General features: G+C 38.0%; 1 protein-coding gene across 2 annotated transcripts; it reads left to right on the forward strand.

The window, feature by feature from the left end:
- Positions 1 to 11,193: 11,193 nt before the first annotated feature.
- On the forward strand, positions 11,194 to 55,346 carry LOC148024651 (aldehyde dehydrogenase family 3 member H1-like). 2 transcript variants are annotated; one of them, XM_087694288.1, is made up of 10 exons: positions 11,194 to 11,843; positions 11,952 to 12,020; positions 47,050 to 47,146; positions 49,721 to 49,927; positions 50,549 to 50,664; positions 50,864 to 50,914; positions 51,053 to 51,225; positions 53,563 to 53,653; positions 53,726 to 53,872; positions 54,745 to 55,346. In XM_087694288.1, exons 1-10 carry the CDS (start codon positions 11,613 to 11,615, stop codon positions 54,979 to 54,981), a joined length of 1,419 nt encoding a protein of 472 aa, XP_087550414.1. In that variant the 5' UTR covers positions 11,194 to 11,612; the 3' UTR covers positions 54,982 to 55,346. The 2 variants fall into 2 exon arrangements, with proteins under 2 accessions (XP_087550414.1, XP_087550413.1); XM_087694287.1 differs by having other exon boundaries at positions 11,197 to 11,843; positions 50,864 to 50,968.
- Positions 55,347 to 72,089: the final 16,743 nt, after the last annotated feature.

Genomic DNA, 72,089 nt, shown 5'->3' on the forward strand with positions numbered 1-72,089 from the left:
TTTCGTACTTTCAATGGGTCACGCGATGGAAAGACTATACTTGCTTTTATCAATCAATTTGATGATTATTTTCATGAAGAACAGTATGCTGAAAACGACAAAATTAAGTGTGTCAGTAATCATTTAGTGGATAGAGCATCCGTATGGTGAACTATTGTCCGCAAAAGCATTGATTGCTCTACTACTTGGGAGACTTTTCAAAATAAATTTTTGTAGAATTTTCTTCCACCCCAATTCCATGAAAAAGCAATCAAACAGTGGGATCTTCTGCAATAAAGAGATCGCGAGCCTATTTCCCAATATATCAAGTGTTTTTTGAATGCTTTATTGTAACTTCAAATGCTCGAAGATGTACTTGAGGTAACCCATAAGCGCAAGTTTATGTCTGGGTTACTTGGTCACTTCTATGCGAAAGTGAACATATTCAAGCCAACGACTCTCGAAGATGTGATTTCCTTGGCCCATGATGCTGAAGACAAAATTCGAGGACGAGAGAAGCAACCACAACAAATCTCAAACAATGGTAACTTCGGTACAAAATAATTCAATTCTAATTTTTAAAGATTCAATCAAAACCGTTTTCTTCCATCTTCATTCTGTAAATCTTGGACACAACCCCTTGCTTTACCATCAAACACAAATCCAAATCCTAAGCTATCTCTTTAGCCAAATCCCAACATTCCTAAACTTTTAGCTATTACCAATAATGTTTCTAAAGCCAAATCCATAGTCCGTTATAAATGCCATCAACCTGGATATCTAGCAGCAAATTGTCAATCCAAAAAGCCAACTATTCACATCAACTCTTTGGGAGCGACTGAAGATGAAGACCATGAAAAAATGCCAAATTTCAGGAAGACGATGATGATAACAGCACTACTTTAGATACTTTACCAGGTATACCAAATCTCCATTCTTTATTAACGATAAAATATCTTGTGCATGGTAAAAAAAAGATTGTTTTACATGATGATGGGAGTACACACGACTTTATTTTTGCAAAATTGGTCAGTTAATTGAAATTACATATTATTTCTACTCATTATCGCATTAAGGGTACATTCTTACGCACTAGATACAATGGAACACAAGAAGTGCATGACTTAGAAATTAAAATTAAAATTGGTGATTATGTTGAACATAGAAATTTCTTAGTTGTGCCTCTGCAATCTAGTGACATTATTTTAGGAATGCCTTGGCGTCATCAGTATAATCCCGATATAGATTATTCCATGCATTCAACGAAGATTCATTCTCATGGGAAACAAATCACATTGCATGGTATGCACACTTTTGATAATTTTCATTGCTTAGTTATACATAGGCTAAACATGCATTAAGAAAAGGTAGCAAATCTTATTTAATCTAGGTGAATGAAATTGAAGTTAAGGAAATAAGATGCATCCTAGGCACGCACAATTTCTTTCATAATTTAAAGACTGTTTTGCTACTGACTTACCACCTGATTTACCACCCATACGTCCTGAAGATCATAAAATAGACTTAGTTCCAAGTTCTCAACCACTATGTAAAACACCTTATCGACATAATCAAATTGAACAGAAAGAAATTCAAACTCAAGTTGAAAATTTGTTAACTCAAGGACTCATTAGACCTAGTAGTTCTCCATTTGGTGCACTTGTCCTATTAGTTAAAAAGAAAAACAACACTTATAAGATGTGCATTGATTATTGTGCCCTAAATAAAATCACTGTAAAAAGTAGATATTTAATCCCTAGGGTAGACTCTTATGGACAAACCACAAAGGGGCTCCAATATTTAGCAAAATAGATCTTAAATCTGGATACCATCAAGTACGACTAGACACATATGACATTTTCAAAACTGCATTTAGAACTCAATTTGGACATTATGAATTCTTTGTTATGCCTTTTGGATTAACTAATGCACTAGCCACATTTAGTCGTATGATAAATCGCATATTTTGAAGTATCAGCATTGTGTCATTGTTTTCTTTGATGACATATTGGTTTTCAGTAAGAATGAGAACAAGCATTATGAACATTTATCTTTGGTTTTCAAATTACTGAAAGAGAATCAATTATATGCTAATCTTGAAAAGAGTGAATTTTTCCAAACACAAATTGAATACTTAGGACATATTGTTTCATCTGAAGGTATTAAAGTTGATCCTAAAAAGATAGAAGCAAATTTGGATTGGCTGATACCTAAAAATGTGCATGAATTACATTTTTTCTTAGGTCTTACTAGCTTATACAAAAAAATTGTGAGAAATTTTTCATTGCTTACATTACATTTAACAAAATTATTAAAGAAAGGTATTGTGTATCATTGGTCCGAAAAGCAGCAAAAGTTCTTTGATTTACTAAAACATGCTTTAACTCATGCTCCTGTATTGCAACTTCCTGACTTTACTAGACCATTTTTCCTAGTAGCACTGATGCTAGTGGATCTTAAATAGGAGCTGTCCTTATACAAGATTCCCATCCCATAGCCTACTCCAACTGCAAGCTTAAACCCTCTAAACTTAAGTATTCTACCTACGATAAAGAATTGCTAGCTGTAGTACAAGCTTTACGTCAATGAAAACACTATTTAATGGGATCTCAATTCATGATTAAAATTGACCAACAAAGTATTAAACATCTCCTTAGTTAGCCACAAATATCTGGCCAACACATTAAATGGGCTGCAATTATTCAAAGTTTTCATCCACTTATCCAATATCAACCCGGAAAAGAAAATATTGTTGTCGATGCCTTGAGTAGAAGACGAACTATTCATAACATCTTTGTGATATCTTTTGATTCTCTTATCCCTATGAAAGATACCTATGATCAAGAGCCCGATTTTCAAGCTAATTGGAATAAATTAATTGCCAATAACTAGATTTTAATTGATTCATTGTCTTATGCTGATGGATTTATGTTTTATGAGAAAAGGTTATGTGTAACTGTTTCATTTAGATCATTTGTGTTGCACGAAATTCATTGTCCCCCATATTAAGGCCATAGAGGTATTATTTCCACTTTAAGTACTTTGATTGAAGATTTTTATTGGCCACAAATGGAATCCGATGTTTCTAACTTTGTATCTGAGTGTTTAATTTGTCAAAGAGTGAAGCGACACCATGGTAAGCAATATAGTTTGTATTAGCCTTTACCAATCCCTGAAAGACCATGGCAGTATATTTCAATGGATTTTATTATTAGTATGTCTAATACTCAAGCTAATCACGAGATGATATGAACTATTATAGATCGATTTAGCAAACATGCATATTTCATTCCATGCAAGAAAACATTAACTGCATCTCAAGCTGCTCGATTGTTTCTGAAAACTGTTTTCACTAACCATTGCTTACCAAAAGTTATTATTTCTAATCGTGATTCTAGATTCTACAATAATTTTTGGACTAATTTGTTTGCTAATTTAGGAACAAAGATTGATTTTTTATCTGCATTTCATCCTAAAACAAATGGGCAAATAGAAGCTACAAACATCACAATTTTAGATCTTTTACGTGCATACACAATTTCAAAACCACACACCTGGGATGCACACTTGTATTTACTTCAGTTTGCATACAATAACACACCACATACAACTACACGAAAAGCACATTTGGAAATCATTTATGGATATAGATTGCCTACACCTCTTACTTCATTGTCAAACAAAGTTAAAGCTGCTGATGATATTGCCCACATGCATGCTACTATTTTCAATGAAGTTAAAGACATGATTGCGAAAGGCCAGCAATCATATACTAAACAAGTAAACAAGAAAAGAAAAGCTATGAATTTCACAGTTGATGATCATGTCTGGTTACGAATTGAAAAGCGAAGACTACAAAGTGTTGAGAAACACACTATTGTAAAGTTAGCTCCTAGATTTTATGGACCTTTCAAAATCCTTCACAAAATCAATGACAATGCCTTTAAATTAGAACTACCCCAACACTGGAAAATCCACAACACTTTTCATATCAGTTTGTTACGACCTTTCAAAGGCCAATTACATGTTCACCCTGTTTACGAAAATCCTCCTTTGTTAGAGGAAGAAATTGAAATCTTTGAACCACAGACTATGTTAGAGGAAGAAATTGAAATCCTTGAACCAGAGACTATTTTAGATACAGACTTTATAACCACTAGAACCAACCATAGATATTCTAGATATTTGGTGAAATTTAAAAATTATCATGTTGAAGAGGCCCAATGGATGCACACTTATGACCTAAGTGCTTACCCCTCACTGCTTACGCCACATTGAGCTAATAGCAATTGAGAACAATTGCTATCCCACCTCGGGGGTATGATGCCAGGAGGCATATTCCACGGTAAATTCAATGAGGTTTTGTGGTGGATTCCATAAAATTATATTTATTTTTCAAGGCTCGTACACAAAGGTGGATTCCTTGTGTGAAAAGTTGATGGGGACGCCTGTCCTTTTCGGGCATCTCGTTAATTTATTGTGCAAGTGGGTGATTCTATAACGGGTGATTTCGCAAAATACATATTTAAATTAATGGACGTTTATGAGTTTTAGAGTGTGTACTCGTATTAAATTGAGGTTAGGATTGAGTTCCAACCTATTTATTTATTTTGTAGCTAAAGACTGCTAGGTATTCACTTTTATCGGTTTAATTTTATTATTTTCTAACAATTATGAATGCTTCAGTTGTTGATGTGTAGAGTAGGCGGCGGTGGCATTGGGAAGCACTGGGCGATAGCGTGTATTCAAGTTATTTAGAAGAAATTATCATTTTTTATGGGCACGCGTCTTAGGCATGGCACCAATATTTAATTTGATGTGCTTATTTATTAAAGCGCTTGACGTATATTTATTATTTTGTATATGCATGGGTGCACGATTTAAATATTCACTATTGGACATTGTATTTGGACACAGCTCGACTCTTGGGGCGCCCAACTACTTTATTCTTTATTTGGACAAAAGTAAACACGAAAGCTAAAGCGTGCTAATTGTAAAATTGGATTATTTTTTAGCTTGGAGATGAATAATATATTAAATACATGCTTTGTGGAGCGCTCACACAAGGCATGGGGGGAGATTGTACCCAATTGGTCTTCTTGCTTCATGTCCTACAAGTCATCTCTCTTGGTTTTTGAGCAAAAAGTAGAGCTCTTTGTTCTTGGGGACCTTTCGGTGCTCGCTACGTACGCATACGACATCCAATTTGCACACCATACGTGGCCTTTAATCCCCAGCACATCTCCCTCATTTCTTTATACAACTCCATGAGAAGGCCATCAATCCCAAGCAACTTGCCATCTTTTGTTGCTCTTACTACCATTTCAGCCTCCTCTATGGATACTAGTCTAAAAAGCTAGTTCATTCCTCTAATAACCACATTAATACTACATTGTTCAAAGAATTGTTGAGCTTTTTTCTCAAACCAACTATGCAAATGTGGTGTGTGCCCACAATTCTACACATCTACTTGCAAAAAGACATTGAGAATATCTTTAGTAGTTGAGTGTCTAGCCCCTTCACCATCTTCTATGTGTAAGGGATCAACTCACACTTATGCTTACTGTCTAATGCTTTAAAGAAAAATATGGTAGGAGCATCACCTTCCACTTCCCATTTGACCTTCAGTTGTACTTTAGTAGATTGAACTCTAAGAGCCCCCTAGTCCTTAATATAAGCTTCACACTCCTACAAGAGTATAAGAAGATGAGGATGATCAGAAGAGAAATCAAGAGCATGTAATAATTTTTACCTAGCTCTCATAGCATTATCCACAGCCTTTCTCCTTTGGTGTGCAAGAGTTTTGCCATAATTTTTTACCTCCTTTATGATAGCTCTATTGCAACTAATCCATAATGTGGAGGGATCATCTTAGTTTTTTCCAGCATTTACCCACACGTACTTAAGCACACACTCAAGTTTCATAAAACACTGAAGGTCCTCCAAATAATAGCCTCCTACTCCTACAAGAGTATAAAAAGATGAGGATGATCAGAAGAGAAATCAAGAAAATGTAATAATTTTCACCTAGCTCTTGTAGCATTATCCACAACCTTTCTCCTTTGGTGTGAAGAGTTATGCCATAATTTTTTACCTCCTTTATGATAGCTCTATTGCAACTAATCCATAATGTTGAGGGATCATCTTAGTTTTTTCCAACATTTACCCACACGTACTTAAGCACACGCTTAAGTTTCATAAAACAATGAAGGTCCTCCAAAAAGGACACTAAAGTCTTAGCTCAAGAGGAGCTTTGAGATGATAGATATGGGATGTGCTTCTCATATACTTGGTATGTATTTTAGATGCGATCGCTCTAAGGAACTCCTCTACTTATCACATAAGGAGTCCATTCATAGGATACTTGAACAGTTCCATGTGCAAGTTGGTAAACCCTTTGGCACCCCTTTACCTTCTCATCCCCAACTTGATGTGATCAGAAGACTAAGATGGCCAAGATTTTGTATGCATCCATAGTGGGTAGCTTGATGTATGCCATGATAGCCAATAAACCTGACATAACATTTGTCATGGGAGTCGTGGCTTGTTACATGGCAACACCTGGCTAGTAACATTGGGATATTGTGAAGGATATCATAAGATACCTCAAGGGCATTGCAAGCTTATGCCTTTGCTATAGGAGCCAGGATAATAAAGTCGTGGGTTGCACTAACTCAGATTATGCAAAACATGTAGATAGTAGAAAGTCCACCTTTGGCTATGTCTTCATCTTTGCTAGAGTTGCTATTTATTAGATATATAGGGTGCAAAAATACATTACCTTGTCTACTATTGAGACTAAGTACATTGCTACAACTGAGGCTTGCAAGGAGACCCTATGGTTAGGCTATCTAGTTGTAGACCTTGATATTACTTCTATAACTCCTATCTTTCATTCAAATTCTATGAGTGTCATCCAATTGGCCCACAATTCGATCTGTCACATGCGAAGACCAAGCATATTGAGATGTGTTACCACTTCATCAAAGGGGTGATTGTTGATGACAAGCACATAGAGCTTGTTAAGATCTCCACCATTATGCATTTCTTAGGAAGTTGATGGGCATAGGATAAGATGATATATTCCCTCACCCAATTGTACTTATATGTGCACATTGTACTTTTCTCCTCACTCCAAGCACATTCACCTTTAAGTGGGAGGTTATTGGGGGTTAAAGGCCACCTCTGCCTAGCCATCTATATTTACCTTATACTTAATGTCCACACACCTATACACTATAGGTGGAGGTTGCTTACCACAATCATACTTATTTATTATTCTTTACTATGATAAAATACTACAAGGAAGGTAGGTCACACACCATTATTGTTGGAGTTTCCACACATAAGCCTTGCTCTCTCTTGTTCAAACATCCATAGCTCTTATTTTTGCTTTTGCTTGTGCCCTTCTTCCTTTCTCACTCCTACTCGCCCTTTGAAGTTGGGTGAAAAGAAGGATTGTACTAAATCCATCAATAATTGCTTTGAAAACAAAAAAGTGATGCTGAAAATTAGTTGATTAATCAAACATATTCCTAGGTTGGTAGAGCACCTATAGATCTCTCAATGGCACCCTCTTACCATGCTGACAATCTCCTATAAGATAATGGTAAAAATTGTTGCCCTATGAATGATGTATTTACAACCCAAGCTATTGCATGATAGGTGATATCTTTTTTTCCATGGCCATAAGATTCAAGATGTTGTGCTCAATTTAGTGATAGTAGTGGATTGGTCCCTAGCTAGTGATCAGTGTGCCTTGCTAGTCAATCTAGACTTTGATAAGGCTTATGATCGGTAGGCTAGGAGTACATTCTACTCATCCTTGGGGCCATGGGATTTGAAAATAGATTCATTGAAATGGTCAACACTCTCTTCAATGACACCTAATATTGTGCGTAGGTTGATGGAGTTGTATCTTGCTCTTTTGACCTCATGAGATCTATTTTGTAGGGTTTCCCATCGGCATCGCTTCTTTTTCTATCATAACTAATCCTCTCTTGAGAAAGATAGACTAGCTTGTACAAAGAGGCACCCTCCAAGGCCTCAAGCTCCCTAGTGGATAACCTATGGCGACTCAGTTCTTTGCTAATGACAACTTTAGGATGTCCATTGAGGGTGGGAATCACATAAAATAGTACTCCCAGTGGTATAGGAGTAAATTTCTCACCAAAGTACTAAAAGGGAGGAATGAACGTTACTCTATTAGAGGTAAACTCATCATTCTTTCCACAATGCTAATGCTTCTTATTGTCTTTGGAACCACCATTTTTACTTTTAGCAAGACAAATTTGAGAAATCTTCAGTAAATTTTTTTGGATGAATGGTGAATTCCATCAATGGCACTTAATAATGTGGAGCTAGTGGTGTCTCCCGAGGTGGAGGGGGGTTTAGGTTTAGAAGGGCTTAAAGCCAAATTTGTCTACTTTTTCAACTTATTAAAAGCTTAGATTTTGAGTAGCATTGGGCAGTCCTATTTTGCTAGTGGTTTTTTGCGGGTAGGATGTTGACTTAACCTTTCTTGTTGGGATGTCCTTTTATGTCATGATGCTATAGTCAAAATCCCAAAATTAGAAGTTGTTCATAGGATTGTTGGAATGTGGAAGGAGGTAACTAACAGTTCAACTTGGTGTGGCAAATTAAATAAGGGTGGAGACCCTAGTTTGAACCAGGTCATCTAGACCTTCTTGGTTGATGCTGAAATGAAAGAAGGTGGGATCTTGATCGAGGAGGAGACAAACTAGATTAAGGTGGTCTTTGTAGCTAGGAAAGAGGAGTGGCCAACCTCCTTTGTTTTCCAAAAGAGGGAAGGATGCTTGATTGCCTTCAAATAGAAACTAGTAATACTCGCCGACTATAAGAAAGCTAAGGATTTTCACCAAAGGGATGGCAGACATGTTTTGAAGATGAATACCTATTGGAGGTATCATTATCCCCAAGCTAAGATGAGGACATGGAAGAGAAGATTAAGGAGGGTGTGGTCACTTACACCCTCTAGAAGTTTGAATCTTATTTTATGGAGAACGGTAATGAAAAAATTCCCAAATAAGGAAAGGCTTAGCAAATACAATAATATTTCAAACCCATGTGGACTATGTGGGAGACACCAGGAGATCATCAAACATCTCATGTGGGATTGTATAGAGGTTTGGAGCATGTGGAAGTTGCTTTAAAAATGGATAGGTAAAGCTAGCTTTTATGCAATTGCCACATCTAACACAATGCTTTTTGGTGAAGGAAGTAACATGGATGAAGGCTCTCTTTAACTCTGAAACGTAGTCCATGTTGTAGCTATTAGGGCTTGGCGCTATCGAAACAACAAGTATTTTAGGATGGTCTCCCTTTGTTGATAGCCACTTGATTTCATAAAGACTAAGTTTGAAGTACTTATTGTGCTTAAAGGTCTTTCTGAATTTAGCTCCACATATGGAACAATGTACAAGGCTTTAAGGAAGTATTGGCTAGCCTTTTGGTAGCTAAGTTGCATCCCCACCATACGTGGATGACATAAATATTATTTCTTTTCAATATATATGCCTGCATTGTAAAAAAAAGATCAAGGTTTGTTTGTATTCGTTTACTAATGGAGTTTTTCATGAACATGAGGCTTTAGGTGGCACTTGTCACACAACTAGGAAGGCTTTTGCACAAGGCAAAGTTTGCGGGGTTAGCATGAAAATAAAGCTTGTGTGTTGCATTTCTAATTGCACCAAAATTATTAAAATTTGGGAAACTAAGGCACCATTTGCTATGTGAATGTGTCGAGAAGAAATCATTCATTTAGGGTACAATTTTGAGTAAAGGCATTGTATGCCCTCTATTGTGCACTAGCACATATAGAGAAGCTTCACACAAGCTTAAGACTCGGTAAACATTAATCATGAGATGCATGGTAGATGGCTTGAGAGCACCTTTTCATACATGCTTAGAGCGGATGGTTGCTTTGAAGCAAGGCAGGTTTCATTCATTCAAAAGGGCCGAAAATCTAGTTTGCTGAATTCAATAACTCTTGCTCGTGCTCAAGAGGGTTTTGCATGGCTTGTTGGAAATGAAAAAACATTTATGCACCTTGTTGTGAGCCAATATAAAAAAGATTCAAGCTAATGGATTGTAAAAAGTAGCTATGTAATTATGTTTCAAGCATGCAACATGATGGTTTGGTAATTTTGTGATATCCATTATGAGAACATGAAGTAAAGTTTGAAATGTAGGTCTAGAGATTTGTTGTAGTGACTACTTAAATGGATGTTGGGAATTGATTCTAAAGTGAAGTCGCTCTTACTCTTTGAGTGTTTTGCTCACAATTTTTTTTTCTTAGCTAGTAAATATAAAAGCAAGTTCTAAGGTAATTGATTTTGATGTTCAAAATCTATATGAGATGCCAATTTTATAGCTAAAATACTACAAAATTGCACCTTTATTTTTTAAGTTATGACAAAATTCCAACTTGTATTTTAAAACTCTAGCTAGCACAAACACACTAAGGTTCGCCACTAGACCCTAATGTGAAATTAGGTTGGGAACTTATTGGAATATTCACAAGCTCCCATGGCTTTTGGGTTTGCAACCACTTTGGAGTTTGGACATGCTCTAGATGCCATGTTCACAATTTTTTTTTTTGGTAATAGGCACAACCAAAAATAGGCACAAAGACCTATGGCTGAAAATTTTGGAGGGATTTTTGAATCAAATTACACTCATTTGCCATTTTTATAACTAAAATATTTCAAAGGTTAAAGCCTTTAAACCTTATATTTTAAATTTTGAAGGTATTCTTCAAAATTTTTGCAATGCATTTTACACTAAACCTTGGTTTTTTGTGAACTTTAGACTCGTCTAGAGTGGTTAACTGCCTATAAAATCAATGCATTAAATGATAAGAAGTGCCATGTTTTGGACACATGAATGCCACTAATCGAATTGACCAATCTCCTTAACCTTTTTATGCTTTAAAACATTGGGAATTTTTACTAGAGGGGATTGTTGAATCACTACATCGAATGCTTTTTGTAGGTAGAAGGCTTTTTTTACTAGGTTGAACTTTGAAGGCTTTTTTTTGGTGCCATAACTAGGTTGCGCACCGAAAGCCTGGTGGGAACAGGTCCTAAGGTGCTTTAATAAAAAAAACAGAAAATCCACCACGTAGCCTACTTCCTCGTGCCTGTATAGCTCTCAGGCAGCAGGGTGGTACAATTCACAAAGGTGAAAGGTGTAAATGAGGGGCTTGGGGTTGGTGAAGAAGGAAGGAAGGCTTCGCGTGTGCATGGTAAGAGGCTGATAGAAACGCGAGGGGATGATGGGAAGAATGGTTCACAGGGCGTTAGGACGGGGCGAGTTGTAATGGTGTAAGAAAATGTTGTAAGGGACGGGAGCAGAGAGAGACTTCTCTGTCTCTCTCTCTCTCTCGAGTGCTCTCTCTCTCTTTCTCTCTCTGTCCAATCCGGCTTGTCACACCGCAGGAGCGCTCTCTCTCTCTCTCTCTCTCTCTCTCTCTCTCTCTCTCTCTGTGTGATAAATAGGAGGCGTTCTCTCTTACTCTCTCTCTGTCTCTCGCAATACGAAACATTCTCTCTCTCTCTCTCTCTCTCTCTCTTTGTCTCTCCGTGTGCCGCTGCCTTCGAGCTCCTGCATCCATGGCGGTCTCCTCCTCCCCTCGCTTCCTCCCCTCCACCGCCTCCGCCACCAGCCCGAACATCGCCAGCACTCTCCGGGAAGCCTTCGAGACCGGCCTGAGCCTGCCCTTGGAGTGGCGGATGAAGCAGGTCTCCGCGCTCCTGCGCATGCTCAACGAGTGCGAGGACGACCTCGCACAGGCTCTCTTCTCCGACCTCGGCAAGTCGCCGCACGAGTGCTTCTTCTCAGAGGTCAGCCTTTTGCATTCTCAGCCTCTCAAGCAGCTAATCATCTTCTCAGAGGTCAGCCTTTTGCATTCTCAGCAGGTGAAAATCTTGTTTCCCTTTCCTTTTCCACAGATTATATACTTAAAGCATTCCTGTCGATACGCCATGAGAAATCTCAAGAAATGGATGGCCCCTCAAAAGGTAACTCTGTTGTCTTTTCCGATGAACTGAGAAATTAATGAAGATTATAGTTTCATAGCCTCTTACGTTGTCAGAATTAATACCTGTTTTCATAAGAACTTTGTTAAGGTTTATTAAATTTGTTAAAATGATAGTTTTATCACCTTCTTAACTTTTTATGTTATCCTCGTAACTTATGATCTGAGCACCTATTTGACGGTGTAACCTTAAGTTTGACGGTTGAATATTGAAGTTGTGAATGGTGATGGAGAATTTAATATTCTCGGAAAGTAAAAAAAGGATCTCCAGCTTTACATTCATCTACCAAGCATATTAAGATCTTCAATGCGTTGAAATGATGCATTACATCTATTACAAGTTCATACTTTAGTAACCTTGTTTCCCCTAAAGATAAGTTTTGCTTGACTTGAAATTAGTATGATCTAGTGGACGAGGCCCCCATTGGGTGAGGTGGTCCATGGCAGATGGCTCATTTGGTAATGTAGATCAATAGTAGATACGTTTAGACTAATGCATGCTCATTGAACTAATATGAACATTTATATCTTGTTGATTTGACTTTCAACTTTATTAGTGTTTTCTCACCTTTACAGTGGTTTGCATAGGTATCAAAAGTTCACATTTGGAACTTGTGTTTTTTTTCTCTTACATACGTTTTGTAAAAGTTTTTCATAAAATCATGGTCATTATCGACATCTCTTAGCCAAAAATAAGAAAATTTATATGGTTTCGTCCTTCTAACAATTTGGTCCTTGTAACAAATAGCCTTCTATACATTCTTAATTGTATTGATTTCTTTCTATTCATGTAACAAGAAAAATGAAATGATGTACTCAACAAATTTCCTAAAAAGGAGTTTGAGAAGAGTTTAAGTATGGTAGTAATATCTAAATGAACATGCATTGGAATGGAGTCCTTGCAAGGCACTTAAAACTTAGTTCTTTAAAGGTGTTGGAGAGTCTTACTTTAGAGGCCTATTTCTTAGTATTTCATAAAGGATTTTATTTCCACTTCTTTTAAGTCTCATGCCAATTGATGGCATTGGCTTACAGTTGTACAAGGCAAGAATGTACTTTATATATCGCAGGTAAGTCCTTAGTATTGTTATAAGCAAATGCAATTTGAAGTGAGTAGAAGACAATATACCTAATCAAATTGACAATGGGGATACATGCATGAAGTATATTTTCCAAAATTTAATTGTTCGTTTCTTGCTCTTATTGAGAAACCACTTTTTAAATTTACACACTTTAGTTAGGGTTTCACAATGATAGTCCCAAAAAGGGTTGGTGTTCACATTTTGGTCACTTTTTCAGTGGGTTTCCATAGAGTGGTGCACCTCCCTAGATAGCTTATACCTCTAAATAGGTAGTCACTTTATTCATTCTTATTTCACTTTTATCATTCTTCACTCCTCTTCCTTTATCACTTTGACACTCTTCTCTCTCTACTCCAATGTTGCCCATATTCCTATTGGAGGACATAGTTCATGGTCACTCTCTTCTTCTTTAGGCGTCGTATTTTCCCATCATTAGCTTTGTGTTTGGATGCCATCTATAGCTGGCGAATTTTTTTTCTTTGTTGGTTATCTTCTTTCCTTGTTGGCGACATCTCCTCCACTCATCAAGCGCTTTCTAGATCATTGCGCTTGGTGCATTCAAAGGCTCTCCACCAATAAGCATCAGCTCCCATCAGTCGGACGACTTGTTGTGATTTGTGTTTTGCTTTTGGAGGCCTTTTCTTTGCCAGCCATTAGCTCCCCGCACTTGGTGACAACATCGTGCATTTGGCAATTGCATTCTCACCTTTGGCTTTAGTTTGATACACCCTAGGTATTTGCATTTTGTAGCTTGGGAACTTCCTTTATATTTGGTGTCATCACCTGGTACTTAGTATCAAAATGTAGGTTGTTGTCCTTGCATTAGACAACTCTGACACAATCTGGGATTTGCGTTTTGCTACTTGGGTCACTCCTTGATATTTGATTGTAGTTCATCATTCCCTTGATAGCTGGTAATTATCTTTTTCTCTTTGATGGCATTAGAGGATTGCGGTTATCTCCCTTGACGGTTGTCCTTAATCTGCCTGTGATTATTTTGATAGCCCATTGCTTAGATGATTGCATTTCGCTCCCTTCATTGTGTAGATTTTGATAGGTATTGCCATTTGATTCATACAAGACAGTGTAGTCTTTTGAGCTTCAGCTCCATTATATCAACTTTTCTTCTCATAGCATGATTCAACGTATCATCACTGTATCCTTGTGTTTTCGAGTTTTTCTTCTCAATGTTTGTTGTACATACTTTGTGTTTCTCCTTGCAAACCCTATTGTCTATGCATCGTTCCATATTTTGACAGATCTATCCCTTGGGCTCCCTTCATTGTGTAGATTTCCATAGGTATTGTCATTCGATTCATACAAGATAGTGTAGTTGTCTTTTGAGCTTCAGCTCTATTGTATCAACTTTTCTTCTCATAGCATGATTCAACGTATCATCACTGTGTGCTTGTGTTTCTAAGTTTTTCTTCTCAATGTTTGCCATACATACTTCATGTTTCTCCTTGCAAACCCTACTGTCTCTGTATCGTTCCATATTTTGACAGATGTATCCCTTGGGCTCTAGATATGTGAGGATAACATAGATAAGTGAGACTTTGTCTATGGAGACTTATGCTCATGTTGCCCAAAATGAAGAATAAGCTTAGGTTGGTGGTCATTGATTTTCTTTTACAATAAACCTCATAATTGAGGAGATTTCCAACTTTAGGAAGATTGTTCTTAGAAATGGCAATGAACCTAGGTCTATAGTCACTATCTATTTCAATGGGTAGGACTCCTAAATATTTTCATCAAGTGACAGACTAGTAAGGTTGTTTGAGGCTTTGTACGATTTTTATATGCAAGAATAAAGTGGGTCATCCTTGATAATTGAGCCATAGGATCTAAATTGCATTATAGCCTTGGCTACGTTTGAGCATTTGAAAAATATGTCTCAAAATATAGCATAGGAATATCTTAGAATTTATGTGTGGGTTTCATCTTTGTATTAGCATGGTGGATCTTACATGTATGGTGATGCTTGTCACCCTTATGATTGCCCTTGTTTCGATTGCATTGACCTAGTTTGACATCATTGACTTTTCAAGTTAATTGTTAATCTTTTAAGACGGATATTTAAAAGCCTTATTGAAATTCGAGACCTAGGTTTAAGTGGATCCATCCTAGGCATACCTTGAGAGAGGGGGCAGCCTAATTGGTGTTTGTAAAGAAAATAAACAAAGTAGAACTCAAAGGCGAAGAGAACTCAAAGTGAGTGAAAATGATTGAATAGATAATCTATGTTGATATAACTATAGTGCCCCTCTAATCCCCATGTCTAGGGTCAATTTGGGGAAGAGTTGAAAGAGGATTCTTGGATAGCTTAAAGTGTGTGTTGCATCTCCAATGGATCTTGAAATGTAGCACGATGTCTCTAAAAGTGATTAGTAGCACTAAATGTAGATCATAGTGCCAAATATTGTTTAGACCAAGTTGATTGCTGGAGTCAAGCAATTTGGCTTGTTGTGGGTTGATGAAATTGCTACTACAAAAGTCCCAAAAATAGAGGCAATTGTAAAGTAGAGTAGACTTAGGCTAGATGGTTGCTCCAAGAGGTGATAGTTGGGGTTGCCTATGGTAGTTGTAGCTTGCAAGTATAGCAATATGCTAACTTGGTAATTAGTTGCCAACTTAGGATAGGCTTGGCAATTTATGTATAGGTTAAAATAGATGTTGATGATGATTAGCAGCTTTGATATGTAGCTAGAATGATGGGCGACAATTGCAAAATTTAAATAAAGTGCTTCAACTGCAGATGGCTAGATGTGGCTCAACCAAGTTGACATGTGCTAGTAGGGGTGTGGATAATAGTGGGATGTAGGTGATAGTTGGTGTTGGGTGATAACAAACTGAAAGGGGATACACATGATTGTGTAGTCCATTTGGCGAAGGCGTTGGATAAACAGTGCGCGTTGAATTGCTTTGAATTATCTTTCATTTTTTTTCACTTTTTTTTCAAAACAAAAAAAATTGTCCACAAGAAATAGGGATGGTTAGCTTCTTGATCACAAAGTAGATAGTGCTTTCATGACCTCCTACAAAGGTACATAGGACACCATATAGCGCCTAAAAAGAAATACACTCACGTACCTTCTATCTAAACTGTTCTCGTATGACTTAAATTGAGGCTTGTAAGTAAATGATTACAAGACATACACGTGCTAGTAGCCCCTCTCAAAACTTGGATGTTGGTGTGAAGATCAAAGAATACATGGATTTGAGGGTGGTAGGAAGAGTGTCGCTGAAGTCCTTCGATAAAAAATACTAGCCAAGGAGCAAGAATTCCTCTCCAAATGAAAACTCAATCAAATGGAAGGCCACCATAAGCCAATGGAAATAGAGAGGCCTTGAAAGGATCACTCCAAAAAGCTCTAACAGGGGATGGGTGAGATAAGCCTTTGATCCAATAGTGAGATGATAGCGAGACAATAGCATGAATTATTGAAGCCATCATAATCTGCAAAGAAGCAGCAAAGATCAAGGGCCAAGTGGCAAGGGAACGTAGCTTGAAGAAGGAAAGAGGTTGGTACATGAAAGAAAGACCCAAAGTAAATTGTAAGCCTTGAAGAAGCTTCTCAAGATCTTATGCCGAGTCATGGATTGGTCTTTTTAGCTCTTTTTTTATGTGTTGGTGGTCTATATGATCGATATAAGACTTGATTTGTCAGATATTACGGAGGTTTAGTAAGTACTATGCTCAATCTTTCTATCATCCCATCATTTTTTACTTTAGCCAATATGAGCCTACTTGGTACTAGCAGCTTCATTGGCGAATTTCTTATTCCATTGGGAGCTTTTTGTGGCTACATTGGTAGCACTTGGAATGGTTTTAGGCGCAGCCTATTCCCTTTGGCTACATAATTGTGAAGTGCTATTATTTAGCAAGCTCTTCATTTGGAGCTTTTTAAGTGCTTCTTGAAGCTTTTTGGTCATTACTTGGATTTTTTTGGTTATTTTATGGAGCTTTTTGTTTGATTATGTTATCGCTTTGAATTTAATTATTTTGCAATTGCAAACTAATTAGATCAATTATATTAGGATGTTGAATTGCAAACTAATCGCAAACTATTGAATGTTTTGATCTCTAACAAAAAATAGGTATGCAACTACTTCTAAAGTGTGAAGTTTTAGCATAATTTTATAAGTTTATGAAGTAATCCCAATTTAAGTGAGATCCAAAATCCTTAGTCATACATAATTCTCGAGCATCATCAAGCCCCATGGCATGCACTACCAATACAAGGCATCATATTAAAAATAATGCAACTACAATCATGTGAAATTATCATCGTCACTAGGATGAACAGATGGCGGTCCGCATGCCACATCAACCAAGCACTGGTTATAGAGGCTAAAATCACGCTCAAGGCACATGCAAAAATGATGCATCTCTGTGCATGCTCTACCAAGGCCGCCACAACCTGAAAAAATATCCAACACATAGTCGAGATCCTCTGTGAACGTAGCAAGGAGCCATCTACAAAAGAAACCATTTAGTAACATCCATAACAAAAGCCTGACATATCTCAATGCAAAGTATAAACCAGTCTAAGAGTGTATAACGCACCTATAAAAAACTAGTGATCTTTTTGTACCCCCTCGAATCTCTACACCATCCACATAAGTGTGCTCAAATGATGTGTCTTGGAGGTCTGTCTCGAAGAGGAAGCTACAAAAGGCAGGAAACCTGTATAGGCTAATCCTCTTGCCAGCCTCTCTGTCATATGAAGGGACATGCATCCCTCGATAAAACAAGCCAATAGTAAGGTCCATGACCTAGCAATGCAGAATCATCTTGTTAGCTACTTAAACTTTTATTTTAAAAAGTTACAAGTTTGTCTTCAACACACTTATCTTCTCTCGAGTATCAGGGTGTATATATCCACCCTCACACACGAGAGTCCATGTGCGATGGAGCTTCAATCCAATGGCATGAGCTCCTCTAAGCACTTTTCCAAAGTGTTGTGCAAGTCCCAAAGTCACCAAGAACCCCTCATCTGCCAAGAATCTATGGGCTAGGTCCATGACACCTTTGACAAGTGCACTAGAAAATGTATTCCATTCGGGAATCCCTTTCAAATGTAAAGATGTATAAGACCATGCAATATCACATGAGTTTATAAATTAAACTAATGCAAGCACATATACCTTTTGCCTCAAGGCCAACAACAAGCAAAGATGTAGGAAAATCTGCAAACAACAACTTAGCAACCTCATATGATGGGACACCATTACATTGGTAAGAGTTGATGGTATTTCCCTCCATGAAGCGCTTAATGCTAAAATTGGAAACACAATAACAAAGCATAAGTAACCATTACAATAGATATGTATATAGAGAATGGTGATAAAATATATCCATCCGATGCAAAATTGTCAATCAATGTCACGTCTACCAACAGAGTATTTACGATAGTTTGGTATTGAAATCCTATCATCAAAATAAAGTTTACTTACAAATGTTGATGTTGGCTAAATGTTAAGACTTAGAATGTAAAGCTAGAAATCTACATACTTGTCTTGCGTATAGCGGGATGTCTACAAGACTCTTGTATAGGTTCTGATGATTGAGTCATGAACAACATAGCCGAGAAGGTGTAGTATGTTGCAAAGATCCCTCAAAGTGACCCTTACTTTTTTCCTTTTCTTTCCAAATGCTATGCATGTCAAAACCATTAGAAAAATAGGAAGGAAAGCAAAATATTTAGTGTTTAATGTTTAGATTTTATATTATCTTCAAAAAAATATAAAAATGTATTTTTAATATGACTCCAATAATCCAAAAAATGATATTTGATTCACCTTCTAATTCTTCATCCAATGAAACAACTTTCTCTTTGTGTTTAGACCTTCTCTTTGTTGTACCAACCTCATTTGATTCACTTATATTACCTACGCAATATAAAGACAACAAAATAATACTTTAATAAACTGACTCGTCAAATGAAAATCCTAAACTCTATCATTCATGCAAATTGGCTTACCTTTGCTATGCTTCAACGCATCATCTATCGTGGGGATATTCTTTTGTTTTCCCATGGACTTTTTCTTCATTGTAGTATCAACAGTTACATCACTAATGGCACCTAAGTAGTGTGAAGTCAACACAATATAATATCATATTAATGCAAATTAGAAACAAGGCTACTTGGATCAAACTAAAAATTTGCATTCCATCCAATATACCCTTTGCCATGCTACCACCACAAGTCGCCTTTATCCCCACAACATGAGGGACCATGTCTATTGTATTGGACATTTCTAATTTGCAAAAACAACAAAGTTAAGAAAACACAAAAGTCTAAAAAGTTATGATAAGTTTCATGTTAAACAAATACATTTTTAGAAAGTACAATTTCCTTCATCCTCTTCTTTGTGCATAGAAGTTACTCTATTTTGTTCCAGAAATCTTGCATATAAGGCAAGTATTACTAAAACAAATAGCTAAGAGTAAGAGTTACCACATATTTACTATGTTTGGCTCTCAAAGTACTTACTCTCTCTTAATTCAATCTCTTGCCGTGGAATGTCATTCAATGGATAGTCTATCCACCATGGATAAATACGCATTTTCCATTCCGACAGACCCCTCCCAAGCAGTGCTTTTGAGAACATACAAATTTCATATCCCAAGTCCATCCACTCCTCCACTAGAGGAGGGAGGCTTTCTAGCACTCCACTTTCCTGTAGACTACGTAACCATCTTTTCCAAAAACATAAGAACAAACAACAAAAGCACTCTTAAGTTAGAATACATTTGTACATATGGTATTTAGAAAATATGGTTTCTTTATACTAGAAATACCTGTATACCACCCTCTTGCTTGATTGTGTGAGCTTTGGAATCTTCTCAGAGTCTCCAACATTCTTCATTTCACCAAAAATATTTGCAAATGCCTTTAAAATATGTAAACGTCTTTGGCCTTTAAAAAAAACATCAAAGCTTTCTGGAATCTTAGTGCCATCAACTTGTAAGCTCCTGATTAATAAGGAGCATTCTCCAATCATATGAAACCAATACACCTCTTGCTTCATGTAGCTATGAAATCTCCTTACATCCGCAAAGTGTGACATAGTGGAGTCCTTTGTCTTTGTGACAGTCATGAGAAGTAAAATCTTCATTTTTTTAATATATTGGTTATTGAACAAAACATAACTTGAATATTGTTGAACCAAATTATGTTCAATTCCAAAAAATAAGAGAACATTCGTCTATGAGGAAAACATATCTCTCTGCAGCAATATTAGCACTACAAATGGCATACAATTTGTCCTTGGTAATAGCCATCATGTTATTTTCATCCCAATTCAATGCAAACAAAATAGAAAAGAAATCCTCTTCATGCGCAGGATTAGCTATTCCAAGGTACTTGTATCCTTTGTCCCTCAATTTATCTTGCTCTTTGTTTATGAATTGTTTTCTTTTTGCCTCATAATTTGCCTTTGGCAATGCAAGCTCCTTGAGGCGGGTCTTCTCTTTGAGTATGGCAGAGTTATAGTCATCCTAAATAGAAAAACCAATACACTATTCTTAGTTATGGTTAAATTCAAGATACCACAATTTGTTATGCTGAAAACTAAAATACTATACCAAACTTTTTACCTTCCACACCAAAAGCGATATTAGCAAACATGGGTTCTTGTACCATGGATCATTGCCATGGTTACTTTTTTCCTCAATTTCATACTCCATTTCAGCCCACCGTCTTTGAGAAGGGCTCATCCTTTCCAAAATGCTTTGTTTATCAGCGATGCCAAACTTTTGGAATTTGACATGTGCTCTTGTTACACTACAACATTGAAAATTGTCTTTAAATTTTAAGATTCATACATAAATAAAACCTATTCACATTTACAACTAATAAATGAAACCTATTGGCATTCACACGTAAATGAAACCTATTGGTATAAATAAAATATCTTGACATTCACACATAAATTATCTTTATATTTTGAGATTCACACAAATAAAAACTATTGGCAATATTCACACACAATTGATGATCTATTAACCCATTTGAAAAAGTTAATAGTGATAAGTATACTTACGCATTTCATGTATCCAATGCTAACAATAGTTCTCTTTCTTTCTTCTTCTCCACTTGAATGAATTGATATAGAACTCTAACATGTCGCGAAATATCTTCATTATAAACTACATACATCAAATAATAAAATAAATAATTAGTCAAAGAAGGAAGTATCATCACAATAAACAAGAGAAAGCAAGACAATGCATAATTACCTTCCTTTATCCTCTTCATCCATGTCTTCAACCTATGATTACCGTCCCATACCAAAAACTTGTACCCTCTTAAATCAACCCACTCATCAGTCAATTCATCTTCAAACCATTGGTTAACTTCTCTCCAAAGAGAGTCCCACTCTTCCAAATTTTGGGGAGATACATTCATTAGCTCACCAGTGGGCCTTCTCAAAGAAACAAGAAATTTCCCCATTGTTTTCATATACGAAGCATTATCGAAAGATGAAATCAACCATGTAGCAGAACTAGATGCAAGCCTTATAGCCTCATAGGGCACAAGTCTACACAAAGGGATAGGAGGAGGAGAAGGAGACCTCGTTACAAAAAATGAGGCCAACACATCTGACATAAGCCCAAACTTGACATTCTCTCCAATGTGTCTATCATGCTCACTGACCTCTTTTTTTTCTTCATTAGCAACATCCTTATTCACCTCTTCATTTTCCTCATGTACAGTTTGCAAATCTAAAGACCTCCCCTGTGTTGTTTCACCACACTTTGTGGTGGTAGTGTGGGTGCTCATAGGATCATCATGAATGTCATTGCTTGCTTCATCCATGCTATCCTCAAGCGCTTCATCATCAATGAAAGGACATTTTTTCATTGGTTTTCCATCCTTGTTATTTGGAGATTCAGAGAATGTATGGGAGGATGCTTCTTGATCGATACTTACTAGTCTATTGCATAGACCGGATCTTAACCTTGTAATTGGAGTATCTACAAAAATAATTTAAAAATAGAATATAACATTTATATGGAACTTTAAAAGAGTTGCTTAACCATTAAGAATAGAATATGTAAATTTAAAAGAGTGATTGAATGACTTACTTGGACGGCTCCTTTTGCTTTGACCTCTCCTACCACCACTACGCTGATCTCTAGCCATGCTTAGAAGCACTAAAACAAACCACAAATCATTTTAAAAATGAAGACAACTTAACTAAATCACATGTTCTATTAATTAATCTCCACTAAAATATTACCATTTGACGCAGACAATACATTTTAATATCATTTGTTATTTGATTTTAATAAATGTATTATATTTTCTTAATCATTTGAACCTCCTGACCACATTTTCACCCCCGCATCCCCAAAGGCGGAATACTCCCAATCCCTTGTTCCTGTCTGCGTTGACGCAGACAATGTTGAGTGTTTAACAATTCCCAATTCAAAAAAATCAAATCATGTCACACTTATTTCTTTAGGATGATTTGCACACAATTTAAAAATGGTTTAATTTTTTATGCCTTGGACTCGCGCGGTTTACACCCACTCTATATGGAGGGGGAGTGTAGGGGGGGCATCAGCCTCCCCTACTATTGTCGTCGGGGGGTTCCCAGGTGGGCCAGCGATAGCCATGAGGCCCCTCTTGGCGGGGGTTCGGGGGCAGTGCCCTCGAAGCCAAAAATTGTAGGTAACTTGGCTACAGAAGAGGTTTAAGGGCCGGTCTAGGGAGGAGCAGTAGTTTAAGGATGAGGGGCTGAGAGAGGAGTGGTTTAGGGAGCAAGGACTGAGAGGGGAGTGGTTTAAGAAGGGGCTAAGAGGGGGGCGGCTATGCACTACTCGCCCCATTTCATAAGGTACCTCGCCCCCCCACTAGGTCGTCTGCGTTGACGTAGACAGTGAGCGGGTATTCAGGGTTTTTCCTCCTCGCCTTCTTCCTCTCCTCCTCCTCCCTCCAAAGGGGGCTGCGCCCAACCCCCGAGAGTTGTCTGCGTTGATGCAGACAGACTCGGGTGTCCCAAAGGTCTCCTCCTCTCCCATTTTTTCAGTTTACCGTCTCCTTCTCTACCTACCCTTTCCTTCTCTCCCCTCCCATTGTTGTCCTCTCATTGTCTATCTGCTTTTCCATTTTTTTCAGCCATAGAGGAAAAATGAAACTTGAAATATAGATTTTCAGCTATAAGGATGGAGTGTGGAGCTTATCCAGTGAGTTTGATGGAGAATGTTGATCTTGTTTGAGCTTGTTGTAGGGGCTGCTCTCCTTCTTGCTTCTTCTTTATGCCTTTCAACTTACAATGGGAGAGAAGAAGAGGGAAACAAAAGAGAAAAGGAAGAAGAATAAAAAGAAGAAGAAGAAGAAGAAAAAGAAGAAGAAGAAGAATGACAAATAAGAAGATATGTTTAAATCGCTACACACAACTTTCAATGGCAAGCGGTACGTGTATATTGAACATCCATCATGAGAGAATGTTTCTCTCGAACACCAAAAAATTATTTACTAAAAAATGTAAATACTGACGACGCTTGACATTTGACAAAATAAAACGTGCTTATAAAAATATGTGTTACAACACGACATGATTTTCGAAAAGATATGATTTATTTTTGAAAAGACATGTTTTTAAAAAAAATTATTTAACTAAATCTTGTGATTTTTCAATATGTAGATTTTTTTTAATGATTTGATTCATTAATGGACTGATTCGCAACTTCAACCGTCACTAAGAACTTGCCCATGGAGTAAGAGCTCATTTAATCCATATTTGGTAGGGGTAACGGACTATTATTTCTACGTTCGAAGAAATTGATAAACAATAGGTATGCTATTAGATATAATATTTCGCCTTCATAGCTCCATTGTTTGTTGAGTTTGAAATTGGCTTTTGTGAGAGACGATGGCAGAAGTTACTCTTCAATGGTTAATCGGCTCCGAATCACTGGAACGTGTTGTGCCCCTGAGAGATGGAAAGATTCTTGTGAGCTCTTATTTTCTTCAATCACTTCTATCCCTTAACCGGAAGCTGGTAGGTTTGTATGCTATTTTCCAACTTGATGCTTACAGTGAAGAGATCGCGGTTTATGGCCAACCGGATATCAATGGTGCGGAGCAATTTTTGCTCGATTATTCTCTTTCATGTCAGTATAAAATAGTACATTGTGATATCACTTTCACCATGGACCAAGATGAAGGACTACACACTGTAGAAAATAGCAAACAAGCTCATTCACTTTCAGGACTTGTTGTAGACATTACATCCGATTCCTTCGCAGAGACGCCATCTCAAACTTCTTCGCCACTTATAACAAATGCTTTTTGTGCATCCGTCTCAACTCCGACTATTGACTTAGAGTCGGATGATAGACTTGATAGTCCTCATTCATTTCCACAAATAAAGAAAGAGATTTTACCTTGGATTGCTAATAGCCCCAGAGGAAAGAAGTTGAAGGCTTTATTGCAGATGAGTGAAGGCCATTTTTTTGTTAGTGAGATTCCAAGAGAGTACAATGGTTCTGTTGCTTTCATTCTTCTGCCGACATATGGCACATTTTCAAACATGGATGGGATGCAGCAACAATATGATGGTCATGTTTGGACAAGACCCCATCCAACTAATATCTTTCCTGATGCTACTTCGAGAATTAGCCATTGCCTTGGAGACTTACAACGTCATGGAGTCAATTGTTCTTACTATGAGAGCAACGATCAACATAATAAAATGTATTTTCATGGTTACCTCAATAGCACAGTAAGCAAGGGGCTACTTGCAAGTGAAGAAAAACATTCAATCACGTGTCAAACCTTTGGAAGCATCACTTGAATTTATGTGAGAGGTGGTGCCTTTCAAAATCCATTGAAGAGGGCAAGAGGAATGCCACAGCTATACCAAATTGGTGGCAGCAAGTAGGACTACCTCGAGATAGTACCGTACCATTGAAGAGATGGATCAAATGGTGGGAGAATAGGATAGACCATTGGGGTAGCACTACACATGTAAATGTTTTTTTTTTTGTTTCTATTTGTTACATATACATGTACTGATATCATTGGGGTGGAAATACCCAAGTATGAGAACAAAATAGACATGTAAGAGGAATTGCTGAGTTTTTTATTGGGTTGCAGGCTTCCTTGAGTCCTTGGGAGAGGGCTTGTATTTCCAACACAAATCTTTTTGAGAGCGTGCATGCAAGTTGGTTGGCAGGGGAGGATGGAAAGAAGAAAATTGGTTTGTATGATGCATGCGTCATTGACTTGATCAACTCATATATTCAATGTTCAAGGCAACTGGCCTTCACAACTAGAAGATACTCTGGAAGTGGTCCCGACATGGATGTTCTTATTAATAGGGTGGTTGCAAGAAATACCCCTTCATCTGCATTCATAGCTCGAACAGTTCAAAGAGCAGTTCTTGGCACCCCCATGTATGGAGAGCCTTTCATTTTTGGAAACAAAGAAACAGTTCAAAGGAAAAGAAGAACTCTAGATGATTGTAGCTCTCATAAACTTGGCTATGTAATGGAGTCAAGGGATAGAAAACAAAAAGGACGACCACACTATAAATTTTCAAAATAGAAATGACCAACCTACAGAAGTAGGCTTGGACCATGAGGTGCATGTAGTGCCGATTGAAATGGATCTCCCAACTAATATTGTCTCAGAGGAGGAAATGCATAGAAGTTTGTGGGCCATTTGGAGAATGCTTGTTCATTGCAAACGAAAATGTTTTGGTATTATAAATAAAAAGAAGTACTGCAACGTGATATAAAGTAGATCACCTGGGTTACTATGCCCTTCATTTTGGTCAAAGAGGGAATTTCAAGGTAAGCCTATTGCACAATGGTTCTGGTTTTGCAGTCATGATGTGGAGGGGGATGATACTTCAGGAGATAGATTGTTTGCCATGCAGTATGTAAAAGACAGAGTTGCTAAAAAATCCATTGATGATGCAGTTTGGTATATTGATTCAGGGGCATGGAACCATATGACTCCTCATGGTGATTGGTTCACTGATATGGTGGCTGAAAAAAATGGCTATGTCTGTATAGGTGATGACATGCAACATAGCATGGGATGTTGATAAACAAGTAGCATGTGCCCTTGCGACCAAGGATTTGGTCTATTGACAAGGGTATCAATGCTTCTACAGAGAAGATTTCAATTCTTATAAAAGAAGGTTTTGTATTCAAGCATGATTGCATTCCACCTACCCCCAAAAATACTACGACCCATGGGACAGAGCCACTTACCTCTTCAAGTGGCAAGTGAAGAAAAAAATGGAGACATGGTATTTCTAAGGATACAGAAAGAAAAATTGCATTGGTTGAGGCATTGGATGTAGTTTTCATGGAAGAGAAAGTAGTGGTGGCAAATGAGAAAGTCATATTTTATGTTATGTCAGAGCATTTGTATGAGGTGTATGTTAATCCCGAGTCCTTCTGCACGTGTCTTGACTTTCAAAAGAGAGAGTTGGAAAGTAAACCCTTTCTGCCCTGCAAGCACATGTATTATGTCTACATTCGTGTGCTTGGGATGGACAAAAATCAACATATGATGATGCATCAACCTTCCCTTAAGCAAATTGATTTAAATTTTATGCTTGCCCTTCCGCGACGCATAAAATGCAAATCAATGACTTGAGAGTTTTATGTTGGCTATTGTTCGATGCGATGGGGACCATGCAGTACTGAATGAAAGATTTAAAGGGCATATGAAGAAGTGGAGGTGGACGTTCATTTTGGATACATGATGTGAAGGGACCACATATTTGGTATTTTTCTTTTTGAGCATAATGAAAACTCTAGTAAAAGTAGACATTATTAATCATGGACCAGATATCCATTTGTGGACATGATTGGATGAGGATCTAAAAGTGGAATTATTGATCATGCTTTTTTGATTCATTGAGCGGGCTATCTATTTATAGATTAGGGATCTCTTTATAAACTATGCTTATTTAGTATGCAAAGTAATTTCATTTTTCCTGATTTGATGCTCCAACTTCATTTTTGTTGAGCCAATTTTTTTTCGAGGTAATCTAGATCTTGTTGCTCTTCTCCTATTATGAAAAGTATGTAAGTTTATTGTTTGCCTTTTGCTATAATGAATACATCCATAAAGCTTGGTATTCACTGAGGGGGGTACCTATTTGTAGGTGATGGATCTCATTATAAATCATGCTTATTTTGTATGCAAAGAAATTTCATTTTTCTTAATTTTAATGCTCCAAGTTCATTTTTTCTAGTTGTGACAATTTTTTTCTCAAGGTAATCTCGATTTTGTTTCATAAAGCTTGTTGATCACTTCGTTTTAATTCCCCTCAGAGGATTGTCTATTTATATGTGAAATATCTCTTTATAAATCATTCTTGTTTTGTGTGCAAAGCATTTTCATTTTTCCTGGTATTGATGTTCCAAGTTCGTTTTTGTTGATTGTGATACTTTTTTCTTAAGGTAATCTTGATCTTTGCCCTTTACTTCTATTATGGAAAGCATGGTTACATAGAATCTAATCATGTATCATGTACTCTAGTCACATTTCTAATATATATTATGGTTGCTTCTCCTTTCCATGTTACACCTTCTCAATTGTTTGCTTCCTCTTATCAAGGTGTTTTTTATCTAAATCATGTCCTAATTTCTAATTTTCATTTGTTAATTGGGTATTTTTGATCTAAACCATGTTTCATCTAACCTTTGATTGGCAAGTTTGCTATTGATATAAACCATGGCCAAGTTTGATGTTGAACCAAACCATGATATGGTTGCTTTCCGTCCTTATGCAACAACTCTACTCTTTGCTTCTCTTTTGCATATTGCTCTTCCTTCCACTTTCCATAGTCAATTCTACTAATTTTTATTTTTAGCACAAGGTTTTCTTTAAATTCTATATGAGCCAAATCATGCCTAAACCTACACAGGAGGAGCTAGACATGAGAAAGACCTTCAGAACCGCAAATGGTAAACTAGATTCGTTGTCAAAAGCTACAAACTATGATGAGAAGTGGTCAATAAATGATACAACCTTTGCCATTGGAAAGGTTGAACAAATACTTGGCCAAATTTTTCAACAAGAGGATGAAAATGATATATCCCTTGTAGATATGCTAGAGTTAAAGCTCCCTACAACCATTGCATATATGAAAAGCTTTGGAGTGATTAGTAAAAAAGATGAGGAAGATATTGATATTTGTTGCTATCAAGTCCACATATCGATACTATATAATAGTTATATATAAGTGGCTTTCATAATTTGCCTAAATAGTTGCAAGAGAAATAATTATATTTTCCTATATTGAGTTCTTTTTGTGTTTTGTTTAGATTGACTCATAATTTTAGAGATTAGTCTGATTGATAAGGGTACTTTTTGAGATGTGTGGTAGAAATCCAATTTTTGTCATTTTTCTCTCTTCGGTATATTTTGAGAGTTTGAAAAAAATGGTCCCTTGAATAGCTTGTTTAATATAAATTTTCAATATGGGTAACAAGATTATCCCTCATAAAGTTACAAATTTTGTGAAAAAACTCCAAGTTTTGGCAAATACATTGAAAAACTCCAAGTTTTGGAAAATTTTGTGAAAATCTTTCAAATTGGAGGCTTGCTTTTTTAAATCCCCCATAATTGTGTAGCTTTTGGGGGGTCTAAGATCTAAATATTTACATAAATTTTCCGATTTGAATAGGAGAGAAGAATTTATGTTTTTACCCTTTGTTTGTGGAGAGGTGGCCGTTATACTGTCCAATAAATATACGATTAAACGATTTAATTACTACATTGTAGGTGCTCGCAATGAAACGAAAGCAACTTACCTCAATGGGAAACATAGCTTGTTGCAAAAAAAAAGGACAGGACTGCTAACCATTTCCTCTCTAATCCTGTCTCCAAGAAACAGTCAAGTGGTTAACTCACGAAGGCAAACTTAAATAAGGCAATGACTTAAACGTGCTTGGTTTGGTCCAATAGTTAAGCAATTTGTTATATCACAGAGTTTATCTTTATAGACTTCACGCATTTATGGTAGGGCATAATGAGTTCTCAACTTCGATATGAAGTCAATGCTAGAAGCACAACTGGTTTCTTTAATATGACTCGTTTGAGTTCAAGATCTTATGTTAATAACGTAAGCATTGGAGTTTTTGGTAGCACCGGCAAACTAGATAATCGTAGATTCGGAAATTTAGAACAGAGGACTCATAGTATCTTTTTAAACCCAACCATAACCAAACATCTTGTCAATAACTGAGGTGACGGCTAAATGAAATATAGCAAAGCCTTTATTGATTATATAAAACTTAAGGGCCGCTTAGCCTCCGTTAAAGGATAGAGCCGCATTCTCAAAACCAAACCTTTTCAAAATAGTGTTCTTAAGGAGTAGAGAGGCCTCATTTCCGTATAGACCATAGGGGCTTATTTGAAATTGTATGATAAGCTACGAAATTTTTTCATAATTTCTATACGCCATTCTGTATGCAAGCTAGATAAAGTATACTTTTGATGTCTCCTATAAGCAAGTACGCTATATGCAATTCTAAAGGTCTAGTTATGAAAGGGCAGGTAATTTAGGTATTTTTACGATGATTTGCTATTAGGGTTGGGGACCAAAGGCTTTGATCTGTATAAGTTCCATTTGTGTAGGGTAACGGAGAAAGAGCCTAGATCAATAGACATCGATGAATCATCATGAATGGGCGTTGCACACTTAAATGATATCATCGCATTGACTCCAAATCCAAATGGATGAAAGCAATAAATAGAACAACAATCGGATGTTTTACGAAATCTAACTAGTTCAAAGCAAAAGCCACTTCTCTACTTTTATTGTATAGAGACCTTCATATGAAGAGCTGAAATCCATTTAATTGCTGTTCGGGTATCTAAACTCATGGCGACGGGAGTTTAGGTGAGCTCGGAAGTAATTCTGTTTCAGATGCAAAGTGGATGGGTGGGATCCTTTTATCTTTGATCTAGTATTTTTTTCGCTTTCTTCACCTACGCCAATATTTTTAGATCTAATCATTAACCATGTACGTTAATAAGTTTCAGTCAATAGAACTATGTTCATACATCCTAATGTGCCAGTTATTTCATTTGCGGGGAACGAGAAAATCTTGGAAACAACGAGAATAGCCATCACGCTTTTGCCATATCATGGTGCGGCTTCGGACGGAAGTAAAGGCAAATAGCCGGGCGCCAATAGTGGTGCACTGGATAGGATGATCTTTGCAACTTTGGGAGGCGATATAGTAAGGTAAATAAGTGGAAATGAGAGTACGGATAGATTGTAATGCTCTCGGATACTCGTTGGAAAAACCAGTAAAGCTGGCCTTATTTGCAAATACACATTGTAAAAACTTGGCCTTATTATTGTTTATTTGCCGGCATTATTCTTGCTTATTTTAGGCCTTATTTTCTGATTGTCGGATACACTAAGGAAAAACCGTTAGTTTTTGCAAAACCGTGAGGATTCAAGTCCCTCTATCCTCAGTGAATAGTATAGGGGCAAAAGTCACAAAATTTCTGGTTTGTAAGAGTTCGTTAGGAAAGAGTATGTATTTCGGACAAGGAAAAGAAAAGTAGATCTCAATAAGCAACCTTTTTCTATTCAAAAGCTTGCTTATTGAGAAAAAGTCATATGTCGAAGTCATAGATACAGATAGTTGCTATGTTTTTGCTTGGTCGGGATAACAACATAACAAGGAAACTTGATTTTTGGCCACCGTAACCTAAAAGTGATATTGATTAGCTTATGATCCTGTTAGCAGACAATGCTTGATGAATAGCAAAAATAACAAAATATTTTACGAGCACCTTTTTTTCACAAACCATCATAAATATCACAAACATCTCTTGGAATAAAAGACCAAACAAGAATAAGGAAAAGCAAAATGAACTTCGCCTCATTATTCCTCGGTGTGACCCGTTGGTCTTGTAAAATAGCCAGCGCTATTATATTAGTAATGTAAACTCCAATCCAAGGCAAAAAGAAATCGTCAAGACCTCCTGTCAATAGCTGAAATATTCAGCTGACTTTCAAGCCTTAGCAAAGGAATGGCTGCCCTTAGAGTTGTAGAAGCAGAAGGCTTGAAGAGCAAGATGAAAAATGAATGAGTGTAAGCTTCGTGGCTTGACAATTAACAATGTTGATTATACTTAAGGACTCGTCATCATAGCAGCGGGAGAGAGCAGGGCAATGACAGATTGGGGATCGCCATTGAGCCTTTTTGAACATCTGAAAAGGGTAAGTTATTGATAGCTTTATCTAAGATAGGTCATCTATGTTCGCCGCGCTCCCCACGGAGTATGGCTCGCGTCCGAACTTTCGGTTGGGAAACGGAGTAACTTTCAAAAGCTCCCCCAAAAGAGGGCTGGCCAAGCCATATGTTTTTGAAAATGGGATTTTTCCTTAAGCTTTAAAGCCGACGAAAAAATCCATTAATTTTTAATAATGTAGTAGATAATGATAAATCGTATATAATAAATGTAATGTGTGTTAGAGCATGTATCATTTCGATTACGTATTGAATTGATCTTTCTACATAACTTAAGACAAGCCTAACCTTATGTCATGATTAAATAGGAAAGGGCTCGATACAATGGGAAGAGCCGTATGAGGCCATCAGTTTCATGTACGGTTCGGAAGCCAGGCTTATGTAATAATGCTAAAGCCTAGGATAACTGCATAGTTTCAGTTCTACTTCGTTGCGCGAAGGCGCCCTATGATATTTGGTGAACCCGTTAAAATACGAAAACATAAGTTATGATGGAAACAGGAATCTAATTAAACTAAAGGTATGCTTTCACTCATTTGTGTTGTGCCCATTGCAAAAGCAAACTCTCTCTCTCCCTCTTTTCCTTCTCTTCTCTTGTTGCATCTCTCTACTTCTTCTCTTTGAGCTTCATTGGTTGCACCTATTCATTTCATCTTTTTCTTGCTCGTGATTTTCAGTGAGTAAAGAGAGAGTAGCTTCACAACTACACTACCTAAAACACTACAACAACCACGGGTGTTCGGATTGGCTCCTTACTTCATCATCACGATGTGAAAGGATAGCAAGGTAGGGAGACATTTGAGACTTCCTAACGATATACCCTGACACAACATAAGGAGTGCAATAAAGCAAAGACCAGATTTGACATGGTTTTTATTGATCTACATATGGTTACGAGTTGAGTGAGGTTTGATGTATTTTGGAGGAATCTTAGCTTTTTTTGTTGCTTAGTTGGTTTAGGTCAGCTTGGGCTTTGCCTTGTAGCTTCCCTTACCTCCCATTTGGCACTGTTGTTTAGGAGTCAATTTATTACTTGTGAGATAATAGTAGAGTAATTGTAGTAGTGCTTTGGAATATCTTTCTATTTTTTGCTATCATCCTCCTTTGCCATTCTAGTTACTTAAGATTTTTCTTTGAAATCCCTTGCTATTGATTCTTTTTGGTATCCTCTTTCTCTGCTATTATACTGGCTCTTCTCTTTGCATTGATATTCCATGCTATACTTATTCTTTGTCGTCTTTCTTTCTCTTGATGGTTCTTGTGAACGTTTTTACTTTTAATTGACTTCTATATCATTGCACTCCGTCGTTCTACTATCGTTGTTTATGTAGTTTCCCTTTTATTAATGAAATAAAAGGTGTTAATTTTGTAATAATGAAGACGTTATGTGGTTTTTTTCTTAAGAAACCTTCGTGAAATAAGCTTTAATAATATTATAAACATATCAATCATTAATATACCTTGCTTATTATGGCTAAGTGTTTAAAGGCTTTGGGATGTGTTAATATTTTGGAATTTTTGAGCGTGAATGTAAAAAAGATAGCGAAAAGGATTTTACGTTATTTTTTAGACTTTTTGGACTCTCTCTCTCTCTTTCTAAGTTGAGTTGGCACTTTTTAGACAACCTAAAATCAAATCCAAAATAAGCATACAAGCATGTTCTCATAATAAAGCAAACAATTAAAGTGTTCTTTTCTTACTTTAACAAAAATAAAGATATAATAAGTAAAAACCAATATAAACTGACCTAAATAAGGTTTTAAAACATAAGTATTATGAAAGTAGTCGAACGTTAATCAAACCAAAAGGCATAACTAAAAACTCATAGTATTCATAACTTGTTCGAAATGCAGTTTTGAAAATATCCTAAGCTCTAATTCTAACTTGATGAAACCTTGCCTAAGGTTAGTCTTTGTAAAATACTTTGCACCTTTAAGTTAGTCAAACAACTCTTTTGCATTGAAAAACAAGTTTAATAATTACCTTATTTGAAGCTCTATCGATAATACAAAGATGTATTGTGTCATCTTTCTTTTTTACTAGCAAAATGGGTAAATAATCAGTGTTTTCAATGGTTTTCTTGACGTATCTGTCAGCTAATATTTTTTCTAGGAAATGTTTGTCAAAAATATTAGGTATGCTTTGGTACCATGCCAAAATAAGCGACAATGCAGAGATAGAGTAGGATTTGCAAGGAGTAACACTAAGTGTGTATAGCAAACATTGAGAGAGAAGAGAAACTCAGAAACACAAGAACATGGTGATGATGCATTGAATCGCGCTATGAGAAGAAAAGTTAATATAGTGGAGTTGAAGCTTAGAAGATAACTACACTGTCTTGTTCGAATCAGGTGGCAACACGTGTGGTGAATCTGCGCAATGAAAGGGAGCGAATGAATTGTTATCCTTTGGGTAGTGGGCTATTGAAGTAATCATTGAAAGGTGAAAGATAGGTGTCGAGGGAGCGACCCACAGTTCTTTGATGATGCTATTAGAGACGTGAAAGATAATCACCAGCTATTTAGCGAGCGGCGGGGATCACAATCCTTTGATGTTGAGGAGTGACTTGGGTAGCAAAATGCAAATCCCAGAGTGTTGGAGCCGTCAAACGCAGGGAGAGCAACCTAGATGCTGATGTTAGGTGGATGATCATTACGCTAGATGATGGAAGATAAGTTGGGCTGCGAAAACGTAGGTCCTAATAGCCTCTTTGATGGCGAGTGATGCGAAGTGATAGAGGAGCCAGGTTGCAAAAACGTAGGTCCTAGCAGCCCCTGTGATAGACCAGTGATGAAATCACCAACGCTCAATAATGGAGGCTGTTGTAAGAAGGCCAGGATGCTGACGCCAAGTTGGAGATGATGATGTCACAGGCAAGGAGAAGGTCTCCAGATTGGAAAATGTAGATAAAGGTGGTGCTTGAAGGAGAAGGGTGTTGACACCAAGTAGATGATGGTGATGCCAGTGGAAGATGCTTCAAACGCAAGGCTTGATGCTCAAATAGGGCGCTTGAAGTAGAAGAGGAAGGGTTAAGGCAGCCACTAGCCACAAATTGCAATGTCTTTTTGAAGGGGTGTGAGGGCAGTGGAAGGGGTTGGTGAGGGAGGGAAAGAGGTGGTGAAGAATGACTAAAGAGAGTGGTCAAAATGAATGAAGTGATTGCTTATTTATAGGCATAAGTTGTCTAGGGTGGCGCTCCATTGTATGGGTGCCAATCGAAAAAGTGGCCAAAATGTGGACATCAGTCCTTTTTGGGGTTGTTAGTATGAAACCCTAAAATGAAGTGTGTGAACTAAAGAAGTCGTTTCTCAACAGTCCTTCTGAGGCCCAAAAAGGGATAAAGAAAGAGGAGCAAAGAGAGATATGAAGATGTAGAGGATTTCAGAGATCCAAGATTTCCACCTGAAAGGGAACTTATAGTAAGGAACAATAGACGGGATGAATTGTAGAACCTGACTCTATCTCGGGAGAGGAGCCACTAGCTCTATATCTCCATGTTGGAGGGAATTTGAAGGCCTCGTCACCAAGTCATGGATGAACCTTCAAGGCCTTGATCTAGGCAATCTTTGAAGATCTTGGCTACCAATAGGAGAAATAGTCGCTTGAGGACAACCATCCCAACAACAGAGTAAAGGGTAAGTGACGAACTTCATGATGAGGAGATGCCCCTTCCCCCCCCCCCGAGGGTGGATATGCAAGGGCCCCCTTTGAAGATGAATAAGTAGAAACCCCCTCTTAAGGGCAAAGAGAGTACATCCCTCTCTTAAGCCCTCTCTACTAGAGATAGGGAATCTAAAAACTCATGGATCATAGACTTCTAATCATCTAATGATAAAGGAAGTGTTTTCGGTCGTGAAGAATGTAACAACTCTGAAATGATAATATGCAATTCGCATATGAAACCGCTCTTAGGGTAGGATAAGTCATAGGGATAATTTTTTAAATTAGATAAAGGCAATTTTTTTAAAAATTTCCCCTCCTCTAGTCGACTGTCAAGCTGGAGGAAGAGGGGAATAGCATGTGTAGGCAAGCTCCTTGCTGGAGCTTGCCTAGGCTATGGATCATGTGCCTCGACGCGTGGGGGAGGGAGGATCTTATCCCCTCCCCTATTTAAACCAATGGAGTGCAAGCGGAAGGGGAGATGGGGAGCGCTGCCATGTTAGCCTAAAGGAGACGCAATCATACTGCGTGAGGGAGAGAGAGATTGAAGTCGTTAGTCTGTTGTACTACTGTAGTGCGGAGTTGGCCATCGTGAAGCCGCTGGAGGAAGAGACGCCACCAATCGCCATCGTAGCTGCCGCTGCAGTGCGACCATCTGTAGACGGTCTCCACCTTTCCCCCCCCACGTGGCCTTGTGAGGCTTTTGGAAGCCCTTGGAAGCTTCCAAGGGTGGCTTCCTAAGCCCCTCTCCTGTAGTCTTAAGACTATCCCCCCCCCCCCCTCCCCCGAAAATTTCCTCTAAGGGCTCCCTTAGGCCCTTTCCCCCCCCTCAAATTTTCCCCTTGAAGCTCTACAAGGCCCTTTTTTCCCCAAAAGATTTTACCTTAAAGCCCTTTTTTTTCCCGGATCTTAAATCCCCCTAAGGGCCCCCTTAGGCCTTTTTTTTCCCCCATGCAAAAATACCCCTTTTAGCCCTCTCATACCTTGTTTTTTCCCCCCCGCACGTAAAAGAAAAGAGAGTGTTAAGGGTCTTTTGAGACCTTCTTTCCCCATACAAAAGCCCTCGTAAGGGTTTCTACACCTTTTTTTAATCCTTTCTTGTGAATCTTTAAAAGGCCATTAAGCCCTTCCCATGGCTTTAATGGGTCTTATTTGCGGAGGATTTTGAAACACTCCTCGGTTTTGAAACCTTGTCGTGGTTTCTCCCCTTCTTCACAAGTATCCCTTCAAAGAGTTCCTACGAAAGGAAAGAACAGAAGACTCATAAAGAACGGTGGTATTTCAAAAAGGAAATTTGCAAAGTTGCATCCACGGCGGAAAGGCTGCATTCGCGATGCTCCCTAAGAAAGCCCAAGGCGCAACCGCAGGCCTAAGAAAGCCCAAGGCGCAACCGTAGGAGGATCGTCTCCTAGCATCCACGTGGACATCTCACCACAAGTCCAGGTTTTCCTTTCTCATACAAGGATAATTGTTGGAAATATGAATCATTTTTCATCTTAAATGCTTTAGAAAAATTAGCTCACGACGGAGGAATTCAGTCATTAGTATTTCTAATAAAATGAACAAAATAAAGTGAGCAGAAGATATTTGGTATTGTTATAATTCAATCATACAAGGATAATTGTTGGAAATATGAATCATTTTTCATCTTAAATGCTTTAGAAAAATTAGCTCACGACGGAGGAATTCAGTCATTAGTATTTCTAATAAAATGAACAAAATAAAGTGAGTAGAAGATTGATATGCGTTCCTAGCAAGTAGTTTTGTGCATTCAATAAACTGAACTTAGGTTATTGTCCATATTTACAAAATGGAATTAAGATAATGCACTCCGTTTAAGCATGGAAGTATAAAATCATGTCGCATTATTAGGCCATATTTTCTTCACAATGAGCCATCATGGAAAGTGCTGAGAATCCATAGGAAAGTGCAAGGCATGAAATGATTCCCAAGTTGCATAAATTGATCAATTATTGTTTTTCAAGTGCATAATTATTAGTAAAATGATGTTTGTTTAGCATGAATCTTGTTCGCAAGTTATAGGATGATTAATTGGAATTAGGTTATAATCTAACCTATGCTTGATCTTAAATCGATAAGTTAGGATTGAAAATCAACTTACGCATAGACAATGAGTCATATGGTTATGGAAATGATAGCCTAATTATCGCCAAAAATAGATAGATTAAATTGGCATAAACCTAAACACCAAAACCGTGGAGTACTCGTTTTAAAAAGAGTTAATTCAATTCCAAAGAACTCACTAGGATTTAATACGTGACCTAGTCACACGTATTGCTAAAACCGAAACTCCTATACCCTAAATACTTGCCCACATTCACTGAATGTAGGGACAACGGAACATACTTGAGAAGTGATCTAGGGTTGTCCCTAAGAATCTTTCGCTAAAAAGATGGAACTTGGAACCCTAGGACTGACAACGTCAGCCTAATGTAATTAGGAACAGATTGTTTCGTGACTCCATTTGATGAGTGGAATAGTCTCATAGCTCGATGCGACACTTGTGCTACAAGTGCGGAGTCGTATGATCTTGTGATTGGATCACAAGGGAATGACCAATTCTCGCAATGAGGTTGACAGACCCTTACGTAAGTTATCTTGCAAGTGGATGAATAATCATCCTAATATAGTATCTTTCTTGAGTAAAGATAATTGCTTGGAAGCAAAAGACTAGCAGATAAATTGGAATAATCTATGAACTTAAGGTTTGACCAAGTTGGGTTAATAGGGTATGCCCTAACCCAGGATATAGGGGATCTTGCCAAGTCGCAAGTCATCCTGGATCGAGTGCTCGACGCATTCGAAAGGAAGGAATTCATTCCTTAGCAGTTGGCCAATAATAAACGACCAATGGAAATGTTTGTGCTTGTTATAGATTTAAGAGCACTCTTTTGCTTTGTTTGACCAATGAATTAAATGATAAATGAATATGTAACACTTCAGGTTGAAGGCCTGAAGGGAGAAGCAGCTTCAGTTATCCCCGACTGCCTGCCTGACCCTAACCAAGGGGGTTGTTAACGGCGCCAGGAAGGTGGACCGAACCCGCCGCGAGAGGTCTCTGCGTTGAGCGCTACTTGGAGCAGGAGGACGCTTGGGTGCCAGGGGGGCATTGGCCGTAAATCCCTCGCCTTCCGGGCCTTGCACAAGAGGCTAACATGACTCGGGATTAGATCTCGAGACCCGCATACTAGTCTATGGGCAGAATCTTGGATTGGTGATCCCTGTGGATTGCTGGATAGCCTTTGGGCGGATTGTGTTTAAGCCTACGGGCTGGACTTTGTGTATTTCAAAGATAAATATGATAACCTGTTAAAAAGGAACTTGTTTGACATTGCTTTTCTATGTTAAGTGATATGATTACGTGAAGGAACCAATGCCTAACAGGTTAATTAAGGAAGTTGATTGATACATGTCCAACTAAATGTATTAGGTAATTAAACAACTAAAACAACCTGAGGAAAGTGCGGTGGATGTGGCTATAGGTCCGTCCTACGAATGGGTGGTCTCAGTTGGCCGGGAATTTTTCTCAATCAAGATGGATAGCCTGAAGATCGTCAAAGAACACGAAACACAAAAGCGTTGACCTAGAGTTATAATTGATTCTGATTTACGTTGTTTTAGGGAAACGGAATGTGACTATGTCTTATGGCAGAGAGGTTGAGCTTCGTATCCCTCTCGTTTCCCATTCTCCTTGAACCAAGTGCAGCATGAATCCGCTTCGGACGTGGCGTTTCTGCGTAAAGTAGTTCGCTTGGGTTCGACGCTAGTTGGCGTTAGGAAATGACCAATAGGGAAAACCCTAATTTAGGTCGGTCCGGAAATGGCCGGAATACTTCCGCTACGTGGCAGACGCGGAAAGTTTTAGATCGCAAACACCGTAACATTCCATGGGAATGCCGGGCGGAGCTTTCTAGACATCCTTTCCGATGGACTGCTAAGATTTGTCTTGAAGATACGAGTGGACACGTTACAAAGAAGGCGGCATTTGGTGTATCAAAGATATTGCATAACTCTCAGAGGTGGCCTCTCGAACCTAAGTAGTCAAGGGTAGGGAAAAGAGGGGCTCAGGTTGAGGGATGGGCAATAGTTATTGTCTCTCAGTGGAGTAGATTGTGGAGCCGAAGTAATAGAAGGTGTCGGACAATCATTGTCTCTCGAAGGAGCGGATTTCCAAGGGGACAGTATCCTACAATCATTGTCTCTTGGAGGAGTGGATTGTAGAATTGTGGGTTGTCGAGGTGACATTTTTGAAACCCTAGAAGAAGTGGAAGCAACCTCTATAGCACATTGCAACAGTCACGAAGGAGGCTATGGTACCAATCGATCCTCCTGTGGCTCGAAAGGGCTTAGTGTACATTGGATGCGTCTTATTGCCTTGAGCATAAAAATTCTGAAAGTTGACGCAAAATAGACTTTGTGGTCCAAAAGGAAGAGGTGGCACGAGTGTCAGGGGGAAGATGTATATACTCTAGCTACTCCAGCAGCGGGGTAGGGAGCAAAGGTTCATGTTGGTGAGCATCGGTGGGTGTTTCGATGATGCTAGAAGAGAAGCACGCAATGGTGTGCATGTGGAGAAGTCATAGCATCGGAGTGTCAACCTATAAAAGGAAGGCTGGGTGGGAGAGGAAGAGAAAGGTATCTTTGTCTCTTGGTGATACAATGGAAATGAAGGGGGAAATACAAAATTCAGGCATTATTATCCAATAATCACCTTAGTTATACAAGTTCTTTTGTATTTAGCATATAATTTTCAGTTATACCATGTACATTAATGAAAAATAAGTCTATGGGAACCTACAACTTGGACATCTAGAAGTAATTGACAATCTGCAGGGTTGGTGTGTCTCCCCTTCCTGGGCTAGATTCACCTCCTTGACCTTGGCAAGTCCCTCGATGGGTGCAGTTGTTTGACTCATTATGAGTGTTAAGAGATTCTGAAGATGCGAATGGAGAAGGCGAAGCTAGGATTAAGCCTTATGCCACATTACCCTCCAAGTCCTATCCCTTCAACATAACATCCAGATGACCATGCATACAACCTAGGGGAAGGTGAACAACCCAAGTATGATGCTAACAAGAATCCTAAACTTCTAGCCTAAGGACACTTCAACATGGGTTACATGCCATATCCAATCTCTTGAAACCCATTAAACTCCGATGAATGGTAAAGAAGTTTAAATTCATCTAGACCTTCTTTCTTTACTTCAACTGATATGCAAGAAACAAGTGTAATATTCATGATAACCTTGACCCATACCAATCTATGGAACATAAGAAGTGGCTAAAAAAGAAGATGATTAGATACTCTACCTCTTATTCATCTGTTGATTAAGTAGATTTTTCTTTTGGTGCATCACACTACTTTTAAATCCTAACCATCCCACCGACATCAAATAATGATTCATGATAACCTTAACCCACAAGAGTATGTGAAACATAAGAAGAACTGGCTCAAGAAAAAAAAGATTAGGTAACATGTTTCCAGTTTTCAACCATCCAATGCACATCAAATACATTTTGTTGCACGTTCATCCATGCATCCACCTATGGCGAACATTGTTGATGAAGGGTTTCACCAAAAGCATGGTATAAATTATGAGGAGACCTTTTCTTCTATGGCACAGTCGATGTCCTTCCGTTGCATTCTTGCATTAGTTATCCTTCAATTAGTGGATCACTATCACTCTCACAAGACATGGCTTGTAGCCAGACGTTTAGATCCCAATATAAAGCTAAGCAATGACTCAAAATCCTAATATGGATGTCCTAAACTTTCTATCAATAGGCATGCAGCCCACCACTCTCTTAATCTCATTTTTGCAAGGTTTTAAAAACTGTATCTCAGTTGCCCACACCCGTTCGCAGAGGATATCTGATCAGAGCCTTCCATCGCAGTTTGCTATCGCGTGGCACCTGTTTCTAGTCTTTGTAACCATTGCCTACATCTTGGAGCTGTGGCCAACATCAAGGAATTTGTGTTTGTTGTCTCTAAGGCCAGTTGCCATTATCTGTATCTAATTCCCTTCAATAGGGGTTGTTGCGATCATTATTCTACTTGCAATTATAGTCAACCTCTTTTCTTTAACTATCGCCATCGGCATTTGTATTTTTGTCATCGGTCTACACCTGTCACCCAACACAATCAGCTTGTGTTTATCTCTTTTACATAGTCTCTAGTTTTCTCTATCCTTGCATACATGCGTTTTTAGTCTCTCTCTCTCTCTCTCTCTCTCTCTCTCGCACTGTTGTCTCCTTGGCTACATTTGCTAGCGTTTAACACTCGAAAGCTACTTTTGTTGCGATTCGAGATCCGTTGAAAGTATGACACATACTATAGCTTATAACCTCTGCCTTGATCCTAGAGTTACCCTAACTTGAACCTAACTGTATTATGTGTTTATCAATCTGTGCTTTGTCATACGATGGGTTTTGTTTTTTTTTTTGTTTAGAGCATTTCTTCATAGAATAAAATGTTATAATTGCAGTGAATAAGTTGAAAGATAGTTTGAAGATGACAAAGAATGTCAATGACTCAGTAGGTGCATGATAGGTAACAATAGTGAAGAACAAAAGCACGACCACAACCAAAACACACTACAAGTCAGCTATAGCCAACTATCCCCAATAAGTGTCATCTTAAGACACATTCCTTGTATCCCTTTTATCAAGGATAATTCAAGGGATATCCCACTAAAACGTGACATGTCCCCCTATCATGCACCCATTTAGGATAGCATTTCAACATCTTGAGGATTGGTCTCTATAACCAACTCTCTCTATATCAAGTATTATCAAGATGTATTGGACCAATGATTCAAATTAATTGGATGGTCATATATCTTGGAAGGTGATTTATATTGTTTGAGTGTTTTAAAATATAATTAAATGTTCATCTTTTTATTCACGGGTGGCAAATGGCTAGAATGCCTTAATATTATACTTGGGTTGTCATCGATGAGATGTCCAAGGAAGAACTAAAAGTTTATTCGAGTAGTCAAATTGACCAAAAACCCAAATGACTAAATCTTTTTTATTTGAGTAGTCACATTGATTAAAGTCCATATAATGAGTGGTTTCAAAAAGTAAAACCAAATACTCACGATCCAAAAAAAAACCATGAAGAAGTGAATCTATATAATTAAGCTCTCCAAAATCTAAATTATGACTCTGAAAATTTATGAGGTTACTATTTTAAAAGTTACTCAAATAAAAAATATGTTGTTAAAGATTCCAAAATTTCACAATGAATAATTTTGTCTCTAATACCCATCTCAAATTCTTAGCCATTTAAGAGATTTTGAGTAGAAGATTTAGAGTCTTTTTTTACTAGAAAATTAACAAGTGACATCTAGAATAGGACGTGTTAGGTGTTCCACACTTGTCATTTTGCTCAACACTATCATTTTTAACAAACGTTTCATCATTTATAGCCTCTATTTTCCACTTTTGAGCACCCAAGCTCCATATCTATATATTGAAGTCCTCTCTCTCTTCATTTTCAACAAGCTGTATCATTGAAATTTAAGCCACATGCTTCGTATATGCTTATCTATATATTGAAGGCCTCTCTGTCTTCATTTTCAACAAGCTCTATCATTGAAATTTAAGCCACTTGCTTTATATATGCTTATCTAGCACTTTACTCAATTTGAACACATCAAAGCACAAGAGAAGAAGATCAGCTTGCTTTCCAATTTATGCAAAAATCAAGGCTTTTAAATCCTAATTTTCAAAATTGTGGCAAATCAACCCATTGTGATTATGTGTGGTTCAAACACTTCGTGCCCGTGGTTTGCTTCAATAAAATCCTATAAAAGAGGGGTTGGTTTTCCTCTCATTACAATGTAATTCTTTTTTTTTTTGTAATAGGTAATTCTATTAATTATGAAAAAGATACAAGATTACAAGATGCAAGATGGCTCTAAGCCATCATGCATAAACTAAGCTCTCTTTTTTGAAGCAACACAAGAAAAGGATAAAAAGGAGTAGTGAAATCAGGGCAAGGTCACTAAGGAGACTGCTCGATGCAAAGGTATTAAATCCTTTGTAGACGAAGTATCAACATGCTAAATAAGATCAAGCTACTGCTGAAGAAGTCCTTTCAACTTTGCAACGCGACTCAAGATGCCCAAGGCAGCATAAAAAAGAATGCATTGTGAGTGACCCAAATATGACAACCCCCCCAAAATCTAAGAAAGTAAAATAGAATCTTCATATGGGGTTGTCTTACCATGATGATTAGGCTTACCAAAAACCCAATCAAAAGAACATATATTGTGCCCACCACACCATGCCTTATGTCAAAAATGAGGAGCAAAATTTTCCACTCGAAAGGACAAAATTTATCAGTGTGACTGGAAGACTCCATTGTAATATTACAAAAGAAATGGTTCCCATTGGAAATACCATGATAGCGAAGAGCTGAAGCAAGGGAAAGACCACCCACCAACATGCGCTAGATGAATACCTTACATTTGAATGGCATCTTCTGTGCCATCCTTCCATCATCGTCAACTTCCACTAAGCTTTAGTTTTATGTAGTCCCCAAAGTGCATTGGCTTTGATGGTCAACCTTGAATGATCTTTGATCATGAGGTGATAAATTTGATTAACTAAAGAACACTAGAGACTTAAGTGGCCTGGAAGGATCCTACAAAAGTCTAGAAACCTTGCCCTAAAGGTCACAGTAGCCAAGCGGGACTCGGAAGACCTGTTTAATAGTGCGAAAAGACATAAGTGTGTTGTGAGGCAAGAGAGTCTCATCAACCATTGAGACCAATCCAAGGCAAGCCATATAATTAAATTTGGGTCTATCCTTCGATTTGTCCTCCCATGAGAGGAGACAAGGTATTGCTAGAATTTCCATTTGGAAAGAATTGATAGCCAACCTATGCTTGATTGGGTGCCATTGGACATTGCAAAGCACTAGTTTCCATGAACATACCAAGTGATTAAGGAGAATTGAAGCAGAGAATTGGATCTCAACATACAGAACAGGCCACCATGAACCCAAAATCTTTGCATTACCCTACCAAAGACCATGATCTTCAAGAAAAAAACAAGCAATAATCATCCTAGGTTGTTGTTCAGTACACATAGCCTACAAAAGCGATCGGCAAAGGGCTATCATGTGGGTCTCCACATCTAAAAAAGTCCCAACCCCGAGGGATTTCAATGTGCAAACATGATTCCAAGATAGTCATGATATGACACACTACACAAGTCTTTCTTCCACTACATAAAACAAAAGTGGTAAGTGAGATCCTTCAAAGCAACATTAGACCTAGTCCAACAATGGCAAAAAATAAGTGAGCATGGGGAGCATTATGGTCTTTGCCACTTTTAAGGCATACATGGAAGGGCCAAGCTTCAGATTTCCAATAAACAAATTTGGCTTCTAGTTTTTGGGAGATCCAATTCAGCAAGTGTTTGAGCTGCATATCCACTCCCAAGGGATAGCCAAGACGTCTCACAATGTCTCCTTGTTGAATGACCACACCCTACCATCCCAAATCCAACAAATTGGAGCTTGTGGAAGCAACAAGGGTTGATTTCGTAGCATTAATGTAGAGATCCAATGCATGTCCAAACAAATTCCAAACATCCAAAGCTTTGCGAAGACTAGAAGCATCTGCTTTTAAAACCATGAAGGTGTCTTCTGACCAACAAAATGCTGGGACAAAGGAAGAGATAAACCAACCCATTGTTCCATATCAACAATATGCAACAACATACAAAGAATGGGATGAGTGGCAAGTGCAAACAAAAGAGGGCTTAGAGGACGGCCATGGCGAGCCAAGCATGCAAGGGGAAGGGCTCAATAACTCCACAATTAAGCCTAACAATGGATGTAGTCCCTACACTGATTGCATAGATCATCCTAAACATACGAGGCCCAAAGCCCATGCCTTGCATGAGATCCACAAGAAAAGACCATTCTAGGAATTATAAGGCCTTTCCAAGTCCAGTTGTACCAAAGCACCTCTTGTTGTATATGTTACACATAATCGATGGCCATTTAGGCATTCGTGATATTATTCAGAATGTTTCAAGCCCTTAATGAAGCCGTACTAATGAGGATGCACCAGACAAGGTAGTTGCTTATGAAGATAATTTGCCAATATCTTATCAAAGATCTTATAGATGGTGCACATTAAGGATATGGGTCTCCAATGCGCAAGTTTAAAAGGGGAGAGAACTTTAGGAATCAACTTAATGGCCCCTTTTTTCCATGATGAAAGCATGCTGCTTGAAGCCCAAATGTGTTGACACATGGATGGGAGTGGCTTGGCCAAAAGGGAACATGAGTTTCATATTCTTTGAAGACAACATGATTTAGAAATGAGGACTTGAAGCGCAAGGGCAGCTTGCCCAAAAGACCTTGAAAAGCATTTATAGACTGCCTAATCATATCAAGATGCAAAGGAAAACGATCTAATAAGGCATATCCTTGCAACACTTGCATTTTTGAAATTTTTGGTAAAAGGAATCCTCATACATGGCATAGTCCACCTCAAAGACCCTACGTGTTCCAAATTTAGGCTTTCATCTGGAGGCACCACTGTCCACGATCCACTCTCAAGCTTGGGGAGCTATTATCGCAGCATCAGAATTCTTAGGTGTAGAGTCCTCAATGACTGCTAAGTGTAGAAAAGCAGCTGATGAGGGTGCAGCCATCGCTCCAGAATCCTTCGTGTCCTTCCCCCTTCTTTTGAGAGGCTTGACCAACCAATGCCTCCGGTTTGGAAGCATTCTGTTCCTTCAATTGTTCCTCCTGGTCCAAGACCATAGGAACCAACTCTTCCCACCAAAGAGTCCACTCCTGCCTTGATGCAATAAGAGCGGAATAAAAAGTACCGAATCGTGGCGGCACCTGGGATAGTAAAGTGATCGCTATGTCTTCAGAGGAAATAGGCTTCCCCACATTTTGAACTTGCATTTGAAGCTGCCGAAGCTTGTTGATGTGCTCCCGAAGCGAAGAAGACTTATTCACGGGCAAAGTCTGCATCTACACCTCCAAAGAAACCCTCTTCATTAGGGTCATCCGGTTGTACATTTGGTTGAGCTCCAGCCATATCTCACGAGCCATCGTGAAGTGCTCGATGTGAGCTATCACGGTTGTGGTGCAAGACAGAAACAGAAAAGATTGAATCCTAGCATTCAGTTTGTCCCAATGAGACTGGGCCTTGGTCAACTCTACACCAGCTTTGAAAGAGAGTTTGGATTCATTCCTCACCAAGGGCTTGTTAATCTCCTCCATCACTAGTTCTGCCAAATTATAAGACTCCAAAATGGCCAACATCATTACTCACCGAACTCCTTTTCCGCATGCTGGAGTGTGCCACAAAACTGGCTATAAATATGCCGAAAAGTAGGAAATTCCCAGCACCAGGTTGGCTGCAATTAATGCAGCCGACTGCAGAAAACTGACCGACTGCAGAATCTGTGCCATGTGGCACCCTGTCCAACCAGCTGACGTGGCCTCCTCTGCGCCTGCACTCTGGCCATACTGCTCTGCTGTCTGACTGCTGATATGCGGACTGTCCAGGAAATGACACTGTCTAACAGTCTTAAGGTAAATGTTAGGTTATACATTATATACAGCTGAATTTTTGTTAAATTGTAGGCTAGTACTATGATAAAGTTGTGGGCCATTTTAAATCTAGTATTGTGATGTGCTCAAAGCTATACCATTTGTGCCAAAAGGATCAATTTCTAGGCTCTTTCAATCTATAATGAAAATGATTTAATGCAAGGTTGGGCTTAAATAAGTTTTAAAGCAAAATGCTTGAAATTCATGGGTATCGTTGCTTGTGTCTTTCAACTTTCATATTGTGAACTATTCCCTTGACCTTGTGTAGGCCAAAAGTTTTTGTTCCTCAAAAGTCTTTTTTTTTTTTGAAGGACTCTCTTTAAGATTAACTTCTTACTTGGAAAATGATTTTTAGATCTGTGTTGTAGGAGTTTGCTATAACCTTGTTATATTTTTGTAGGTATACACGCCTCTGGTGACATTTCCAACTAAAGCTGAAGTGATGTCGGAACCATTGGGTGTTATTCTTATTATAGCTCCTTGGAACTTTCCTCTTTGTGAGTTATTATTATTATTATTGATTAGCTGCTGCTTTTAAAAAGTTTTGGGTTGTAATATTATAAAGTATTTATCGTGTTGTTGCTCTTTAAAAAGTGATAATGTGCTACATTTTGAAGCTCATACTCTATATTGTTCAGTAGAGTTAAAAGAGAGTTTTGGCCCTTATGTGGCTTCACACACACACACACACACACACACACACACACACACACACACTTGCATACACAAATAGTTAGTCCGATTCTCCTGTGAAATTCTTTGTGATAGGGGCAGTGACATCTCACACATGTGAAGTAACAATCTTATAGATGTATACTACATTCTGTTGTATATGAATATGTATATCCATTTTTCAATCCACTACCCATTATCCATGTGCCTCAAAAAAAAAAAACCCATCTCTTGCACTTGTGCACAAGAAATAACAAATCCATAGGGAAGCACCAATCATAATGATAGTATAGCTATTTAATATTCTAAAGCTTGATGGAGAAATTGACTTCAAAACATCTCAATAAAATTTGATGGGAAATAAAACCCCAAATTGCTTGGTGAGCAGCAGCTTGAATGATTTGTGCCCATGTTGAGGTGACTTTTGACACTTCCCATATTTTGAAAACTGCACATGATGGTGTGTGAACCCTTTTCAGTAAATTAAGTTTTCTTTTTAAATGCTCTTCTCTCAATTATTGGTCCTGTGGCTTTGCTTAAGGTGTCACGTTTTTGTCAGAAGATCCAAATATCATACAAAAAGGTCATATCTTATACAAAGTACATGAGATAATTATTTTGGCAAATTTTTCTCAGGATCCAATTTTGCCCAAGTTTGAGGCATGATCAATTCGAGGTGAATAGTCTTTTCCATTCAGCGTTGTGTGTATGACTTTAGTATTGATGTCCACAACTCTAAATATTAATAATCTAATTCTGTGCTGTAAATTGGTGGTCACCAGCTGTCAAATAAAAAGTGGTTAAATTAGCAAGTAGTAAAATGCAACTCATTTGTTGATGCTTAGTCATGAGTAGTGACCAAGCCAGCCAAAGTGCATATGTGAAAGAAATCACATTGGTTGAGTGGCCTTAGCAATTCTATGTTTTTCGCCTTTTAGGATCAAGTGACCTTTCACTTTTCTAGGCTAATATATCTATCTATACCACTTAAGTTTAGGAGCAATCAACATCATTTAGGATTTCGACTTTATCCATCTATCTACCACGTCTTCCATGGTATAAACTTTAGTCTTCAACCATGTACATTAAGACACTTATAGACCTTTCACCACATTGGTGAAGGTAATCATCCTCCCCTACACGGTCATGGTCAAAATATTAACACGAAATATAAATCGGATGTTTCTTAAGTTCTCTACATCATCCAGTGGCTGGGTTTAGGTTGTAGTAGATAACCAACTCTATCATTGTGACATATCTAAGAGCTGGGTTTGGGTTTACCTAGAAAACCTAGGTAGTTTGCAGTGACAATTAGAAACAAAACCTTGATGATTAGGGTTTACTAGACAACACCCTTTGACACACTCTTATCATTGCAAAGCCATTGAGATCAGAGTTAGGCTTTAAGTTGAATCCAATAGTGATAGGGAATGGAGGGCATGAGCCCTCGGGATGTCTTGTAACCAGTTTATCAAACTTGTTTTTGACAAACAGTGCATTCTTGAGCAAAAGTCTTAGGTCCCTTACAAATCAGGAATTGCCTATTTGGGAAACATGGATGCTCTCTATAGACGTTTATGCATTGAATACATTACTTTTTGTACGGAAGAGCTAACATCCAATTGTCATAGTTGGCTAAGAGATGAGATAATTCCTGGCCAAACACAAGGTCAAATTTTGCAGGTGGATGTGCTGGCCTTTGGGGCATTTGTTTCCACAAGAGGCATTGCAAGTTTTTCTTGTAGAGATGTTGCAATGCACCCATTGAAATCATCTCTCACATTTATGGTTTTGCATCAGTGATATGACTGCCTTAGACTCCATGATATTCATTAGGATTAGGATGCTCTTTTTTAAAAATGTTTTTGAGATAGGCTGTGTTCATACTGAGAATGGTCCTCATTGTACATTAACATAGGCTGCAATTGTTTCACAAAAAAGGTGGGTTGTGGGTTGTGTGTTTTGCAGGTACCTTATACCCTCAAGTCTGACTTAAGGAGTCATGCGTCACCTTTTGTTGTATGCATGTTTGGGGTCCATGCTTCTGCATTTTTTCATGTCACATGGTATCTTTGCCTTTTAGAGAAATGTACTTTGTTCTCTAACCTTATTAGTGTGAAACTGAAAAAGGTAGAGCAGAATGGAGCAAAAAGTATAGATTTTGTGGGAAAGTAGTTGATGTTTTAACATCTGAACTTGCAATATTAAGATTATTCAACTTCCCACATGCATATGATGATAAATTTTGTGATTATCCATCTTCTGAAAGTTAAAAGAGGCATCATCACACTTGCTGCATGTTTCATGTCCTCACTTCAGGATATGTTTTTGTAATCTCTAGCAGTTTCTTGTATTCAGCACGATCCTGTAGACTGATTCAGACTTCATGTGCTTTGCAGCATTAGCCTTGGATCCACTTTTGGGAGCCATTGCCGCAGGCAATGCAGTAGTGGTAAAGCCATCTGAGGTGGCACAAGCCACGTCTGCACTATTGGCTAAACTCTTGCCAGCCTACCTGGATTCAAGGGTTGTGCGTGTAGTGGAAGGAGGTGTCGAGGAGTGTACAATTTTACTTGAACAAAAATGGGACAAAATCTTCTTCACAGGTTGAAATATTTTAAGAAATGAAGAGCTGAAAATCACTTCTCATTCTGCTATTAGCAATAATTAAAGATTTATGTTTCTGCATGGATCCCATCATACAACATACTTTTTAATGCTAGGTATGTATCATCCTTTGCATTGAACCGACCTTAAGATTCTCATATGGTGTGCCTTATCTATTTCGACATCTTAGGCTTGATGATGGTGTAATTGGTCCTTAGAAGGCCAAAGTTACAAGGTGCTTCTGTAATAGAAGCAGAAAGGAAAGTTCGATAATCTTGTCCAGTTGCTTTTTGAGAAACATGTATGCTCTAGTATCCTTTTGAGTCTGCATGTGGCGTTTTTGTTCAATGATGGAAAGCTTTGGTGTCAAGCTACATGAAAAAGGTTGTCCTTGTTTGCATCTAACGACTTTGAACTAAATTTATTGTGCTCAGAACTTCAGGTTTATTTATGCCTCAAACTAGCTAGGTCTTTGGTATTGCTTATAACTTTACTATAAGGTTGAGGGTGACAGGTGTGTTTTGATTATCTTATATGTGGATGATCTTATCATCTCAGGGGTTTGTGCTCTATAATAGCTTTCCTTATTTCTCTCTCTCTTTTTTTTTGGGAGTTTGTAGGCAGCTCTGCAGTTGGGAAAATTGTGATGGCTGCTGCAACTAAATACTTGACCCCCATTACCCTTGAATTGGGCGGAAAATGCCCAGTTCTTGTAGATTCGACAACTGACCTAGATGTAAGAACTCGTTAACAGAATTAGTGCAATGAGAACGTTATAAATAAGAACATGGAAAGTAGGAAATTTCTATTTTTCCATAATTTAAGGTCAAAGTAGTATATCATTAACAATATCAAATCTCTAACATCAAGACTACTGTTGATTGACCAGAAAAAGTGGACAATTTTGAAATGGATGGTCTTATGATTGCTGATAGGTGACTGCCAGAAGAGTGGTATTTGCAAAGTGGAACACATCTTATGGGCAGGCATGCATTGCTCCCGATTATGTTCTTGTAGAAGCTTCAGTTACCCAAAAACTGGTGAGGGCTTTTTTTTTTCTTTCCGGGGGGGAGGAGTGTTTGACAATGTTGATTTTGCCCACTGTTATTGGGGCTTGCTTTCAGATTAAGAAAATCAAGAGCACAATAACTGAATATTATGGAGAGAATGCAACCTCTTCGCAAGACCATGGTCGAGTTGTCAACAGAAGGCATTTGGAGAGGCTGAGGAGCTATCTTGAGGAAGATATGGTGGCAGAATGCATTGTTGAAGGGGGTAATATTGATGAAGCCAAACTGTAAGCTTAGTAACCTCTGCTCATTCCTATAGGGACATTTCAAGCTTTTCTCACCATGACTGAATAAACGCACCACCACACAGTGTGCAAGTTATAAGGAGGAAGATCTTTCTAGGGACATTCCAAGCATATGATTCGACATGTTAATTTTTGTGTGTTTAGGAAGTTAAGTAAACCTTTAGACAGGTGGCTTGAAAGATTATGTGACAAAGTGTCTCAACAGTAGTTTTCCATGTTCTTCTGACATATCAAATCACAGTCCACAATAACATGTGCCTCTTTTTATTACTTTTTATGAGGTGTGTGTAGTGACATTGCAGCAAGTGGAAGAGATTAGTACTTTATTAGAGCATGATCTTATGAAAAAGGAGTGTAAAAAGTTGAAAAATGGAAGTTTATGAACATTAGGTCCAAAAGATCATCAAACAATACTAAGAGTTTGAGAGTGAACAGGGAAGAAACTTGCAAGTTTGGAGATGCTATCTTCCAGGTATTAGCTTGTAGATAGTATCTGCCAGCTAATGGCTGGATAAGGCAATTGTTGAAAGATAGCTGAGGAACTATGAAACACAGTTATTCTTATGGAGTTCAGAGGGGCTACTCTCAGGTGTAAAATTGGAAGTTTGGGGATGCTGTCTTCCAGCTAATGGCTGGTAGATAGTCTGTTGAAAGATAGCTCAGTAACCCATATAAAACTCAGTCATTCTTATTGAGTTCAGAGGATTTAATCTCAGGGGTAAAGTGTTTGCTTTCGTCAGTGTTTGATAAGCCCTGCAACTAGTCTTCGAAGTACCTGCTCAGCTATTGTAAATGGATTATGTGAATATTAGTTCCTTTTCATTCTATGCCATGTTTCCAATGATTTCCATGGAAGTGTACATCATGTCCCAAGGCCCCTTTATGGTGTATTGGATTCTTGAATGATGCATTTTCGAAATATGATTTGGTGAAAGATTTGTTTGATGTTTGGAAACATGCAACCATGTAGGTAACATCCTTGTTATGATTCTGAATTATTCAGCCATAGAATCCTTACATTAGCAGTTATTGTGGCTTAGAAATTAAGGTGCAAAGCATCCAGGGTGTGAAGACTTTTGCAAATCATCCACCGTTTCAACTTCTATTGTAAGAGTGGCAGTGAACATCTGTTGTTTGGAATGCTCCTGTTGTAAAGCGATCTAAGTGAGCACATAAAATGGGGGTTTCTGCTCGCATAGCTGGTAGAGTTCATGTATTTGTTGGGTTTCTTGCATCAGTTTATCCCCATGTATTCCATCGAGACATGTAACTGGGCTGCACCAAGAACACTATGATTCAAAAAGAAGAGGTTGAATGGCTCAGTTGCTCGATCCAGAATTTTGATATGTTGCAGTATAATACTTAAAATCAATTCTGGATTCTCTCAGAGCTTCAATTTTGACTTATAATGTAGCCCTTGTTGTCTTCCAATTTTCAATCCCAAGTGAGGCAGTTATCATGTGGCAGGGTGGTACTGTCTACATTCTAATGGTTAATTGTGTTTCATCTACTGACTCTATCTTTCAATGTGTTTCACATGCTAAGTATGCTTCTTTCTACAATCTTGTAAAAGTTTGGAGTTCCAAGTCTACCCACATAGGGGTGTATCTCTAGTATTTGCATGCAGTAGAGCTTAAGCTCTTGATAATAGGTTCATGCATATGATTTCATCTCAGTTACGGGTGCCTGCATTAAGAATGGTTCTATAAAAGATTTTCCTTTCAGCTAAGACCTTTGACATCAGCATGAAAGCGCTGCTTGTGGTGCCACCTGTTTGTCATCATTACATGGGTCCACCCTTAGGAAACTAACTTGCTCACTGTAGTTCCTTAAAGACTGGCATTTGTGCTTGTTAGGGAGGGACATAGTCTGGTAACTCAACATGCCCATTGGGGATCAGAATATTGAAAACTTACTTGGGGCACTTAAGGCACCCCAACTATGCCCATTGCCCCTTGGGACTCCAACTATGGAACAGGTGAGTGTCGACTCCAATATGCATGGGGGGTTTCTATACTTCTTAATGGGGTAGCTTGAAAGTGTGGTCCTTTGCCCCAAGGTCTCACCTTCACAAAGAACTTGTGAGACCTGATTTTTGGTAAATTCCTGGCAAGAATCCAATCCTGCACTGGACTTACCTAAAATGGGTTCTGCTTCTTTATGTTCTTTTGAGAATATCTTTGTTTGCTTTATGGCCCACTGATATGCAATGTCATGTTCTATGGATGTCTTTTCATGGATTTTTTGATTTAAGTATATAGTTCATGTCCAATGACTGTTTTTGCCAGAATAGACTGAACTTGATTTACTGCATTGCAGCAACATGGATCCAACGATTCTGCTTAATCCCTCACAGGATTCATTAGTGATGAAGGAGGAAATTTTTGGTCCAATATTACCAATTATTGAGGTATTCTCTTCATTCATGTGATGTGACCAGGTGAGTGCCTTATTTGGCATACTTATGCTTCTATGCTTGTAGGTGGAACATATAGATGAAGGCATTGAGTACATAAAGGCTCGTCCCAAGCCAATCGCTATTTATGTTTTTACTGGAAGCAATGATGTCAAACAGAAGGCAGTAAAAATGCAAGCTGGATCTGTAGTCTTCAATGATGCTGTTGTACAAGTATGTGCTCACCTGTCCAGTGCTTTTATTTTGGTTTTCTTACCTCTGTGGGAGTGAATACAATAGAGAATGTGCACATTATCACTCCAGTTTGAAATGCTATGAGTTGTACATTTTTACAACCGCCTCACTTTTTTGAGCTGCCCTTTGATCAAGACCTCATTCTAGGCTGATGATATAAGATATTGCAGCCTTTTGAGTCTTTATCCAGCAGAATTTCCCACTTTCAATCATTTCTTTTTCTTGCCCTCCACAAGGACCTTCTATGGATTCTATAAATGTTTGGCAGAGTGACCTTCCTCAATACAATGTGTAAATGTTCTCTCCCTTGCCCAAGCACTAAACTTGTTTGCTAATATATTGTGAATGGGTCTAGCATATGGCATGCTTGGAGATAAAAATATGCAATCTGAAGCATGCTTGCTCGTATCGCATGCTGTTTTGTATCCAAGTGCTGAGAAATGTGGACAAGTTTTGTGGTTGGCTCTGGTCTTTGACATTGAGACAAGCTACCAAAAGAGAGTGTTTTATCACTGTTCCGGAGGTGCAGTGTGACTTCAAATGCACATGTACAGCTTTTGCAATGTCTATAGAACAGACATTTACCAAATATTTTCTATGCATGCTCCTAAATGTTACACCTTGTACCTGTTTAGACAGATGCTGGAACTCGTCTCCAAAGCACGCGTTGTGCAGAAATTCATGATGGATGTTTATCACTTGTGCTTTGATTGTCATGTAGATGGAGAACAAGCTCCATGTACATCTGTTATATGTCTCTAGCATGATTAATATAAATCATTTTAATATGCAGAGCTTGCAGGAACTCTTGCTATGCCACTGCTAAAATGAATGAATTGTGTGCTCTGCAGTTTGTTCTAGATGGATTTCCTTTCGGTGGGTTTGGGGAGAGCGGTTCAGGTTCCTACCATGGAAAGTACAGCTTTGATATGTTCAGCCATCCCAAAGCAGTGCTGTATCGTACTTTTTGGCTTGATTTAAAGCTCCGATACCCTCCTTTCACGAATTCAAAAAGGCGCTTGGCAAGAAGATTAATGGAGTTTGACTATGTGGGAGCTCTTCTAGTTTTATTGGGATTGAGGGCATGATGCCCATCTCTTTTTGTCTGTGTACATTTAAACGTTTTTGCAGATTTTCCTTATCTTTATGCTAAAGTCATGCATACATTCTTACCCTCATCTTCTGCGAGGTCTTCTCATGATGAACATTGATTTCCACGTTTGTCCATTGAAGGACAGATAATCCTTAGACTTTAGTCATATCTACAGACTCGCCAAGTCTTCCTTTTTACAGGTAGAACCAAGGTCTTTGCTTGGATGCTAATGCTGAATGCATTTGCTCTCTGTGCTGAGCTGGCTGGCTGGATTCTGAAGTTCCAGCAGTGCAACACTATCTTGCTAACTCAAATGTCTTGCCATGTCAATAATAAATATACGGTCATCAAGTGCTTACAGCATTGCCCAAGCATCTAAAAATTAACAACTCAAGGCTGTGCTTTCCAGGAAAGATCATGTTATAACCAGTGCATGCACATGTGCCCAAGCATTCCCCTTTTGCTATTGGCACTCTTTTATAACAGTAGACCACTAAATTTAAGTGTAAATTTTCAAAGAAGAATTCCAGTCACCATACTCTTGTAATAGCAAATGCCCTAACTGGCAATGCTAGCAAAGAACTTCGGGATTTGTTGCATCAGAGGTCTTTCATACATTAGTTCATCCAGTCTCTCGTAGTTAGAACTTGTTTGAAGATTTAGGTAAATGACATCAGTTCCTTAAACAAACTATGAAACATTTGTGGTTGGTTTAGCACAGTATGCAATAAAAAGATAGTTTGCGAAAGCTCTCATTTCAATAGAAGATAATGTGAGAACGAGCTCGCTGCAATTTCTGACCAGGGATTCAAAGCAGTTACGTATGGGACAAACTTAGTCAAGAGTGAACTGTGGAATCTGTGTGGTGCTGTCAAGTAGATTAGGTAGCCTTGATCAAAAGTTTTGTTAAGAATGGCAAACGTATGTGGATTAGAGCTTTGCCCTGTGTCATATTTTTTTTTTTGTATTAGGTTTGGTTGATACCCTTGAAAGTACCACAGAAAGAGGGACAATAAACAGGATGATCCCACAAGGTCAAGTCACAAAATAAGATAGCAGCCTTGCTTAGCATGACCACGAACCAGTGCAACAAGGTGCTCTTACCCCGGACCTTAATTAAGGGCATACTGTTATTGATGTCAATTAATTCTTGAGCATGATTGGCGTGCTTATTAAGGCTTGTAAGAACTTAAAGATCACTAGCTATTTGATCTCTGCTGGTGTTGACGAGTGTGTAGCTTAGTCGTGGAGCACTAAGAGCCTATATGTATCAGTTAAAGGGAATGGTTGACTGGCTTATTGATCCTATTTGATGTTACCCAACACCTTCATCATATCTAATGTGCAAGCTTACTAAAGGTATTTTTCGAAAACTCCTTTCCTTAAAAGATGCTGCACTTGAAACGTTACAAATTTTCTCGCCCTAGACTTGTCTTGTTTGTACTTCATGAATGTAAGGCCTCTGTTTTCACTTCATGAATGTCAGTGAACGCTTTTTGCTAAAGTGTTGCCATATCTAGCAATCCTTCTAATTCTAGCATAGTGTTAATTGTCCCCCTAGCGGTGACCTGGTTGTGGACTTGTTTAAACTCACTTTTGGTGGGATAAAACTACAGAGAATCTAGAGTTTTGCGATAGTATAAAAGTTCTCGTATGGGAAAATGCATAAACAGACTTCCTCGCGTATGGAGGCTACCCACCTATTCTGGCGGGTAATGCATCAACATTGGAAGTGTTCCAACCAGTTTGGTGCTATCTACTAAACGCTCCTTCACAATACATACAGAGAAAACAAGAAGCATATTAACCATACCAGCACCACCGAGAATATTGTTTGACTCAAAATTTGTCCGTTACATTCAAGCTTGTGAATAAGTTGTGATTGCGCATGGATTCTTGCAAATGCTTGTGTAGTAGGAATAACTATCGTATACCACAAATTGCAATGGCATGAGAATTAACCGTGAAATGTTGATCTACCCACTCAAGAAAACAAGCTATATGCTATAAGTAGGCAGGGTCGTGATAGCCAATTGTCAATGCATGCTCATTGCTCAAACTTTAATAGCTTTTTAGAAGCTTAGAGAGTAGAAGTGATTTGACTTTATATGGACTTTTGCTCAATTTGAGGGTAAGAGGTGTAGTAGGTTGCCTTGCACGCCTTGCAAAATGTTCAAAGGGGTAGCAAGTTCTTTTAGGCCCAACTCCAACTGATAAAAAAGTTTGATTTTTGCATTGTGTGTGATTTTTGTTCATTGTGCCTCAACCTTACATGGAAAAATGCTAGAGGCCATGTTGAGCAAGGGAAGGGTTTAGTGGTGCTATGTGTTAAAACACAAGTTTTTAGTGTGTGCTATCATAGCTTCTGTGCGAAGAGAATGTATATATACTACAAAAATAAGGTGCATAATTGCAACACTAATATGGATGGAACTTGTAGATGCAATTTGGAAGTATTCAACAAATAGCAGAATCCAAAAGTCAAAACAATACGTTTGTAACAAGTTTGCTTTTGAATATTGTGAGTATCCTCCAAACACAAGGTAGTGTGTTTGTAAGAGTCGGTCGTGGTTGTGGTTGTGGTTGCATCAATTTGAAACATGTAGTGCATTTGGTCTTTAATAAGTTGAGTGTCACAGAGATGTATGCAATGCCATTATACATGTCATTTCAACAACCGTAGAATGTGGGTTGTATCCACCATCACTCATGGGAAACTAGCCGCAAAAGAACTCAAGAGGCTTGGAATGGAAAGTCCCTCAAGGTTATGTGTTAGGCTATTCATTGTTAGTGGTTAATACTATGAATGACCATATTCAAGATACAAGCTCCCTAGCGCACATTAATGGGAAACTAGCCATGAAGAATCAAGGACACCAAAGGCTTGGAATGAAAAGGCCCTTAGGTTTATGTATTGGGCTATATTAATTGTTTGTGGTTGATACTATGAATGGTTGTAGTCATGATACAAGCTTCCTAAAGGATATCGTTTTGAAGAACTTTTGTAATGGAAATACCAAGGCATTCCAACCAAGTTGACTATGTCAAGAAGGAAAATTGGACAAGTTATTAAGTATGTAGTGAAACCAAAGGGTATTGGAATACACATACTCAATGTAGGACGATGAGGGCTTAGTTTGAGTTGCATTGAATGGTTTAAATGATAATGCATGGATGCTTTTTTGTATATTCGTTTCAACTGGAGAGAAAGTTATTGTTTTTTAGGATTTTGTCTCATCGATAGAGCAAATGAGGATAATAAGTGGCTACTTGTAGGCATAGAATAGTCGAGAGTAGTTGTGAAAGCCTTCTACTCGTGAAAGCCTTCTACTCAAGTCATTGTATAGAGGTTTTGGTGCATAAGGCCACATGTTACATAGAAATTGCAAATAACATGTTTATTCAATAACCCATAGGTTTACCCTTTCATATAACTTTGTTCTATGGTTGTATATGTGCATGGTCAGGACTATAAATTGTAGTCTAATATATAGATGCTAAAAATCTTGTTTTAGGCAAACACTTCCCATGTGCTTATACTACTTTTCAAAACTACAGGTTCAAGCACTCGTGTATATACAAACCCAATGATATTTGCATTATCTATATTATTGGCATGGCCTCATTGGTTCAAATATCGTTTTCTTTTGTTGAAGTTAGTAGAAAATGTGTTTTCTTATGCATTGAGCTTTCTTGAAGTAAGGCACAAATTATATAGTTAACAAATGAGGCACCTTTACAATATACTAACAAGTGTGGCGATGGATTTGTCATTTTGTTTGCATTTAGTAAACTTATAGATTTAATTATTAGTACTAAAAATGATCCATGTGACAATCATGTATTCAATGTACTTTAGTTATGGTTCAATTTCTTTAAGCATATCAATATTTGCAAAATGGCATGTATTTGTAATTACAACAATATCACTATCTCATAATAACCACAAATTAAAAAGGTTCCAAGTAGCATCAATGAATACAAGTGTTGAGGGTAATCCACCACTCAAATATATGATATCTTCCAAGATCTAGGTAACAAAGCAAGAGACTTCTCTAGCCTTAAAAAAATAACAAGTTTTGGAAGAGGTAAGTCATAACTTGTGACAATTGTAATAGTTAGAATTGCTAATATTCAAAAATAATGATCGCATAAAAAGACATAATGATGGCATGAATTGAGCAATGAAGAAACTTGGAATAAGTTCATCATGTATCATATAAACATGTTCTCATTGGAAATTTAGTGGGTCAAACAACCCAAGAAGTCATCATAGAAACAATTAAATGTTGACAACCTTAGAGACTTAATATGTGTAGCTCGCTCATGTTAAGGAGATAGTTCACATGACTCTCTAGACATATTATACACGATCGTCTTGTTATATTATCTTTGCCATGCCAACCCCTTGCAAGTTTTTTGATGTTGTATTTAGAGTTTATTATACGTTGAATTGACAAATAATTGGATCACCACAAGTCTTGGTAGAGATATCATACACAAGATTTATTGAATATATTACCTTTGCCATGTCAACCCCTTTTAAGTTTTTCAATCTTGTGTCTAGAGTTTATTAAAGATCGAATTGACAAACAATTGGATCACCACAAGTCTTGGTCTTGGCATATGTAGGAGCATTCATGCATGTTGAGATGATTTCTCATAGGTAAAGTATACTAGGAAGTACTCCATCTTATAAGAATGCTAAAGAGTAGGATTCTAGTGGTCAACTAATCCGTACAAGTTATCCTTCATAGAATATTTGAGAAACGTACCTATATTCTTTCTTGTAAACTTCAATTTTTACACTGTGTTATCAATAATCACAACTTGACTCTATGGACCTTATAAATGTTAGTATTTGCTTGACAAGAATATTTATCAAATCTTAAAGAGTAAAAATAACTTCCATCTATTCAACAAACCTTAAAGGAACATGGTATTGATCCAATATATTGTCTGATATATTTCAAATCACAGGAGCAATGGAACATTCTTTGTTGCTTTCAAAGATACAATAGACATAACTACTTTTTTTGGAACTAGTTTCTTGCTTAATTCATAATGCTCCCTTTCCACTCACTCGAATGACTTATACACACTATGGCCCATATGCTTCTTCTTTCATTTCGTCCCAGTTCTATCATCAATTTAGAAATTGCAAATTGATGTCAAGGAAGTATTCATGTACATAATTAGCCCAAACTTGTTGTTTGTGTGCTAGAAACAAGTTTGGAAATCTAAATTTTATCAAATCACTCGTTATTCATGCTCACTATTATTTCATTTAACAAACATAGAAAACATTAGACATGAAACACATGGGAGCTAGTTTTTAGGCCAAACATGCAAATGAGAATTCAATCAATTTCTCAATCACATCACAACTAGATACAACTAGGGGAATGATGCTTTATTGATTTTTTACTTTCCTCCAAACTTAGGTCCAACAACAATATTAGATGATTGGTGGCATCACTCTCTTTTTTCTCATTTTCCTTTTCTTTAGTGCTCAATAGTTCTATTTTTGAAACCTTGACTAAAACCTTAAAAAAAAAAACATCGTGTTCCCTAAAAAGTTTGATGAAGATCTTGAAACAATAAAATTTTGAATGATTATTTCCTCTATAATAGTTATGTGTGTGTTACCCATGGTCATAGGGTAATTCAAATAGGTAAGGATATGCATGTAAACGAATTTATTGAGAGAGATAGATAGATAGATATATATATATATATATATATGAATCCTTTGGTGGACCGTGAGAAGCAAAATACTAAAAGATTAATTCAAAATCCAAGAAAAGTGGTTTTTGATGATGTGTTAATGGGCATGTGCGAAACCTTACCATATCCACAATAGATACTATGTTTTTACATATTGGACAGCATATCCAATCCATACTGCCTCTTCAAGAGTTGTATCCCACTTGGTAATCTAATCACCTCAATGCCCAAGAAATAATACAGCTTTTTCAAATTTTTCATCTCAAACTTTTGCTTCAGTAGCATTTTCACATGAAGGATATCTTTATCACTGTCACATGTGATAATCAAATCATCAACATAAATGACAAGCAATATAATACATTTCTTTGTTTTTCTCACATAAAGTGAGAAATCTGCCTTGGAAATTTGAAAGGCAATAGTGACAAGATACTGTAATATCTTGTCAGACTATGCTCTAGGTGCTTGCTTTAAGCCATATAAGGCTTTTTTCAACTTGCAAACAAACCTCAAAATGAACAACATACACATAAGCTAGGCATATTTTTGTGAGTATGATGTGTGTTTTATGTGTTTTCATAAGTGTTAAGTCTCTTTTGAGCTAATCTCCATTTGTATTTTTGAAAAATGTATCATACACTCCCAATCGAGAAAACAAATAGTCTTTGTTGTGGGTCCCCTTAACAAAAGTCAATTAAGAAAATATGAAAATTTTCCTATAAGAAATACATTCATTATCACGTAATTTCCTATGGTGCAAGTTAAGGTTTTGAACACTAGATGTTAGGAGATCCTAGTTGAGAAATAATTAGAATTCTTTTGTTAGCCTAATATTATTTCTTTGCCCATGCAGTTCACACTAGAGTGATGTTATATTGAACCTCAAATTTAAGAAGGTTTGATGCTGGTTTTTGGTGTACTAGAGGTACCTTCACTATTCTTTGAATCGTAAGACAAGTCGACAATAAGAGTGTACACTACAATAAGAAAATTATAATCTGGTTGATAAAGAGATATGCACTCTTCAAATTTCTTGCTAGCCAAATAGTTCCTCCTAGTGTTGGAAAATGTAGCAAAGTCGTACGTAGAGGTTTTTGAAAGTGAAATTGGTTCTTATAAGGAAGATGATCATTGTTAGTGATTTATGTTGTTGTTTGCTACACATAGAAACATTTGATTGTTTCTAATAGCATTCTTTGCAATGTACATCAAATTGCTACAAATAATAAGTTTGGGGGGTTGTAAGAGCCAAAGCAATCAAAATTCCTATTAACACATATGGGTTTGTTAAAGGATTAGATTTTCCACCAGGAAGATGATCATTGCTAGTGATTTATGTTGTTTGCTACACATAGAAACATTTGATTGTTTCTAATAGCATTCTTTGCAATTTACTTCAAATTGCTACAAAGAAGACTAAGTTTGGGGGGTTGTAAGAGCCAAAGCAATCGAAATTCCTATATACACGTGGGTTTGCTAAAGGACTAGATTTTCCACCAATTGGCCATGTTCTTATAGTTTTGACTTTGAAGGTCATTTTGCAAGAGTCACATCAACAGTGCTAAAAACAAAGAAAGAGAGGTGAAAAATGTCAAAATAAATAAACCTTTTTGTTGGAAGTGCCTTGAAAAGGTAAGTTTTGAGGCTTTTCCTCACCTTTTTTGGTAGATGTAGATGAAGATTAGCTAAATTATAGAGAGTCAAAAGTTATAGGAATCATTCCACATGAGATCTTGAAGTGACATATGATTTAAACTTGCTTATTATCAATGATCATACTAGCTTTCTATTTGTCCCCATCTCTGAAGTACAAGAGCATGAATTCAAGACTTGGGGTTCAGGTGCAAAGCTCACAATCCTCACAAGCACACAACAAAGACACAGGTGCTGTGGTCAAATGATGATATCACTTTTTGGGAGCTCCTCAAGGATTACTTTTTGAAGCATTTGTAAAATTTCCAAGAAAATTATGATGTAACTACGTTTTGAGGAGATCATGGTTCACTCTGTGCAAAGTATAATACAATTTTTGAGAAAGGAAAACAACCCACAACAATTGTGATATTGTGGGGATGGAACCCTCTATTTACTTTTAGAAGAAGATGGTCCAACTAACCTTACTAGCTTGCAAAAATTAAGAAGGACCAATCAAAGCCCAAAAAGAGGGGTGCCCAATGTTTGGAGAGAATAGTAAAATTGAAGACTTGATGTATAAAAGCTAAAGAGTTAATAAAAGAGCTCATTTTGGTACATGCAACATTACAAGAGCTAGTCTTGCTTCTCGCCATCCTTTCGCTTGTGTGGAGAGAGAGAGAGAGAGAGAGAGAGAGAGAGAGTGTGTGTGTGTGTGTGGTGCAATGACTATGAGAGAGGTATCTTGTTCGAGGTGGTTCACTCTCAAACTAATAAGAGTTTTGTCTAACTTCCCATTGTTGTGCTTGTGAGATGCAACATTTTGGTTCCGTTTCCAAGACTAAGATGGAATTGGTCATTGAGGTGCACATTCTTTTGTTGTGCAACAGAAACGAAGCTTATAGTTCAAAAAGAGAAAATCAAGAGGGCATTAATTCATTTTATTGGTCATTTAATCAAAATTTTCTTGCAAAATAGGATTGGAGTAGAATAATCTTGAAGATTAAGTTAAAAATAGTAAAAATCTTTAATTTTTTTCAATTTGTTGGTTATACTTAAGCCGCTATGGACTATAAATGGAGGAAGATTGATTGTCTAGTAGAGGGCATCATGTAGTAAGAGTTTAGAGAGCTTTTGGGAGAGAAAAGAAAGAGAAACAGGGCTCCTAGTTTTTAGGTTTGACTTGGAAGGAAAGCAAGCTAATTTTTGATGTCGCTTCTTATTTTGAGGAGGTTGCAGTAGGTCATGGTTCCCAAGTAGCAAGAAGGTAAGGAGAAGAGAAGGGAGAGGAAGCTCAAGTGGTGTCCCATAATTTGCAACATTAGCATCAATGCAAATGAATAGGCACAATGATTAACTTTCTTAGTGATTGTCAAGCCTCACCATTCAAGGTAAATTTTTTTCAAATAGTCGTAGATTTTTTTATTTTTGCTATTGGCTTGCTTGATTTCCCCCATCCCAACAACACCACCAACAATTAGTAACTTGTGGCTAAATTGTTGACCACTCAAATGGCACCTTAGCCATCATAAGGCCACCCCACTAACTGGCCGTTGGCCTCACATGGCCATTTAATATCCCTTCAACTCAGCTCCACTACCCCATAGCTTGGCCCTAATGCATATTATCTTGGTTGCCCAACCACTTGGCCAACAAACTTGAACCACTTTTACACACTTGACCTTTTTGATTAAAATGCCTACTAGCTTTGCTTCTTTGCCTTTTGAATATTGCCCCATGTATGTCACTCAACACTTCCACCTTGATTCAAATGCTCATCTACTCGACCGCCTTGGTCAACTGCCCATCAACTTCACAATATGCAACCACTACACCATGTTCCACAAACGATGATGGCATAATACTTTTGGTTGGAAAGCAAAAAGCTTGATCGAGCAAGTCGTGCAAATGAGTCATATAAGTCAATGTAGAACAGATTGTTTTGGAAAAAAAGTAAAGCCTGGTTGTGCACATAAGATATATTCCATTTACACACCTTATTGTAATAAGAACTATTTATACTTTACAAAGAATCACATTAAGGGGATAAGTTTAAAGACGTCACCACATATTAATGAAAAATAAATCAAGAAACAAAAATTAAGTGGAGCCTATATAAACCTTGGAAATTAGAAACTCATAAAGAGAGATCAAACTCCTTAAGGGTTGAGACTTAACTCAAGGGAAAACTTGCAAAAGAGAGTTGAGATGGACCTGAAACTTAGAATTGAATATCACCACTTAAAGAGTATAGATGAATCTAGTCAGGTCATTGTGAAGGAAATAAGCTTGGAAGGGATTAAACACTCAACTGAGGATTTGAAACTCTCAAACATAAGGGGAATGCAAGATGATGCTAATGAAGTGACATAAAAAAGGGATAGTCAAAGGAACTATAAAGCCTAATTCTGAATTGCATATGTTCAATGAATATCAAGAAAATATGGGTTTTTAGCATATGCTATTTTAAATGGGGACTATGATGGTACTAGACAGAAAAGGCTCTTGCCTCTTTTAGTAGGTACTTATGCTTTTTCTATAGGGTTGACAATATTGCTAGTAGATGATTTGGTTTGTTTCCAAAACCTTGAAAATATGCATGAAAATACAAGGAAGTATGTTCATAAAGCTTGAAAATACAAGAGAGGTTATGGGCCTATCCTCCATGATGCTACTTTTATATATGATGCTACTAGAAAGGTTTAGGTGTACCCTCTTTGTGTGACAAGAGTGACATGCTAGATGCATTTCAAAAGTTCTTGGCATTTATAGAGATTTAGTCAAGAATAAAGCTCAAGTGCTTAAAAACTAATAATAGTGGTGAATACACTTTTCATGACTTTATAGATAATTTTGTGCTAGCCATGGTATCAAAAGAGAGTTGATAAATCTAGAGAATTGTGTTTAAAATGGTGTGGCTAAGAAGATAAATAGGATACTAGTTTTACTAATGGGTTTTGGGATGAATCTATAAAGACAATACGCCATTGGATGGAAAAATTCTAGAGGAGTTATGAAAGAGGCCTAGTTATGATCACTTGCATGTCTTTGGTTGTGATGCATTTATACATGTACCTATGAAAAAGTAGAGCAAGCTTGATGTTAAGTCCAAGGAATGTATTTTTCTTGGATATAGAGATTTAGAAGAAATGGGATATTACTTATGTGATCTTGAGTCTAAGAAGCTAATATGTAGTCATTATGTCATTTTAACGAAGGATAAGATGCATAGAAAGCCCCTTAAAATAGTTCAGATCCAGAAGGTAGTGTTCTAGGAGGATGGATGATCATCAAATTAGCAAATAAATGGCATGCTCCTCCACATGATGTAGGGCTTAGACAATGAGCTAATGTTGAGGTGAGAGTGTCACAAGCAAGTGAATAGCCTCGTGTTTTACAAGATAGACAGGTGGGATAGCTAGAAGTTCATGTTGAGCTCAGAGGATTCACTATATGTAAGTCCTCCCTATCACATGTATTCAAGGCCTATTTTAAAAACCCCTTAATTGTGGTTTTGATAAATAAAAATTTCTATTTTCTATTCAATTTGTTGTCCTTTAAATGACAAGATTTTGTATATAAAAAATGTTTAAACAGTGTATTTTAAAAATATATTCACATGATAGGCTTATATATTCATGTAAATTCCCCGAGCTGTTGATCCATACTATGTCATGGTTATGGCTTGTAGTCAGCCTTCACATTATGCTAATGCTATGACAAGGGATGACAATGGAAGAGAGCTATTCAGCTAGAGATAGATTCTTTGGTGAAAAGGGCTACTTGGAAGTTAGTTCCTTTACATAACGGAAAACATGTACTACTATGCAAGTGGGTATACAAATTGAAGGTGTTGTCATCTCCTGTGTTGTCTAAGGACAAGGCAAGATTGGTGGCCAATGAATTCAAGCATGGGAAGGGGATTGAACTTTAATGAGATATTCTTACCAATAGTTAAGATGAACACCCCTCGTATGTTACTTGCATTAGTTTCCAAAAAGGTATGCACTTGGTTCAAATGGACATCAAGTTAGTTTTCTTGCATGGGGATTTGCATAAGGATATTCACATATAGTAGTTTGAAGAGTGTTGTGAAAGGCAATGAACAGTGGGTGTGAAAGTTGCATATATGCTTAATGGTTTGAAATAGGGAATGGTATCATAAGTTGTCAAGATTGTGGGAGAGAAGGAAGGAGTCTCGCTTGAAGCTTTCTTGCTTGCACAATGGGGGAAGATACACAAGGGTGGAGGCTGAAAACAGTTTTCCTCTTCTTAGTTGTGTAAGCCAAAAGAACTCTAGTACAAAGAAATAGAAGAACCCTATATATGGGTCTCAAACCAAACTCAACTAACTAAGGTGGCATACTAACTGAGCCACGAACTAGAGTAGATAAGGATAGCTATCATGTAGCTATTATTCATGGGTGGTGTACCAACCGTGTCTGCAACTGATAAGTCGGTGACATAAATACACAACTGTCACCCTGGCGTATCACGAGTGGAGCTCGATATCTCAACACTCCCCCTCGAGCTCAATCCCAATTCCTGCACACCAAGCAGGTCTCTGAACTTGCGTAGCTTCTCTGCGCCCAATGCCTTCGTGAATATGTCAGCTACCTGATCCTCTATGCTGACATAAACTAGATCAATAAGACCTAGTAAAACCCTCTCTCGCACATAGTGATAATGCACCTCAATGTGCTTTGTTCTAGCATGATAGACTGGATTATTTGCCAAGTGTATACTACTCATGTTGTCACAATAAATGACAACTGGTCCATCTGTAGACTGATGCATATCATAAAGTAGCTTATGCAACCAAGCTACCTCACATGCAGCCATTGCTGCACCCCTGTACTCAGCCTCTGTGCTCGACAAGGCAACTGTAGGCTGTTTCTTGCTGCTCCAAGTGACTGCAGCACTCCCAAAAGAGAACATATATCCACTGGTAGATCGTCTATCAGAAATACTACAAGCCCAATCAGCATCAGTGTATCCATGCAACTGTATATGAACCCCAGTCTCATAAAATAGTCCATACTGCAATGTGGACTTCACATACCTGAGTATGCGTCTAGCCGCATCCAAATGTGGTTTCCTTGGAGCCTGCATAAACTGACTTACCAATCCAACATCATAGCTCAAATCTGGCCTGGTAATAGTCATATAAATCAAACTTCCTACTATGCGTCTGTACATAGTAGGGTCTTCTAGAAGCTCACCTGCATCTGTGCTCAGCTTCACATTTTGCTCCAAAGGAACTGAAATTGGCTTATAGCCTGTCATCCCATATTTGGACAGCATGTCCAATCCATACTGCCTCTGCAAGAGCTGTATCCCACTTGGTGATCTAATCACCTCAATGCCCAAGAAATAACACAGCTCTCCCAAATCCTTCATCTCAAACTTCTGCTTCAATAGCATTTTCACATGAAGGATATCTTCATCACTGTCACCTGTCATAATCAAATCATCAACATAAATGACAAGTAGCATAATACCTTTCTCTGTTTTTCTCACATAAAGTGAGAAATCTGCCTTGGAAATCTGAAAGCCAATAGTGACAAGATACTGTCCTATCTTGTCAGACCATGCTCTAGGTGCTTGCTTCAAGCCATACAAGGCTTTCTTCAACCTGCAAACAAACTCAGGATGAACAACATGCACATAACCTGGTGGCTGCTCCATATAGACCTCTTCTTGCAAATCACCATGCAAGAAGGCATTCTTTACATCCATCTGATGTAAAGACCATCCCTTTGATGCAGCCATAGCAATGACTGCTCTTACAGTTGCTATCCTTGCAATTGGACTGAATGTTTCTTCATAGTCAATGCCATATGTTTGTGCATACTCCTTGACTACTAATCTTGCCTTGTATTTGTTCACAGAACCATCTGCATTGTGCTTCACCTTATAAACCCACTTACAGCCAATTGCATTCTTATCTTTAGGCAAAGGTACTAACTCCCATGTAGCGTTTGCTTCCAAGGCATCCATTTCTTCATCCATGGCTTTCTCCCATTTTTCTTTTCCCATGGCTTGCTCAAAAGATGTGGGTTCTGGTTCCTGTATCACTTTGACCATATATGCATAGTGAATGGCTGTAAATCCATCATATTTCAGCCTATCCACAGGATACCTAGCTCTCGTAGACCTGCGCAAAGTAGGTTCACTCCCAGGTGCTCTCAAAACATCCCTGGTCTTCCTTACTCCAGGTGTAACAATAGAAGGAATACCCAACTCATCATCAATGCTCTGTTCTGAGCCACTGGATTCACCATCCACATAAGAGTGACCTGTATTCACATCAAACATGGGCTGATCAACCTTCTCTTTTCCTTTTCGTGATACATGCATACCACTATCTGCATTACTTTGAGAAGATTCTCCTGATCTCAATCTGCCTGTCCATGGCGAAGAATGTGAACCACTGCTAGAGGACGCTCCAGGTCCACTAATATTTTGTGACTGCTGCTGTGAATTCTGTGCAGCATTACCATTTTGTGCATCCACATCATCAATCACATTTACTGGTTTATACCAGCTACTCATCTCATAAAAAATAACATCTCTGCTCACTGTAAACTTACGAGTAGAAGGGTTATAGCATCTATACCCTTTTTGCTGCAGAGAGTAACCAATAAAGATGCACTTCTCAGCTTTTGGATCCAACTTGGATCTCAATTCATCTGGCACATGTACATAGGCAATGCAACAAAAAATTTTCAAATGAAAAATATCTGGTTTTCTACCAGTATACCTCTCCTCTGGAGTCATTCCAAGTATTGCTGCAGTGGGAGTCCTGTTCATTATGTAGACTGCTGTAGCAACTGCTTCAGCCCAATAAAAATCTGGCAAGTCTTTTTCATTGAGCATGGCACGAGATACCTCTCCAATATGCATGTTTTTCCTTTCTGCAATTCCATTTTGTTGTGGGGTATGACTGCATGAATATTGCTGCTTTATGCCATGCTCCTGCAGGAACCTTGCAAACTCATTTGAGAGGTACTCTCCCCCTCCATCTGATCTTAGGCATTTTATCTGCAGGCCTGTTTCTTTTTCAACCATCGCTTTAAGAGTTTTGAAATGCCCAAAAACTTCACTTTTCTTTTTCATAAAATACACCCAAACTTTTCTGCTATAGTCATCAATAAAACTGACAAAATAATGACATCCTCCAAGAGATGCAGCTTTAGTTGTCCACACATCAGAGTGGATTAATTCCAATGGTTTCTTACTCTCTTGAACATGTCTAGGAAATGGTTTCCTTGCATGTTTTCCAAATTGACAGGCTTCACATACCTTATGCATTTCTGCAACCTTGAATTTCGGCAAACCTGCAACAATATTTTGGGCCTGCATTGATTTAAGTCGCTGTACATTAACATGACCAATGCGTTTATGCCAGATATCAATATCTGCAACTACACCGGTCCCATGTGCAAACATTGCTGCACTCAATTCAGACATGTCTGCATCCAATCTAAACATTCTGCCCTTCTTCTTTCCTTTTGCTATCAAGCGACCTTTATTTTTCATATCCTCAACAAAGCATCCATGAGGATTAAATCTGACTTGCAAGCCCTGTTCAACCATTTGACCAACAGAAACCAGATTCTTGGTGATATTCGGGACATGAAATACATCGGACATGTATTTCTTTTTCCCATCCTGCATAGACAAGGGAAATTTTCCAATCTGCACAATAGGATGTACAGTATCATCACCAGTCTCCACAAATCCTGGTTTTTCCATTTTCCTTGCATCCTCCATCCATTCTGCATGACCTGTCATGTGGTTTGATGCACCTGAGTCAACATACCATACATCATTGCTTTCTTCTGCATTTGTCACAGAGTTGTTCATGTGCTGCACCATAAATAGATGCTCATTTCTGTCATCACCCTGTCTACTAGAGGATGCATAATTTCCTTGTTGCAGTTTTCCATTCATGATGTCATTCTGCTTTTTATAGCAGTCTTTAGCCATATGACCCATTTTACCACAATAGTAGCATTCAACATTGCTGTTTGCATTTTGGCCTCTTTGCCATCCACCACGACCTCTTTGGCTCCCCCTGCCTCTAGAGTTACCACGTCCTTCTCTATAGAACTGGTTTTCTTGAGTTTGCTGCATATTCTGATTTCTACCACGGCCTCCATATCGGCCTCCTCTACCTCTGCCTCTACCTCTTCCAGCATTTGAGTAGAAGACAGCTTCTTTTGAAGTTCCTCCTGAAGAAGATGCACCACCATTTCTTTGCTCCTCAGAAATGAGAAGAGCAATCAGCTCCTCAAAATCAGAAAATCTTTCACGAACTGAAATGGATGTCCGAAACTGTGCATAATCCTTTCCTAGACCATTCAAGGTCACAGAAACTAAATCATCATCTTCCACTGGTGACCCAATGGAAGCAAGTGCATCTGCAATCTTCTTCACCTTCATGTGGTAGTCGTTGATGCTCATATTTTCTCTTTGCACATTGTGCAACTCTTGCTTGAGCTGCATTTTCCTGGCTTGCGTATTTGTGCTATACATTTTTGACAAAGTATCCCATGCCTCCTTTGGCGTACTTGCATCCTGAATATGAACAATCATAGAGTCTGAAATGCTGATAGACAGCCAATACATAACTTTCTTGGCTCTCTCATGCCATGCTTTAAATGCCTGCATTTGCTGTTGATTGGGAACATCAGGAAGAACTGGTTCTTCTTCATTTCCTGCAACAAATTCCCAATATCCTTTTCCCATAAGGAAATTCGTCATTCTAAACTTCCATGCTTGGAAGTTGTTCTTGTCAAGCTTTTCAGTGACAATCTGTGAAAGAGAATCAGATGCCATTACAGAAGACTGCAAAAAATTCTGTCACTGCAAAAATCACAGCTTCACCCTCACAAGGGAAAATCTGCAAAACTGGCGAAAGTGGTATTTGACCACACAATCACTTCCTAGTGACGATTTTGCATCAACAGGCAACAGGCATGATTCTATAACTCCCAATGTCTCTGCGGACAAGCATACAATGCAATTTTTACAGTAACTATTCACCGACCTGTAGAACAGTGGCTGCGCAGCATAAAACTGAGCCTTTTCTTGAGTGCGTGCAGAAAACTTCCGCCTCCAAAACAGGCCCCGAAATGGCCTCAAATTAAAAAAACAAGGTCGCCAAGGGCTAAAGCCCTTGCCTGCAGCATATACTGTCCTCTTACTTCACCGCGAAGGGCGTCTCAACCTGAGACAATGCACTCCTGCACTTTCCGGCTGTGCTACCTGCAGAGATCTGCTCCCAAAACAGAAGATGAAAGCAACACTGCTCCTATTACCAGAACACCGCGAGCTTGGCTTGCTTTCTTGAGCTCCTTACCACGAACAAGGCTCTGATACCATGTTAAGATTGTGGGAGAGAAGGAATGAGTCTCGCTTGAAGCTTTCTTGCTTGCACAATGGGGGAAGACACACAAGGGTGGAGGCTGAAAACAGTTTTCCTCTTCTTAGTTGTGTAAGCCAAAAGAACTCTAGTACAAAGAAATAGAAGAACCCTATATATCAAGATTGTGGGAGAGAAGGAAAGAGTCTCACTTGTAGCTTTCTTGCTTGCACAATGGGGGAATACACACAAAGGTGGAGGCTGAAAACAATTTTCCTCTTCTTAGTTGTGGAAGCCAAAAGAACTCAAGTACATAGAAATAGATGAACCCTATATATGGGTCTCAAACCAAACTCAACTAACTAAGGTGGCAT

This window comes from Lygodium microphyllum, chromosome 15 (assembly GCF_053477565.2).
Source record: "Lygodium microphyllum isolate KBCC chromosome 15, Lygodium_microphyllum_v1.1.10, whole genome shotgun sequence".
Taxonomy (NCBI): domain Eukaryota; kingdom Viridiplantae; phylum Streptophyta; class Polypodiopsida; order Schizaeales; family Lygodiaceae; genus Lygodium; species Lygodium microphyllum.

What these genes read in the sequence shown, in the direction of transcription:
- LOC148024651 (XM_087694287.1), top strand. Translation starts at nt 11,613, where the DNA reads ATGGCGGTCTCCTCCTCCCCTCGCTTCCTCCCCTCCACCGCCTCCGCC. An exon ending in TCCTTGGAACTTTCCTCTTT is followed by an intron (nt 47,147 to 49,720) that starts GTGAGTTATTAT and finishes TGTGCTTTGCAG; the next exon opens with CATTAGCCTTGGATCCACTT. An exon ending in ATTCGACAACTGACCTAGAT is followed by an intron (nt 50,665 to 50,863) that starts GTAAGAACTCGT and finishes GATTGCTGATAG; the next exon opens with GTGACTGCCAGAAGAGTGGT.